General features: G+C 33.9%; 7 protein-coding genes, 1 non-coding gene and 1 pseudogene across 12 annotated transcripts in view; 6 read left to right on the forward strand and 3 right to left on the reverse strand.

Moving 5' to 3' along the window:
- Positions 1-872: 872 nt before the first annotated feature.
- LOC145627302 (pectinesterase-like) lies at positions 873-4,587 on the forward strand. Its single transcript, XM_081679694.1, has 2 exons — positions 873-1,892; positions 3,546-4,587. Exons 1-2 carry the CDS (start codon positions 908-910, stop codon positions 4,235-4,237), a joined length of 1,677 nt encoding a protein of 558 aa, XP_081535820.1. The 5' UTR covers positions 873-907; the 3' UTR covers positions 4,238-4,587.
- A 2,656-nt stretch (positions 4,588-7,243) lies between these two features.
- On the forward strand, positions 7,244-12,157 carry LOC145629358 (DDRGK domain-containing protein 1-like). 4 transcript variants are annotated; one of them, XR_014111655.1, is made up of 10 exons: positions 7,244-7,409; positions 7,652-7,787; positions 8,064-8,166; positions 8,393-8,496; positions 8,860-8,961; positions 9,043-9,201; positions 9,513-9,569; positions 10,098-10,134; positions 10,750-11,031; positions 11,843-12,157. XR_014111655.1 is itself a non-coding variant. In XM_081681935.1 (9 exons), exons 2-9 carry the CDS (start codon positions 7,668-7,670, stop codon positions 10,950-10,952), a joined length of 885 nt encoding a protein of 294 aa, XP_081538061.1. In that variant the 5' UTR covers positions 7,244-7,409; positions 7,652-7,667; the 3' UTR covers positions 10,953-11,306. The 4 variants fall into 4 exon arrangements, 2 of the variants coding, with proteins under 2 accessions (XP_081538061.1, XP_081538062.1); XR_014111654.1 differs by lacking the exon at positions 11,843-12,157 and adding an exon at positions 11,106-11,306; XM_081681935.1 differs by lacking the exon at positions 11,843-12,157 and having other exon boundaries at positions 10,750-11,306.
- Positions 12,158-12,758: 601 nt separating this feature from the next.
- On the reverse strand, positions 12,759-15,756 carry LOC145628177 (COBRA-like protein 10 pseudogene; annotated as a pseudogene). The gene is made up of 3 exons (XR_014111417.1): positions 15,085-15,756; positions 14,010-14,627; positions 12,759-13,749 (listed from the first exon to the last, which is right to left on the reverse strand). The product of XR_014111417.1 is annotated as a COBRA-like protein 10 pseudogene (transcript).
- A 2,483-nt stretch (positions 15,757-18,239) lies between these two features.
- LOC145629359 (rab GTPase-activating protein 22-like) lies at positions 18,240-29,361 on the reverse strand. The gene is made up of 11 exons (XM_081681937.1): positions 28,805-29,361; positions 28,099-28,194; positions 27,467-27,570; positions 25,913-26,166; positions 24,548-24,670; positions 23,025-23,113; positions 22,607-22,712; positions 22,159-22,256; positions 19,809-20,066; positions 19,423-19,506; positions 18,240-18,546 (listed from the first exon to the last, which is right to left on the reverse strand). Exons 1-11 carry the CDS (start codon positions 28,898-28,900, stop codon positions 18,532-18,534), a joined length of 1,323 nt encoding a protein of 440 aa, XP_081538063.1. The 5' UTR covers positions 28,901-29,361; the 3' UTR covers positions 18,240-18,531.
- A 3,694-nt stretch (positions 29,362-33,055) lies between these two features.
- LOC145628178 (uncharacterized) lies at positions 33,056-34,786 on the forward strand. The gene is made up of 2 exons (XM_081680487.1): positions 33,056-34,438; positions 34,553-34,786. Exons 1-2 carry the CDS (start codon positions 33,056-33,058, stop codon positions 34,784-34,786), a joined length of 1,617 nt encoding a protein of 538 aa, XP_081536613.1.
- A 22,801-nt stretch (positions 34,787-57,587) lies between these two features.
- LOC145627303 (uncharacterized) lies at positions 57,588-58,593 on the forward strand. Its single transcript, XM_081679695.1, has 2 exons — positions 57,588-58,096; positions 58,426-58,593. The coding sequence occupies exons 1-2, from the start codon at positions 57,703-57,705 to the stop codon at positions 58,437-58,439; spliced, it is 408 nt and encodes a 135-aa protein (XP_081535821.1). The 5' UTR covers positions 57,588-57,702; the 3' UTR covers positions 58,440-58,593.
- Positions 58,594-66,480: 7,887 nt separating this feature from the next.
- Positions 66,481-67,894, forward strand: LOC145627304 (early nodulin-like protein 9). The gene is made up of 2 exons (XM_081679696.1): positions 66,481-66,842; positions 67,219-67,894. Exons 1-2 carry the CDS (start codon positions 66,662-66,664, stop codon positions 67,692-67,694), a joined length of 657 nt encoding a protein of 218 aa, XP_081535822.1. The 5' UTR covers positions 66,481-66,661; the 3' UTR covers positions 67,695-67,894.
- A 652-nt stretch (positions 67,895-68,546) lies between these two features.
- On the forward strand, positions 68,547-68,619 carry TRNAK-CUU (transfer RNA lysine (anticodon CUU)). Its single transcript has one exon. It is a non-coding gene; the product is annotated as a tRNA-Lys (tRNA).
- Positions 68,620-69,245: 626 nt separating this feature from the next.
- LOC145627305 (protein disulfide-isomerase 5-3-like) overlaps positions 69,246-71,596 on the reverse strand; it is a 14,179-nt gene continuing 11,828 nt past the window's right edge. Inside the window, exons 12-15 of the mRNA XM_081679697.1 lie at positions 71,533-71,596; positions 70,329-70,481; positions 69,743-69,820; positions 69,246-69,662 (exon numbers count right to left, since the gene is read on the reverse strand). The exon at positions 71,533-71,596 is cut by the window's right edge and continues 161 nt beyond it. Coding sequence (XP_081535823.1) covers positions 69,585-69,662; positions 69,743-69,820; positions 70,329-70,481; positions 71,533-71,596 — 373 coding nt within the window. The 3' untranslated portion in view covers positions 69,246-69,584. The remainder of the gene's footprint in view (positions 69,663-69,742; positions 69,821-70,328; positions 70,482-71,532) is intronic.

The following is a 71,596-nucleotide window of genomic DNA, read 5'->3' on the forward strand; positions in this document are numbered from 1 at the left end:
CAAAATTATTAAATAAATAATTAAAATGCCATAAATAATTCATTTTAAATTATTTAAATACTTTACAAAATACTTAATTAAATTAAAATACATATAAAAATATGGGGTATTACACTTATCATGTTTATTCTAAAAAGGGTAGGCTAGATCCGCAGTTGTTAATGGCTGAGGTCGATCTCAGCTAGTGCTGGCTGAGGTCGCTGCCAAAATGAACATTTACTATAGTAAAAATGAACATATCTAACTGAACATATTTTACAATAATTTTGTATTCCACAATAATCACATGTTCATTTTCATGCAGTATGATGTTCATTTTTATAAAATATAATGTTCATTTTCATGTCGTATGATAATCATTCTTATAAAAGTAAATGTTCAGTCGTATAAAATGTTTGTTTTTGTAATAAAGGATAATGTTCAATTAACATAAGCATTTTGTTTATTATTAAAAAAACATACTGTTGATTTATTTAAGGAATGTGGGTCTTTTATTTTTCTCCTCCACAATAATATCAGTTCAATTAACATAAGCATTTTGTTTATTATTAAAAAACATGAATTTCAATGTATAGTTAAAAATAACCTAAACGACTACTCCGTAAAAAGACTAAAAGAACTAATAGGAGCACATAAAATATCCCATATTACTCCCATAATCATCATTAGTTATCAAGTTATCAGCTCTTAGCATTAAAATAAAAAAATGAACACAAAAAAAAAACATTAATTAATTACCACCAACCCTCCAACGCTTTAGCTTTTGAATTTTTTTTCCCCACAAATTCCAAAAGTAACGATATACGAAGTATTAAACCCACCTAGGCTAAAAAAATAATTCTATAATTTCTATTTAAACCACAACATCAACCCCAATTACAATCAAACCAAAATATTCCACCAAAGAATGGGCACTTCAAATCACTACCAATCTCTTATCAACCATCCCAAAACAACCCAAAAAACAAGCCACATAAAACTCTTCATCTTCCTCTCAATCACCTTAATCTCATTATACCTTTGTTTCCTCACAATCTCATTTACTAATAACCACTCGTCAATTTGCAATAAATCCCATGACCGCGACTATTGTCTAGAGTTAATCACTGAGGCAATCTCTAACAAATCCTTGCAATGGACGTTATCATCCACCAGCACGGATGTGTCCGTGCTGGTGGACATGTTACTAGCACATGTATCGCATATTAACAAGGCTATCGGTACTACTAGAGGTATCAATGTTGTAACGGGTGGTCAGGTTGTACAAGATTGCTTAGAGCTTATGGACTTGTCACGTGATCGGGTTACTAATTCTATCGAAGTATTGGTTAATTCTAACAAATTAAGAAAAACTAATACTAATGATGTTAATACGTGGTTAAGTGCCGTGTTAACTAATTATGTTACATGCTTGGACCAACTCCAAGATTATTCACATTTATTAGAACTAAAGTCTATAATAGAGAAATTAATCTCAAGTTCAAGGATAATATTGGCAATCCAAGCTAATGTTTTAGGAGATGCAAGTAATTTTTATGGTGGCACGGAGATTCTACTAGGAAGTGGTACTAGGAGAGTGTACCCATCCTGGGTTAGGAGGAGTGATAGTAAGCTCCTTAGTGTTTCGAGGAGCGAAATCAAGGCGAATGTGGTGGTGGCGAAAGATGGGAGTGGGAACTTTACGACGGTGGCAGAGGCGGTGGCGAGTGCTCCGGATAAGGGGAAGAAGCGGTACGTGATATATGTGAAGGAGGGGGTGTATGAAGAGATTGTTGAAGTAGGGAAGAAGAAGAAGAATGTTATGATTGTTGGGGATGGCATGAACTTGACTGTCATTAGTGGGAGTCTTAATGTTGTTGATGGCAATACTACTTTTAGATCAGCTACTTTGGGTAAGATGAATACCACTTTTACTTTATTTATATTTCAAATATTTTGGACTTTGTTTAGGCCTATTCTCTTACGTTAAAATTCAGTTCAGTTCAGTTCAGTTCAGTTCAGCTCAGCTCAGTTTATTTTAGTTCACTTCAGCTCAGCTCCTAATTTCCTTCTCTTATAAAATATTCATTTCAATTCAGTTCAGTTCCGCTGAGTTCAGTCAATGAGAACAGACCCTTAATATTATCACTTGTTCAATTCTTAAGTTGATCGTTTTATTATTAGGGTATAAGGACAAATATATCGTTATTATATATGAGTCAGGACTCTCTAATAATCAATATATAAAATCACAAACACTTACCTAAAATAGGTTTATCAAGTGTGTCAAATTTATGTTTGTGTAAATTTGTGGACTTAGGGTTTAAATAATTTTTCTCATTTGTTAAGCATTACAAGAGAAGTATTAAGGCCTGTTCTCTTACGTTGAAATTCAGTTCAGTTCAGTTTAATTAGTTCAGTTCAGCTCCTAATTTCCTTCTTTTATAAAATATTCAGTTCAGCTCAGCTTAGCTCAGTTTAGTTTAGTTCAGTTCAGTTCAATTCAATTCAGTTTGGTTGTGTTTAGTCAATGAGAACGTACCCTTAGTTTGCTCAATGCAATGTATGCTTATACAATACAAGAGATAATAGATTATCCTCGAAACATGCATATTTGATTTTTTTTTTTAAAGTGAGCTTTACACTTTTCACGAATTTCAGAGGAATAAATACTCATATTTGATACTTTTTTTTCATACTTTAATTTGATAAATTACCACTTTTTATCATGACATGGCGTCCATTGTAGTCATTTTATTATTCCAAGCACCCCATGTTTGAATTATAGGATAGGATAGAACTACTTTATTTTCTTTAATCGTAGGGTAATTATTCTCATTATCGTGAGACTTAGATGCTAATCATGCTATAGCATGCTTAATTGGGACAAGTGGGAGTGGCAGAAAGGGCATTTTATTGTAATTTAACAAAATAAAGGGGCATCCACTTTGTTTAAATAAAAGGATGCATAATACATTATTAAACTATGAATAAATACATTTTGCTCCAACAAAAAAAAAAAAAAAAAAAAAAGAAAGAAAATGTCTAAGAGAAAATAAACCGATGTTTAGGCTCTATATGATTAAATTTAGACCTTAATTAAAAAAAGAAAAAAATCTTACTTTGTTGATACATTGTACAATAATAGAATGAGTATTTCCTCACATTTCCTTAATCCTTATCCCTTATAATTATAAGCCTTTACCATATTTTCAAATGGCTGTCTCCCCATCCTATAAAGTATAAACTATTCACTAATGTCTTTATTGACATTGATTGCTTTTAGACATCTTTTAATTACGATGAAGACTTGCCAACCTTAAATAATTGTTATGATAACATATTTACATGCTTTATACTATGCATAATTAAGATATTTATAGCGTTTTAGTCCTTATATATAGGCAACATGATGATTTATGTGAACAAATTGTGGTGTACCTAATAATTTGGAGCTAACTTTCCACTTTCTCAACCTTATGTTTTTCATTGAATTATTGATGAAATGAATATGTAAATACTAACACAAGTAAATTCCAATTGATTTATATAATGGTCAATTGCAGCTGCCGTTGGTGATGGATTTATACTCCAAGACATATGCATCCGAAACACCGCAGGGCCAGAGAAGCACCAAGCAGTCGCCCTTTGCGTAGGAGCCGATCAATCGGTCATAAACCGGTGCAAAATCGAAGCCTACCAAGACACGCTCTATGCACACTCCCTTAGACAATTCTACACGTACTCTTATATTTCAGGCACGGTAGACTTCATATTTGGTAACGCGGCTGTTGTGCTCCAAAATTGTGAGTTAGTCGCACGACTACCTATGGCATCCCAAAAAAACATGGTCACTGCCCAAGGAAGGACTGATCCATTCCAAAACACGGGCACTTCGATTCAATATTGTGACATTGTAGCTAGCTCGGACCTAGCACCGGTCAAAGCCAAGTTCCCAACCTTCTTGGGTCGACCTTGGAAGAACTTTTCTAGGACTGTTGTTATGCAATCAAACATTAGTGATCATATTGATCCTAGGGGTTGGTTCGAGTGGGACGGAGATTTTGCATTGGACACATTGTATTATGCTGAGTACATGAACTATGGTTTGGGTGCTGATACAAGTAAGAGAGTTAATTGGACTGGTTATAATGTTATTACTGACCCAAAGGAGGCAAGGAATTTTACTGTTGGGGTGTTTATTCAAGGACAAGAGTGGTTGGATGAAGCTGGAGTTACCTATGTTGAGGGGTTGTGAATGGAAAAAGGCAACATATGATGTTGAACACATGCATTTCCTCATCTCGATATATAATAAATTACATTCTAGTTTTGTAGATGTACTATATTATATTGAACTAGTAATGTCACAACTAAATAAAGAATGAGATAATATTTTAATAGCATTAGTACGAAATAAGTTTTGGTTGAGATGTTATGTATGTTTGTTGTAGTGTACCGTGTGGCCACCACTCGCTAGTTGATTTACTAGGGGTGTTGCTGAATGACTAGTTCTTCATGTTATGATGTATTGTATCTCTACTTCTATCACTTATGTGAGAGCTAGCTTGTATTGTTGTGTACTAGAAGTTGTTTATTCCTTTTTCACTTTCCACTCAATTTTGTCTCCAACTTTTATTGCATCGTTGAATTGATTTGATGAAGTAACAATAAATGAAATGAAATAGAACAATTAGCTTACCGCTGAGTAAACTATTATATTGATAAAGAATAGTTCTATCAAGCCAAAATCTCGTATGATTTGACCTTAAAGTCAGTAGGCTAGGCACTCTAAAAGTCATGAGGAGAAAAGATAAGGGAACCATATTCTCAAAATGCTCCTAATAGAAATTGAACCCAATCTCATATTGAAAGTGTAGTTTTTACCAATAAATCAACCTTAGTTTGACAATGATCTAAACTTAATATGTGGTTTTTTTTTAATTAGTTAATTTATTTATTTTTAATTGACTCACAATAGAATTGAAGGTGATTAACAAATGCGTATATCAAAGAGTCCCAAAGCCTAACATCCTACTTCTTATTATAAATTTACGGAACAAAGATTAAAGAGGACTAGCTTGAGTGGTTAGCCTTTTTTTTTTTTTTTTTTTTTACAAAAGTATTTGTGTTTGAATTATTTTGATTACAAAGTACCACCAAAAATATTAACTGCTAGGTTTGAACTCTTGACCTCTTGTCCACGATCACATGGCAAAAACCAACTCATCTACATTACAACTTATAACAAGTATAAGCAAAATTTAACACATATTCTTAGGTGCACACTCATGCACCTAGAAATAGGTGTAACAACAACACAATATGAACATTAACTTTTCAGAAAGTGAACATTAGGTTTCTTCTCCTTTATTTTTCTCCTTCATTTTTTATTTTCCCTCTCCTCTGTTTTTTTTTAATTTCCCCCCTTTTTTACACTTTTTTGATTGAATTTGTTTCTTACAACATGAAAATAGTTATTAAGTATGAATTTTTGTGTGAATTTCGATTTTGTGCTTTAATTTCGATTGATTAAGGTATATACGAATCTTTGAATTCACAAATTATACTCTATATTTTCTCCTTCCTTTTTTAATTCCTTTTTCCTCTTTCTTTTTTTTTCTTTTTTTTTTTTCCTATTTTTCTCGTTTTTTCGATTTAACGATTGAATATGTTACTTGCAATATGGAATTGGTTGTTTATTTGATTTTTTGAATTCATATGAATTGATTTTTTTATTTTTTTAGCTTCGATCAATTTCATTTGTGTATGAATTTCATTTGATATTCTGCATTTTTTTTATCAATGAACATAATCATGCAAAATATGAACATATACATAGGTTCCCTTAAATGTGAACATTAGCTTTTCAGAAAGTGAACATAAGCATAAAACATATGAACATATGCATTTCAGAAAGTAAACATAACAATTCAAAATATGAACGTAAGCATTGGTTTCCTTAAAGTGAATATAACCATTTAAAAGGTGAACATATGCGTAAAAAATATGATCATATACATTTAAGAGAGAGAAGATATGCATAAACAGACTTAATGAGAACAACAAATATTTTCTATGAATATTTACATTATGAACATATAAAATATTATTATGAATATAAGGCATTTTATTATGAAAATAAAAAACTGAAGAAATAAAAATAATATGATTATGAAACATATGCATCTTAATTCATAAGTATTAAAAATATGAACATATGAATTCAAAATATGAACATATGCATTGGTTCATTTTTGAATGCGTATGAACATAATTAAGCATTTCAGAAGGTGAACATATACATAAAAAAAATATGAACATATGAATTTAGAAAGTGAATATAAGCATTTCAGAAAGTTTACAAACGGATTCAAAATATGAACATAAGAATTCAAAATATAAACATATGCATTTCGAAATGTGAACATAAAATATCCGTTTGATTTCGCTAATTTTTTTGACAATTCCAATAATAAATTTCGAACAATATTCAAACAAAATTAAGTGATAATCATATAAATTCAAACAAAATTAAGTGAAATTTACATAAAATAGCCTTTTTGGGGAGGATCCTTTTGATTTTGCATCTCTTTCCTAATGTCCATTGAAGTTTTTGCAGGGTTTTAGTGAAAGAATGAAATAGAGGAGAGAGAAAGTGAAAAAGAGGAGAGAGAAAATCATATAGAAGAAGAAGATTTTTGAGTTTTGAAATAACGTTACATTTATTGGGTGTGGGTGGGTGTATTGCAATTTCCGTGTTTTTTTTAGTTTTAGGGCTTTTTTTAATTGGGTGTGTGTAATTAGGCTTTTGGGTTACGTTGTTACACCTATTTAAGGTGCACAAGGGTGCACCTTAGACTAATTGAAAATTTAATATTTATCTTGAGCCAAGGGAAAGGCCATGGCCCACCCTAGCCCCCTTTGGCTCCGCCCCTGAATTGGTTGGTTGACTTTTATTTGTTCAAAAATATGTTTGGTAAAATTAGTTGTTGGATTTCATTATCAACTCAAGCAAGTGAAAAACAACTCTAAACATCTTATTATTTCGGCTTAAAACCCAGCTTTTAGGCTAAAGCCATAAGTCAATGAAAAACTATAATTTTATTACTCTGTATTAATCTAATAATTTGGGTTTAGTTCGGGTCATTTTGACTATCAAGTCAATATCAACGGAATTCGGATCAAGTTTTTTTTTTTTAGTCTTGGTTTGGGTAAATCAGTTCGGGTAATCGGTTTGGATCAACTTTGCCAAGCCTAGCAACCCAACAATTGCTCCCAACGTCGTTTTGCTTGATGCCTTTCACGGACCTCAACCGTCTGTAAAATACTGCTCAAGCACATAAGCTCGACACTTTGAAGAAAACGGCTTTGACTCTCAAATTGGTAATTCGATCCCTCAAATTTTCCAGTTCTCAATCCAATTCCAGGTAATTCCTATTGAATTTCCGATTATTGTCAATTTTCATCATTTTTTCAATACCTAACTTTGCCGAACGATTCAATTCCCCTAATCTATCCGAACAATTCAACAATTGATGACTTAAATCTCGAAAAAATAAGTTAAATCATAAACCCTTTTATATATTGTAATGAATTTGTGATATTTTGCATTGTTTGAGCAAAATATTGAATAATTGTTGATGGGGTGATTGTAATTTTTGTTGGGCAGTTTGTAGAATTGAAAGATGGATGATATTTTGGTAGCTGTGCTTTCGATGCTACTTATATTTGGTTTAGTTCCGTTGTTTTTATGGAAACGTCGTCAGGATTCTAAAGCTGCCGATAGGCATGAAGAAGAGCCTCAGGTAATCAGGTCATTCAATCTCTGAGCCTTTTAAAATGCAATTAGTCAGTCGTATGTACAACGGGTGTATTGTATACAACATGTTTAGTCGCCCGAAAAAACATGGAAGTTACCTCTCTGCGAGACTGCAAAGTTGATTTTGATATGATTTGGAGTGATTATGTACTATAAAAGTATTTGCCGTTCTAAAATTAGTTGAGGTCTTGCGGGTGTTGGAGAAAGGGGGGGGGGGGGGAAATGTTTGTGAAAATAAGATGGTGGTTTTCAAATGTTTCAGGTTCCTCAAAGGGAAAATGTGGTTCGCGCTACTGGGGCTCGTCGTATGCGTCGTAGGCCAGCAGCCAGGGCTAGTACATCTACAGCTGCAGCAGCTGTTGAAGGTTGGTTTTCTTCTGATCAAGGTTTATGTGATATGGTTAAACTTGTATGTTGTTAGACTTGTTACTAATGGGTTATGTGGCCGGTTTTAAGGAATTAGTCTGTTTATATTTATGTAAAGTTTCCATATTGTGCAACAAAAGTTTTTTGTGATTTGCTACTCTATAATTTGTGATTGTAAGTACTTGTGATGGCCTATGCTGTGGTTCATATATGACCTATACGCAGAATTAGGTGACGAGAGTGATGATGAAGATGCTGAGGTTGAGAATGAAGCTCGGGGAGGAAGGAAAAAAGATAAGAAACGACAAGAACGTGAAGCACAAAGACAGGTGATTTACTCCCTCATGTACTATGTATATCAGTATATTATGGTATATATGTCGTGCCTTCAGAATCATTTTCTTATTCTAACATGCTTTCTGCTGTACACATATGACCTTAGTTACCTATCAATCACATATCATTCATATGAGCTACAACCTTTGTTGTCTGTTTCTCTATATTGCTGGAATATGATGTTTTCTTACCAACTAAAAATAATGGAGGAATTTTAGGGTTGTGACAATTTTCCTTGATTGCTAGGAATTACTGTACTATCTGTTGATTATCTGGTATTGTTCAGTTATCTATCAAAATACTGATACATTCATCTCTGCTTTGTTCATTTTTTCTTACTGTGATCTTTCTTGAAGGCTGAACAAGCTTCACGTGACTCAAGGCTAGCCAAGCAAGATCGTTATGCAGAATCGCGAAGAAGAAAAGATGAGGAACGTGAAGCAGAAGAGCGACGAATGGTATGCTTTGCTTTGCTTGAACAATTTGGATTGTTTCTGAGTTGGTTACTTATTGAATAATGTGACTCCACATTTTTTTAGGAAGAGGAAGCTAAGGCTCGGCAAGCTAAGGAAGAAGCTGTCGCTGCATTAGAGTTTGAAAAGTGGAAAGGGGCATTCTCAATTGACGCTGAAGGCACCACAGAAAATGAGGCTCAAGAGAACCAGGATCTACTTTCTGACTTTGTGGAATACATTAAGGTAGGTGCTGTAGGTCTGAGTTCCTAAATAAAATTTTGACTTGTTAATTGCAGTTTGAAGATCCATCTCTCTGAAAATTATTTCTGAATTGGTGCCTTTTTAAGCGTTGTCCATGTTTCCCTTTTTCTGTTTTCTCATTTTTGCAACATTTGATGTCATGGTCTGTTTGTTGCTACACAAATGATTGTCAGTTGATTTGTTTAATTATCTTAAAACATGTGTTGTAAGAATGCAATCTATTATTAACAGCTATATGCCTGTATTTATGCTTTCATTTCATAGCATTATTAATATTATGTTCCTTTATACAGAAGCAAAAGTGTGTACCCCTGGAAGACCTGGCTGCAGAGTTTAGGTTGAGGACTCAGGTACATCAATCAACTCTCCACTTCTAGGCATATGGAAGAAGGAAAGTAGCAAAAATAGAACACAGCTACTTAACTGAAATGACAAAATTGTGAATAGTTTCTTACTCCTTCAGTTACGAGCATAGAGTTGTTAGAACAGTCAAGTATTGTTTGAACACAAGTTAAACCTTTTGTAACTATTTGATTGTCTATATCAATGTTACTTGGATTCGGGTACTTGTGTGGGACACGTGAGGTGTTCAAGTGTTAGAGTCTGCTTTTTTTTTTTTTTTAAAAAAAAAAAAAAATTCCTTCTTTCCAGTCCAAAATTAAGTATCCAGTGTCCTTATCCATGTTGGAGTTTTAAGAATTTGACACTGGTTATTGAGGTGAAATAAAGAGTCAAAGTATTACAGTTCTATATAATATCTTTCATACATGCATTCCTTGTTTTACTAGGGTATCCATCTGTTATCTAGTTTCAATTTGTTTGTATCTCTTGGTATTTAATGTTTAATTTGCTAATGTGCTCACTTGGGTTCAATACAGGAGTGTATCAATCGTATCACAGCTCTAGAAAATATGGGTACGTCTTAGAATCATTATCTTCTTTTATTTCCGCTTTATATATGGATTTTCTTTGGGATTTGATTAATAGTTTATTAGAATGGAGGCTGAATCATTTTGTATGGTCTTTGGTCCCCCTATTCCCTTCTACCCTGTAATTCATCATGTATGGTCTTTGGTCTTTTGTAGTATTTCATACGAGCCATTTTGTAGTATTTCATCATGTATGGTCTTTGGTCTTTTGTAGTATTTCATACGAGCCATTTTGTAGTATTTCATCATGTATGGTCTTTGGTCCCCCTACTCCCCTTCTACCCTGCTAGTGCTCTTCTTTAAGCTTTTTATCAGACTTTACTATAGTTTTGTTTGTCAAGATAATATTGGAGTATTGACAGCTGATACTTTTCTTGACTGAGATGATCCTGGCAGTTTCTTGGAGTACTATGCTGCATTTAGTTCAACCCTTCAGGGTAAATATATGATAATTGTGAAATTGTGAATTGTCTGGATTATAGAATTTTTATATTTTTTTATTTTTTGATAGGCTGGATTATAGGAATTTGAAATACTACTTTGTGGTGCAATTTTCTAAATGAAAAGATTGGTGCTTTGTTGTTTTGGTCTAAAATTTCAGGAAGACTTTCAGGAGTCATGGACGATAGGGGAAAGTACATATATATCTCACTTGAAGAAATGAAAGCTGTTGCTGATTATATAAAGCGTGAAGGCAGGGTTAGCATCTCACATTTGGCGAGCAAATCCAACCAGTTCATTGACTTGGAGCCCAAAGTCCAGTATGAGGAAATCACCAGTGTAGATGAGATTTTAGCTGTTTGATTATGCACTTAGTTAATGGAAAAATCATAGTGCCCTACTTACAATGATAGCAGAAGAGCAGCAGGAAATATGAAAGAAAGTACGTTACCAACTTGCTTCGTTTATGTGTTTAGTTTTGCTTGTCTGTAGTTTTATGTGATTCACATGACACAGGTATGAAACTGGGCTACATTTACACTGGGAAAAAGAAGAGGGAAGGGGAGTGATAGGTTTGAAAAGAAAAGAAAAGGGCTTTAGTTAAAAACAGCTCTACTTTACACTTGAATGTACTATAATACCCCTTGATAAACTTACTGCTTGGCTGCTTGCCCCATCTTCTTTCTTTTAAGTCTTGTTATTACTTGTAATCTCTTAGATTTTTTTTTTTTTTTTTTTTTTTTTTTTTTTTTTTTTTTTTTTTTTGCATAAAAACAAATAAATGAAAGAAGGGAAAAATAAGTGTTTACGGTGTTGATAAAGACCTGAATGAAATTTATGCTTTAGTATCTACCTTTCATTCTGTTCAGTTTGTTCATGTTTTTAGAGAGGCTAATAAGGCAGCACATGTAATGGCTCACCTTGCTCCTCTTGAGTTTTCTACTCGAGTGTGGGTTGGGGAAGGTACTGTAGCTATTTCTGATGTAGTTGCAGCAGACTATTGCTTATCCTTCAATGATAATTAATTGCCTTGTGGCTCTTATCCAAAAAAAAAAAAAAAGACCTGAATTGAATCTGGTCTAAATCATTTACACTTTGTTACTGTCTCTACCAACACACTCGCGCGCACACACACAAATCATCTTCAAGCTTCAAAACTGGTAGGAACACAAGTTTATCATTATGTTACAGATTTTCAAGGTGCTATGAGTTATCTTCTTCCTTTTTTTTTCTAAATTTTTTTTATCCTACAGATATCAAATTACTTTGATTGCCACTTCAAAGTTCTTGAACTCATCCAGCTCAAACATCAACAACTGCTCCACATGTACGACAGACTATGGTTTCAGTTAACAACAAACCTTATACTGATATGCGCTACCTTAGGAGAGTAGGAGACTAGGAGAGGGGAGAGATATAAAAGGGACCAGCGTGACGAGGAGAGAAATATTTAGAATCATTGTCCAATAAAGTAATTCTGTCGATTTTCCAGAAAATAATTCATTGCAATTAATAGAACAGATTTATAGGAAAGATTTCTAGCCAAAACCGCAATTTTGGTTTCATGGGATGAGTTAATTTTGAAACTTGTAATTTTTTCATGCGTAGAAAGAAAGAATGATAGAGGTGGGAAACTTATACCTATAGTGATCTGCATTCAAGATGAACTAGTATAAATACTACTTCCTCCGTTATTAAATAGTTGCACCATTCTTCTTTGTTTCAAAAAAAAAAAAATAGTTGCACCATTCTTCTTTTGAAGGTTAATCGATAATCAGTTTCATCTCAACAAGAAGTCATTTAGTACCGATTAAAATGTAGTACTTTGTTGGTTGAATATACTTCGTGTTTATAACTAGCAGTTAAGATAATAATTAACTACTAATTGGTACCAAAAAGGGTTACACTAGTCCATTTTAGATGCAAGCAATTACAGCTGCAGCCTGCAGGCAAAAATGTACAAAATCCATCCTGTAAGGCAACAAAAGTAACTAAGAGGGGCAAATTGTAACATAATATATCTACCCTTATTACAAAAATTTCAAGGTGCAATGTGTTTTTCCTCCATTTTTTTTTTCTGTTGCAATTTTTGTGTTACATGTAGAAATTAAATCAAATTACTTTACTTACAAACATTAAAAGAGTTATCAATCTCATTCACCTAAAACATTTACCACTCCACTTAATTACTTGTATGACTTACAGAAATCCAACTTCACAAAACATTTTCCCCTGCATATATATACATATGTATATGCTAGCTTTCTCTTGGTTGAAGTGGATAATGATATTACTCAAACATCGATCAACATACATTTTCGAGTAATTGTTCCAATCCATGAAGTAAATTGAAACCCATCTGAAGTTATCTTACCAAAAACAATGTGATGATGCAAGTGAAGATAAAAGTAATGATAGAATTCTTCGAGTTTATTCGAATGCCTCCACTCTTGGCAGGAATGAAACTAGGCAGTGCACATTCTTCCCCATTGAAGAGCAGCTTTTTGGGGAACCCGTCCCCTTCAGGGATGTTCAGATGCCAAGTTAGTCTCTTGTTGAAGGAAAGAACAGACTGCTGCTTCCCAGGCACCCTTGGGTCGCGAGGCTTAGTCCCATTTGTCTCGGCGATAAGGTAATTCAACCCCTTCAATCCTTGCACAAATATGGTGTTATTTAAGTCCTTTAACAATGTTCCGTTGAAAGAGTAGGCTTTATCGAACCCTTCTGATGCTTTCCCCATCTGAATCCCCACAAACCAATCCTCGAAGGCGTTGCTGCCCCAGTTGAAGAGGGTCATACGCGCAGTCCACCCGTTTTTGTAGTCAGCATCAACGTGCCAGTTGATGCTGACTCCACAGTTGTCGGGGCAGGGCATTGGATCATTGATATGATAGTGCTTGATCTTTGACCACGCCACCGCTTTGACACTCCGGTTTTCAAAGGGCACAAGTAGTGCCTCAGGTGGAAGGAGCATTGCAGGGGCTTTTGTGCTGCACTGGTCCTCTTCTGGAAGATTGTCACATCCACAGGCGCATGTGCTGCACGGCACTACTGAGTCATTGTAGTAAGCTGAGAATGACGCACAACATCTATTTTGCTTCGCCTTTGGACGAGTTATGTTGCATACCACTTGCCAGCTTGCTACTGCCAAAACCATCGCCTACAAAACATTAGAGTAATTAAAGATGTTATTAGAGTCAATGTCCAATAAACTTCTTAGGATGCAAATTTTAGATACAATTAAAAACATTCAGCTTGCTAAGACATTTTAATTTCTAGCTATTACTACCTCCGATTCTTTTTAGTTGCAACAGAGAGGTATTATTTGTGAGACATACAAAATTCTTTTGTTGCAACTAAAAAGAAACGGAGGTATATAACACTTCTTTGATATACAGAGTTGTATTGTAATTGAAGTACCTGTAATCCAGTAGGATCCGGAAACTCTGAAGGTTCGACGCGCATAGGAGGTCCACACTTGTAGTCAGGGTTAAGAACACCAGTGAGTTTCCAATTTTGAGGTGGATACAGAGCAGTACGGTTCATATCAGGAGGAATCTTGAACACTTGCAACTGAAAAACTGACTTCGATTCGCTCTCATTCATAGTCTTAGGCAACACAGTGCCATTCCTACAGCAAAATGGCAGTTTCCCAACCTTCTCATCATCCTTCTTTTCGGCGGGCAAGTCAGACATAATAGGCTTCCTCTCACAGTTCATGACTTGGGTGAAGTCCATGTCTTGGTAGTATTGGCCTGCAGGACCGTAGATGCACTGAGCCGGGTCCTTAAGGTGGGTGAAGGCGCCTCGCATTGTGGAGATAAACTCTCCTCTCATCCACTCCCATGTTAGATTCCAGTGGTCTAGACGACCTAGTGGGTGATCGTTCTCCATTGTTACTTGTGCCAGGTAGTTGTTACCATTGGTTTGTAAGACGTCGTACATTATGTTAAGGTCACCGGTTTTCTTTCTTGAGTACTTCAGCTTGGTGTTTACCTTGAATTTCTTGTCTTTTCGACAACACAAGTAAATGTTGCTCTCTATAGAAACACATTATAAGACATTAGTTTATATGAACAAGTAATGAAATTTTATAAAGCCTTACATTTATTTTTGAAGGAAAGTATTATCTTCCATATTGTAGACCTTATTGGTGAAATAAATCAAACTTATCATTCTATTGTTCTATGATTTTCTAGCTTATTTTATACATGTAACATTAATTCTTGAGAAAAATATAATAGCACATACTATTAATATAGAAATAAGGATAGCAATATGACTATAAAACTAAGGTAAATAGCTTTAAAATTTAAGACAATTATATTTTGATACATTGAATTATTGATATGTGGGCTAGTATGATTTCCTCTAATATATTTCCAATGTATAGTTGTGCACTTTTACATTGCAATTTTAATGTATAGTTGTACATGATTTCATAAAATGTGACATATATTGCAAAAATTGCATTCTCATTTAATAAAAATGCAACATAATGTAACTTACTTCGTTTAGAGGGAGCAGGGCACTTAAAACCATCATTTTGAAGCTTAACTGTCTTAGGCATTGGTGTTCCAGGAGGCTTAACACCAAATTGAGTACCCTTAAGGCCAACCTTAACCGCGATTTGTGTAAAATCCCCGGCTGTATCAATGGCAGTCTTGAGATCGGCTTGTGGATACCCTCCAATAGTGGTACCATTGTTACCAACTTGGGCTGGAAACTCATCCCCATCCACCAAAACAGCTCCATCAACCGAAACCAAAAGCTCCCTATGTTGAAACCCGATGAAGACCTTCCATGTCTTAAGCTCGGTATTACCCATGTTCACAAGCTGCAATTGGGACTTAAATGCCCATGATTGGGCTGTTGTGTTCTTGACATGGGGGTACTCCTTCTCGCGCCCTAAGAAGTCATAGGAGATGTAGATTCCATCACAACTTTGGACTTCTTTGGGGATCTTTGGAGGTCCGGTGGCTCCTCCTGAGCCACCGGAGTCTCCTCCAAAGGTATTGGACCCTGTTGTAGGGTCACCAAACTCATCGACGTCTTTGTCTTGGGCTCTACATACCTCAACTAATGAACATAAGACAATAATAACAATCGCCAAAAATAATGGTATCTTCCATGGTATTTTCGTGGAAGATCTAAGGCTCGTTTTCATCGCCTTATCACCTCCTATGAAGCCTCCTAGGGGGTGTATATAAGATTTTTTTTTTTTTTTTTCTCTTTTCGTTCTATTATATATTTCTTATTATTTTATTCCTTGACGTCAATGAAATGAGAGAAAAAGAAAATGTAACGTTAAAAGTAAGAGAGAATGGTGTACCGTAGGCCGGACACCTCACCGGAAGGACAAAGAGGGTTAGAAAATTAGGGGGAGGTGAAAATAGTGAAAATGGGGAGTTCAAAGGAAACCCCCCAAATGAAGGTGATGAATTGGTTTTTCTAGGAAGAAAAGGAGGGATATGACACTTGGGATTCTTGTAATGTCAAATTTTAGTTAAGCCTTTTATGTTCCTCTAGTTTTTAACTAACTTTTCGGAGGGAATTTGGTTATTATTGGTTTATAATTTTTTGGTAGAGAGAAAGAAGGGGATATGATGCTATAAAGTTGAAAATTTGTTAGTTATCATAAAGACCGTTTGATGGTCTCTAAATAGTCCAACTTGTAGTCTTTGTTGTCTTGAAAATATTCCATGCTTTTGTGCAACTTTTCTAATTTTTGAACGTACATTACTCTCCCAATTCATAGTCAAGTAATTTTTCTAAAACTACACTACAAAGAAGTGAAAAAATTTCCATATTATATGAAAACTTTATTGAAGTGTAAGTTTTTACGTTAGCGGCCTAAGATTATCAACAATATGTAATTAAAATTTCTTGAAAAAAGAAAGACAAGGTCAAATTTTGACACGTTGTGTACGAAATAATTTAATATGACGTAGTATATACAATCCTATCTATATTATAAAATTATATATTGTTACACTATTCTGTTTGGTTTCTCCACTAGGGATTGCTCCATTTCCTACTATATGAGTAATATGATCTTGTTCATGTACGAATGATACAAGGTCAATTGACCATATTGGTATATTAGTTAACACCCTTATGACATATTGGTATATAAATTATTGCCGACGACATATTGGTATAAAAATTAACATGTGGCGACATATTGGTATATAAATTAACAAATTGTGACATTTACCCCTATTTTTTCTTCGGATGAAAGAGCGTGTTGTATACTTCAAAATTTTGTTGTAATTACTTTTGCAATCTTATTTATTATCATAATATACTTATTCAGCACCAAATAATAATTTTTCCCTCTTCCCTTCCAATACAATAACTTTGATGAATCAATCAAACGATAAAACCCCAAAGAACTAATAAACAATAAACAAAATCTCAATATTAGTTATTTAATTTCAAAACCAATTACTAATAGACGCTAACTTTCATTATTACTTCATTTGTATTATACCCACAATTTTGTAAATCAACAATATAATAAGAAAAAATATATATATGAGTGTTTTTTTAAAAAAAAAGAAAAAAAAAAAAGAAGAAGAATCTACCCTTGTGATGCTTCAATGACCATCGCCCTCAATACATTCAACCTTATATCCTTTGCTCAAGCTTTCCTATTTGTTTCCCCTAGCTTCTTTCTCATCACTTTTGGGCTTTTAACTTTTGTTTTTTTTGGGATTTTTACTTCATAATTTTTTAAATTAATATAAAAAGTAGAGAAAAGTACAAAAAACAAAATGTCAAATAAAAGTTATTAGCACTAAAATTAAGCGCGTGTATCATACGCATATCCTCCGACGAGAAAATAGGGGTAAATGTCGCAATTTGTTGACTTATATACCAATATGTCGCCACATGTTAATTTTTATACCAATATGTCGCCGGCAATAACTTTTATACCAATCTGTCATAAGGGTGTTAACTTTTATACCAATATGGTCAATTGGCCAATGATACAAGGTAAATTACCTTGTAATTAATGGATTTTTTTTTTTTCCAATGGGATTAATAATTAATAAATTTGATTTATAAATCGTGTATCACTCGATCGCTATAATAGTTTGAATCTGTTTCATAATGTTATTATCATTGTGCATTATACTAGCCACACCTCATTTTCCGTCTTATCCCTTTTACCTCACAGCATTTACAACTTTGATTTACACTTTTTTTTTTTTTTAAAACTGGCCCATAAAAATAAAAGGGTAAAAACTAAAGAATAATCAATATTTTTTTTAAAAAAAGTGTAAAATTTTAATATGGATTATAAGAATTTGATCATTGTAATAGTTCACTTGGTAGTGCTGGATGTGTTAGGATTGATGGAACAAAAACAACAATAAAACAAGACATAAACATATAAGTTGAATGTGTGAAAGTAAAGAGATAATGATAAATGTGATGTTATACCTCCCAGAAACAATTTTACTTTTTTATTTTTATTTTTTATTTTTTTTTTTTTTTTTTTTTTGGAAACAAGCAACAATTTTACTTTTTGTATGCAATGTATATTTTTTCTACGATGAAATTATTGCTGAAATGTACAACAATTGCAAATTATGTAGAATATTTGTGACAGCTAGAAGTACAGTGGAAAGAAAAACAAAGAAAGGAAGAAGATAAGAACTTGAATTAAAACTCCATTGATCGATATTGAAGAACTTTTACAATCAAAGTTGCAACCCACAAGCAGTGGGTTGTATATATTCATAAATTTTGCAAAATTGGTACAAAGAATGTTTAAGATGTACAACAAGCATCAATCCTTTATAAATTACATGTGGATTAATGCTGAATTGGCCAAGAGATTTCTATGATACAATTCTTTGCCGTACACCCAAAAAGATATACACCGTATTGATTGGTTGAATCTCGACTGACAAAACTTTCTCTATTTTTCGTGCTATACCTTCTTTGCCTGAAAATGACACAGAACTATACATAAATATATTGATCAACATAAACTCATTCCAACAACAGCATACAAAGATGGAGCTCAATCTATAAAATGAATTCAACTAAATTGCTAAGCCATGGATGCATCCAAAGAGAAATTAGCAGCTCTTGGCCTAGGGCCTTTCTAAGTGTCTCTCCACGGAACGCAAACCAAAAAATACAACCAAGATCCCCATTGTTGGGTACAAATTTCTCAACAATGACATTGACATGCCCTTACAGTTACAAAGCTGTTATTCATGCAGAACTACTAGGGTAAGTGTGTATGTATGTTAGGATGTATCTTGGGCTTGAGGAGTGACTGTGAAATTGTAAAGATGACTTAACTAGCTACATGACGACTTTTAGTTGAATTGCGGTAACTTTTGAAGTAGATAGGCTGTGAGGTGACTCTTGATCCATCTTTGACTATACAACCATAATGTTTGCTTTATGTTCTCTTCATAACACTGATTCTTATCTCAACATAACACTGAGTTAACACTGTTTGCTTTACGTTCTCTTCAATCTTCATCCCATTTCAAATGTATATTACTCATTATTATTTAGAAGCAAACACAATCAAATCAAACCATAATGTTTTAGACCAAACCAAATCTTTTAATTTTGTTTCCTTATCAGTTATCACACTATATCTTTAATGTCGTATTTTGTTCTACCCAATTTTACTTTGTTCTAATTTTGGCGAACACCTTTAAGGCTTTAACCATCTTACCTGCCCATATCCCACAGTATTTACACCTTCCCATTTACTCTCATAGTTTATCCACTTTTTTCTTATACTTTTTCTTTTTTTACTCCATCCAACACCTAAGAGTTTTCAAGGAAATAAAGCTACCTGTTTTAAATACTTTTTATGTAGCTTCAATGCATTGACACAAGCTTTCTTGGCATCCAGATCTCCAGCTATGTCGTTCAAAATCTGAAAATGTAAGACGAAGAAAATAAGCAGGAAGAACGATTGAAAACACATATACTATAATGGAGTCAGCATCTTACAGCTTTTCTGTACTAACTTGCTGCATGATTTAATGTTTTCCAGTTTGAACAATTAAACAATTGCAAAGAAACTTTCTTTCCAATATCAATGACAATAATCCAATATTAAGTTATCAATGTAATTAAGAAAATATACTTTCTTTATTTTGCTGGTAAATTTACAGTGACACTTAAAGCCAACAATGGTTACCACTGCATAAAGTACTCTGAGGACTTGAGACAAACCTTTACAACATCATCCAGACCACGAGCTTCCTTAAGTAGTTTTGGGCCCTTCTCTTTCAATACACTGGCAACAAGGAAGACAGAAATGGGGAGGGGTGCGTCTTCCTTTGCTCCACTTCTCAAAATTTCTCTTTCATACTTTCCGTAATGGCGAATGGATTTCGGTTTTCCTTTAGATCCCTCAGAACTTTCAGTAGCAGAATCAGGCTCTTCATAAACTAAGAAAAGATCAGGATCGTATTCTAAAGCCCACATCATCTGTCCACCAAATTCACACAAAGTTGAATTTATCAGAGCTGTTTCAGTTACTAAGAAAATGTAAAAATATGAAATTAAAACAAATAATAAAAGGGAAAACAGCAGCATTAATCTTCAGTTGAATAATTACACTAGGAAAGTACATAACAAAGTTTTTGACTTCGAAAACATAAAGTGAGAAAGCAAGACCAAAACTGCAAGAGTATGGGGTAATAATGCTGCAGGCATGCAGTGAATAAGTGCAATAAATCTATACGATGTTTTCTACTTTATCCCACAAACGATTCGTTGATTTTTATTATTTTTGGTAAGAAAGAGAGCCAACGTGTACATGGATACATACATGTGCATATACATTAATAAAAATATAATAATTTTTTTTGAAAAATCAGAGTAAAAATTCCTAAACTAAACAAGATAATTCATGGTTAAATAACACATAAAAAGACATGAAGCTAGCCCAATGTTATTGTCACTCTCCACAAGTTTCTCTGTTCCTTCCCACTAACTTGTTAAGGAAGAGTCTGAAATGACAAAAACTACAAAGCCCTTGTACATACAAGACTGGAACATCTCTGGAAAATTAGAGAACTGCATATGATTCTCCTCCTTTCAAGCAAGAACTCATGTATTCGATAGAACTAGGTTCCTCAGTATGCAAATGAATTATGCAGGTGTATATAATAATAGTAATAAAAAAAAAATAATAAAAAAAAAAAAAAGAATTATGCAGGTTATATATTCTTAAAACAACTGTTCGTCTGTTTACTAAGTCAAATTTTGACAACAATAATCGAAGAATTCCAGTCCTCCAAGGCTCCAACATAAAGTCTAGTCTGCATTACCATGTTTTGAATCAAATATTTGTTTCTATGGTGTTGGGAGGATTCAAAGGCCTTGATCACTGTAACACTAAAATCAAACTGCAGGTGAACAATAGACATTTGGGGGTTTTGCTTGGTGAAAAGTATTGACTTTCCAGTAGTTTATTATATGTTTGTGTGTTTTGTTACTCTCTCCTTTCCTATTGACTATTAAGGGATGTGGAAAGTGTGTGTTGGATTGAGGTAGGGCTACCTACACCTCTGAACACTTGTATCTCGTTTTTTCTGGAGTCCCAGTGTTGTTGCTTGGAACATGGCACATACATACACTATCCACCTCCCCTACTCAATCAAAGAAGAATCAACTCCATTTGAAGTACATACATGGGAATCATAGACTAAATAGCTTAGCTAGTTAAGTCTTTTACGGGCAGGAGGGATGTCAGACCAAGTATTAAGATGGACAACTTCATATGCTTTTCTCATGTTCATATCCAGGAGTTACCTGATTCAATAAAGAAGTGACTCAGAATTTCTTTTTGGTTGTTATAACCTATAGCTCAAAGTTTCTTGTTCCTATGAAGAGAAGGAAAAGAAGGAGGCTCTAAATTCATACTTGATTCTAAGCATTTGGAGCTTCCAAAGAGTCAACTTATTAGATCATTGAGTAAAGGATACAAGGAAAATTTTTAGAAAGCAATGGAAAGGGGTTTTGATTTCTTGTGGAATGTACATAAGGAGCACAACCAAGAAAATCTAACAATTTCCGGAGAATAAATTCACACTCAGTATTAACATTTCAGATCACATCAACATAATGAGCATACATTTAGGTGCCACTGGTACAGCGGAATTATTATACTACGTATAAGAAAATACAAACATGCTCATACTTTATATACATTATGACCTTAAAAAAGGAAATTTCGATATCTTAAGATTTGAGGTAGAGTTTACAGTGTGGTTTGAAGAAACAAAGTACTAAATTCTTTACCACTAATGTACGCAAAATATTATGGGTAAAAGGAAATGATATCTTCTCTCTAGTATCTTTATGTGAGAAATCAAGAAAGTAAGTGCTCAATCACAAGGAAAAGTACCAATAAACCATCATATTATATTATTAACAAGTTACAACAGATTTTACTTTAGGAATCCAGTGAAGATATCATAATTCATAACATTTGAGGTATTTAGTGGGTTAGTATACTCCACTAAGTAAGCTCAGACCATGAAGAAATAAAGAGTTTAAGATGTTTCATTCATACCTCCCAAAGGTACAGAGAGTCACCAAAAGAAAATTCTCGTCGAAACAAAACCATGAGCATTCGAATGGCAAAAAGATAGTCACCTCCACCAAGTGTTTCTGTTCTCCAAAACCAAAAGGGAGTTAATGTCACGCAATCACCATTGGGAATCATTTCATCAAAGCATTTATAATGGAAAAAAAACATAATTTAAAATCTGAGAGCAAATTAAACTTTCAAACAACAAAACAACATTGAATAATTTTAATTTAGGGAGTTATTCCTCTACACATCCTTATTTTCAATAAATTGAGATTTCTCTACATGAGAAATGAAGAAGGGCTAACAATAAATATTGTCAATATAAACTTGGCAACAATTGAAACAATCCACTTTGAAAAAGAAAAAACAAATGTGTTGGTTTAATGAATGAAGATATAATATAACAAAATTTTAAAAAAATCAGTACCTAAATGCTGATGAAGTTTCGGATCAATAACTTGCGTAATTGTTGCTAGGTTACTAAGTTGTGCCTCTACCCCAACAGATCTGCCAGTGGATCTGAAATTTCCTCGCTTTAAAATTTCAAATTACAGAACATTTGTAAGCAACTGCACCAAATATATCATGACAAATGAAATGAAAAACACATAGACTCGAAAATGAAAAACAAATGTTTTCTTAATATTTTAACTTCTTTTTTTTTTTTTTTGGGCGGAGGGGGTGGGGAGTGGTGGAAGATAGGAGAAAAGAGTGATAATTCAACCAGAGATTCCAAACACTAGAGTGTCAGATTTCTGATTGGACATATTGTCAGAATAAAATAATTTTCTGCAGTTTTAGCAAGTACAAATTGATCAAACACTACACAGCAGAAGAAAAGGTACCAATCTGCGCATAAGGCGTTCAAAGCACCAAAAGGCATCAGCTTCGTTGTCAAGGAGAATTATCATTGGAGAGCAAAGATCACTCATTCCTGCACTCAGATAAACAATACTTCAGAATGAACAGCTAACAGGCACATGACTATTACTCTTTGTTTGGATAGAAAGAAATGGAAGGAAAAGAAGGGAAGAGAAAGGGAGGGGGACAAACTCTCTTGTTTGGGTAAAGGATTGGGGGAAGGAAGAGAAAGGAGAGGGAGAGATCCATTTTCCCTCTCTCTTTAATAAGCATAATCCCTCCAAATTTGGAGAGATTTGGAGGGAAAATGGAGCTCACCTCCCCCTCCCTTTCTTTTCCCTTCCCTTCCTCCTTTTTCCCTCCCCTTCCTTTCCTTCCTTCTTTGGTATCCAAACAAAGCGTTACTCTATTAGTCCTCAGATTTAAAGAATTTATGTAAGATAAGTGTTGTCTGTTGTGTACTATGTGTCGTGCTCACAGGGTATGCCCTGCTTCAGTTGTATATTACTTTGTTTCAGGACAGGGTTTTTCCCATTGATAGGTACACGGTGGTTATTAATAAAATTTTTCCACCCACCTCCACATCAAAAATAGAAAACCAAATCATATATTTCAATTACTAAACCTTTTACAAAAATACAAGATACACAAGTATTTAGCACCTCTCATCATTCTCAGCCCTCTTACTACCTGTGATGGTATCATTTAATCCTGTAAGATAAATAAAGCATACATGTGATTGGCTCTCATTCCAAACCAACCTAACACCCCAAAACCCTCAATATAGTACTCAGTCTACACACTGCCATTCTAAATAGATGCATCACTTGTATTACACATAATATTATGTGAATTTGTGGGTGGAGTATGAAAAATAGAATGTGAGGGCATTAGAGCACATGGGGGCATGAAAAGTATACGAAAATGTAAAAGTGGGCAACTGGTTATAAAAATGCTAAAGTATGGTAGGATCATACCATATGTAGAAGTGCTGCTCTTATTTAGAAAAGGCCAAATTTGAAATAAGCGATGCATAAATTTGGAAATAGTAGGAGTACGATAAGTCTCTTGGATATGAGTGTACACGAATCCATAGTGATAATTTTAAGAGGTATGGCAGATAACACAGCTTCAGGTCAAACTATGACAATTGCTCATGGATAGATCATCGACATTTATCTCAAAAACAATGGAGCAATAAGAAACAACTCATTCCAAGGTATGCAAAAAGATTTTTTAAAGGGTATGCAAAGATTTTTTATTTTTAACTTTTATTTTTTACTTTTAATTTTTATTTTTTTTTCCATCAACTTATCCAGAAGATCCTTCTCTCACTCATCCAGCTTAAGCAATTTTACCAACCAACTTTCTGATTAAAAATGGCTTTTTCAATGTAGGTCTAGCCACCACATAAAACTATTAACAAGAACCTAGTTTAACATAAAGCTATAATGCTTAATCTGAAATTAACAAGGCTCAAACAAAAGGGGGTTAAATGATAACTGACCTTGGCAGTACCCAACATCTCCATCTATCCAGGCATAAATAGCCAATATATCCCAAAGTTTAGCTAGATTTTCTTGCTTCTCATAGAAGACAAGAGCCCTGTCAGTGCGTTTCACGTCAAGACCTGCCATTAAAATATTTATCCAGTAATTACGACAATCATAGGAAAAACAAAAAAGTTTGGCATCATTTTTTGTTTTCAGTTTCCTTTTTTTTTGAAAACTAAAAACCAAAAACAGGAAACAAGAAAAAGGTGTTTCCACTTTTCTGTTGTCAGTTTTCAAAATTATCATGATTTTAATATGTCTAAATATTTTTTGATTCATTATGTGACATATATAATATACTTTTAAAAAACAAAAAACCAAAAAACAGAAAACCACAGCGATGCCAAACGAACCCTAAAATTTTATCAAGCTACAAAGAAGTTTTTCCAACGCTAGGGCAGAAAATGGAAAAAGAAAAAAAAAATCTTTTTCATTTGGAACACAACATGTCATCTGAGCTAACCCGCAGCAGGGATGAAAGCAATGCAGATAATACTGGTAACACAACTTCAGGATGACAAGGGAGAAATCTTTCAATTAGAATAAAAGTAAGCAAGGCTTTCTAATCTGAATGACTTTCAGGTACATATGACATTACCACAACCAATGCTTCTAAGAATATCAAACAGGCAGAAATTATGCTTGCATATCATTCGCAGAAGAGAATTGATGGAGTTAATAGTTGACACAACATCTGAATTCAGATTTCAGACACCCCCCCCCCCCCCCTACCCCCTCCAACAAAAAAGAGAGAGAGAGAGAGAGAGAGAGAGAGAGAGAGAGAGAGAGAGAAAAGAAAGGAAAAGAAAAAAACTTTTTCGCTCAGTATATATTCATAAGAATAGAAATTATTTGTATTAATAGACATGTAACAGAGTTCAGCGATCACTATCAAAATTGTAATTATAAGCTTTCATCAACATACTGTCAAAAAATATTTTGGAAAGGTTTGACCTCAAAAGGTATGGGTGCCTAATTACCTATTAGTATGAAACAGAAGGGGTACAAGTAATGGTGAGTGCATGGAACTATATAACCAATGCCACTAGTAAACCTGTATTTTGCAACACATAGAAAGCTCTGAATAAACTGAAATTACAAGGTAATGAGGTATGAGAAAACTTAAAGCTAAAATTCTCATCCAAATGTAATTCTAGATTTCTAGAAGCGTCAAACCCACAGCAGTTACCACAGACACCACTTAGAGGATGTTTTCTGAATAAGATTGGAATAGCAAATACCCTGCCAGTGACTATGACAGTTGACCCAACAATTTGACATATATCTCACAAATTAGTATAGTTTATCCAAACACTGACCTATTTGATGCAAAGTGAGCTTCCACTGAATTTCTTTCTTGGACATGGGACCATTATTCTTTGTTACATTGTCCGTTCCTTGACTGCTGGAAGCTCCTGCACCAGCACCATCTCCTAGACCTGCTTCTAAGAGAACCAAAGGATCCTGAATAGGCTCCCCACGATCATTAATTATGGGAGCTGTTATAAATCTACCACTGCCAATAAGGGGAAACATCAGACGGCACTCCTCTTTCCACTGAGCATATTGCACCCTGTAAATGCACATAATCGGCTGATAAGTAAACAGAAAATCCACAAAATTATATCTTGCTAATCTGACATATATATCCACAGACCACAGTGACCCTTTCCATGCAACCAATTACGTAACACAAGTATTACAGCCTGTTTGGTAGGTGGTAATTAACAGTGGTAATGGTAATGATTTTATAAGTAAGTTTGTGAAGCCAATACCCAAATGCTAGTCCCTCCTCAAATAAATCTTTTTCTTCACAAAATTTCATTATCTTTTTTACAGGTGGTATCATGTGCTAATGGAAATTTATGTAGAAAAACACACATTTGGAGGTAGAGTTCCAATGATATGGTAATGAATATTAGATTTCCTAGCAAATTTACTTTCAAATCAATTACCATTCCCGCTATTTATGACCACTAACCAAACGTGCAGTTAAAGGTATCTCTTAAAGTACCCCATTCCTCTAAAATATTGGCCAAAACTCTCTCTACCAATCAAGGGCTTAGACTATTATATAACATGTTGGAAACTGAAAAACTGAAAACCAAAACATATTACAAGTTCAGCGGCCTGCAAAAGTAGCTGCATCAGTATATTCAAAGCCACACAAGGCGGTAGTATTGTAGTAATGAAGCCATGAGCAGCAAGACACTAGAAGATACATAAAGATTTTCACATTATGATATTGAAGCACTTGTTGACATCATAGAAGCACAGACTTTAGCAAAAGTGAGTTCTAATAGGCCAACAATTTTGAAGTAGATTCCACAAGGTTTAGAAAGATCATTGCAACTAATAAATTAAAGCATTGACTGGAGTCATGGGACAGTCAGAAAAGAGCCCGAATCATAAGACTCCAAAGACAGAACCAAAAACCAAACAAACAGTGAAGCCTTGTTTCCACAAGGCCAGACAATAAGGAGGACCAATTGCAATAAATCAGGCATGTGCAATGGATTACACATTATTCATAACAATTTGTATCAATTATAATCACTATGACATAGTTTCATATCACATCTAGAGTATCAAAACCAGATTGTAATTCTTGTGCCTGAATTTGATATAGTTGATTGAGCAACATGCCGATCACATCTGATAATTTTCTGTACTTAGATAATATAGCCTGTATATTCACGGCCACTACCCACAACACTAGTAAAGTAGAATTTAATAATGTTGTATTTCCAAAACTCTTAAACCACCAATTCTTTACCCACAACAGATTTGCTAGTTCCTACTTTCTTCAAGAGACGGTGATGTAGTATTCAAATTAGAAGAAGTGAATTTAAAAACATAGTTCAAATGACTACCTTCTCCGTTGCCGTTTTTGTGATCGATCATCGAATGTGCTCTTTGGGTCAAAACATCCAAGCAAGAACTCCCAAACCTCTCCCCTAATTGATGGATGTACCCCCTGATAAGAAGATATTCAAACATAAGACTCCCTAATCTACATTAATGTTTCTAAAAACCAAAAATCTTCAAAAATGAAGACCAAAGAGCTAAACATAGGATGACCTAGGTCTCATTATCATAATCGGCTCCTCAATTCCTGTTAAATAAATTATTGCCAACAAGTTAAAGAGACATTTTAAACCCATGGGAACTTGTGATATGTATGGATCCATGTGACTAGACTGAAACTAACAGTTTGCAAGTTTTAAATTCTTCATATTGAAATGGGAATGTTTGATTACAAGTTATGACTTATTAATTTAGATATAAACATAATACTAGCTTTCAGAAGAAACATAATTTGTAAAGATATGCAATAATGACAGACAGCAGGCCTCAAAGATACTTACAGATGACCTTGTCATTTATTAGAATGAGATCAATCTTTGAAAGCAATTCAAGTCTTAGGGCTAAAAATGCAACTAAGAGTAGAACAGTAGAATAGCAGAGTACATAAAGTTGATGAAAGCTTTTCAGCCAAACTTACCCCGCGATGTATCCTACCAAGTGTTTTGCTTATATCAAGTTCGCCATCTGCAGTAAAAGCTGATTGCCATTTCCTTACACTCAGTGTTTTACCAGCCTGAAAAAGAAAATTGACATTTAACACAGACCATATTTATCAATTATCAAAAACAAGTCCACCTGATACATAACTTCTTTCTAAACCAAACAGCCTTGTAGCCCATAAAGACAGCAGTCCACAAGCACAAATCATGTTCAAAGCAGAAAATCAACAATGCCTATTGCATTTAACTGAAATGCATCTGTTGCCTACCAAAGTTCCATTCACAAACCTTGTTCGGACTTCGAGTACTATTCACAAACCTCATTCGAGTACTATCAAAGTTCAGGAGGATACGAACAGCATGTTAGCTGACCGATTCAATAGTCAGTACATATAAGATCCTACCAATTCAATCATCATATCTCCAGCAAAACAGATTTTAAAGCCGAAAACCGGCTCAATGACCAAGCACATCAACCAAGCAAACCAACGAGAAGCATTCTACATTTTCCCCAAACACCCACAATTCTATCATTCTATGCAACCATTGCAATTGATAAAATCACATATTTTCAGCACAAAGCAATGTCCATGTGAAAAAAATCAGCATTAAATCAGCAATTTCAATAAATAATTAACTGAAAATAAATGCCAATAAATAAGAAATAAAAAAAACCCAACAAACCTTGATCCTAAACTTGGTTTTTGGAGCATCTGTAATTTCAGGTCTGACTTCATAGTAAGAATCTGCAGGTTGCCCGGGATCCCTCCACATCATCATGAATCAAATCAAGATTTAATATTAAAAAAATTTTGATCTTCAACACCCCCAAATCCAGAAAATTATAATCTGTTACACCCAAAATCAGAAAATTCTGCTGAAACAAAATTTGATTGAACCCAACAACACCCTGAGCTTGGAATCCCCAACAATCAGAAGCAAAAAAAACTTCAAATCCCACAAAATGGTTCACAAAATTAGGGGAACCCAGATCAGGAGTTGGGTAATATCACAAAATTCAAGGCAATAAATCAAGGAAAATCAATTTTGTTATATATTTTGGGAAAAAAATTGATTTTTATAAATGGGAAAAATGATTCTTTAAAATTGGGTATAATTTCTGGGATGTTTCTTGTTAAGGGGTTGATATGGTGGGCTGTACTTCGTCAAACAAAAATGGGAGGATGTCCTCAACCAACTTCTCTCTTTCTCTGTGACTTTCTCCTCAGAATCTCTGTATTACTAATTAATTAATTAATTGATTGATAGATAGATATTATTATTATTATTACATTTTTTTATTTATGTATTGGATTTTCGAGTTAGTCAAATTTATGGTAATTTTTTTGGGTTATAACTAATTTTGCTTTTAATTTTTATAGAAGATGACAAGGAAGGATAATTACATTGGGCGTCAGAATATTAAGACCCCTCATTGACTCGCCATTTTCGCGGAGATTTGCTTGTGTTTTTTTTAGTTTTTTTTTTTTTTTTTTTTTTTTTTTTTTTTTTTTTGTGTGCATTAGCAATATAATTAGCATTACATCACTAGCTAAATTCTAAATTACTCTAACTCGTAAGGTTATGTTTGGTTTATTAGCTCTGATTTTCATATTTAATTAAGTTGTAACCGTAATTGTACGCTATATAAAATATTACTCGTATCAACTGAGTTATCATTATTTCGCACTATTGGGTATAACAAAAAATTGAAAATTTCATAATTTATCAAATACGAAGTATGAACTTAAACAAAAATAAATTGATTAAAATAAGTTGATAATTAATAATATGATAAGCAAATGATTGCTTAAATAAGTTGAATTGACCATTGGTAAAGAGTAAATTGTATGTTCATAAGTAGGTTGAGTCACTCATGCGTCAATAAAGGTATGTTGTATGTAGCATGTTTTAGCTTGATTCAACTATTTAAAATTACGTTGTCTATTAGAGTCGGTTTGGTTTGTTTATGTTAATATTATTGTATTTATGTCAAGTTTTTCTTATTAGGAGTTTTAGGCTTACTAGGTTTCCTAATGTATTGTGTATATATATGTGTTTAATATCAATACAAAGCTTAAGCCATTTTCTCCATATTTCCTTGAGTTTAACATGGTATCAGACCTTTCTAATTATTAGATATTTTTTTTCCGATCTTGGTTAGTTCTTGATTTAATTCCGCATTTTATTGTTTGTTTGAGAATTTTTCGGCTTCAATTTCTTTTTCAATCAATTAATTTTCTTGCAAATTGCATTAAATTTGTTCGAAATTAGGGCTCACAAACCCTAATTGTTTTTTGTTTGGTTCGATTGTCCAAACTAGCCCAATAAAGGGGTGATGGGACAAGAAAAGTTTAAAATAAATCCAAATATTGCATTTAGCTTAGGTCAAACCATAAACATGTCCCGCACTCAATTCACATAGATTGATCACTTAGCATATCAAGTCGAGCTAGTTTAGTTTGGAAATTGATTGCTCAAACTCTACCTAAGCAAGCCGAGTTAGCCAAGATTAATTAGCTCTTAGAAAGACTGTGATTTGACTTAAATTGCATGACCTTTGTTATACAATCAACATTGAATTGCAATAAATAGTCAAAATCACACCATAAGCCAATTTTAACATCTATCAAACAAACAACTAACCTAACCCATTTTTCAATAAGTTTAACTTTGATTAATACATTTGCACCAAAAAAACTTTAATTAATACACAATAAATTGGAATTATAAGGCTAATTTGACAATTTTTGTTAAGGAGGGTTATTGTTACTTTTGTTATGACAAACAGATATTAGAATGTATAAATGTATGATACTAAATCCAATAGTAATTTATTTATTAATACGAATGAATGAAATACTACAACGAACGAACAAATTTATGAGACCACCATACCCGAATGAGCATATTACATAGAAGAATCTCTAATCTTATTATTTGCGAAAAAACTAAACTTACTAAAGAAGATTAAAACGGTAGACATAAAGTGTGTAAACTAGCTTAGTGCTTTCTTAGGGTGCTCAAGTATGTGTTGAGATGCTCCATCATTCCCTGAAAATAAGCTTCAGCAGTACTCCTTCTTGCCTCGCCATATCCAATCCCATACCCAAAACGTTCAATCGATGATGACACAATATTTTCAAAGGACGATGACCCAAGATTCTCGTACATTCCCGACCCAAGATGTCTAGCATTAGCCGACGACGACGACGAAACAACATTTTCAAAGCTCGATGACCCAAGATTTTCGTACATCCCCGACCCAAGATGATGCCCATTCGATTCCGTGGCAATTAGCTGTCTAAATGACGATGCCGACCCAAGATGATGTCCATGTGTGTCCGAGGCAACTTCATTAAGATCAATCGATGACCCAAGATCTCCATGTGTGTCAAGCTGTCCATATGACGATGCCGAGGCGTAACGTTCAACGGGTGGCGACGAATCAAGATTATTTCCTAGCACCACGGGGTCAAGTTGTCGTCCAACATTAGACAAGTCATAATTCCCAAACACCGCGGCATTAACATCAATCGGTTCATTAAGATCAATCGAAGGCAAGCCTCTTGAGCCATTATTACTTCCTGATGTTGCGGACCCATCATTATTACCAAATGTTATTGGTGAGCCACTTCCAAATAACGGTAGTGTTACCGAGGCCGAGCCATCGTGTTCGAATGGTGCTGTATGATGTTCTCGACGACGTATTACCTTCGACGGCCTTTCGTGTGTAATCATCGGATTATCCTCCGGAGTATCTCTCTTACGGCCCGTTTGGTCATTCGACATTGGCGGTTTTTTGGGATCGTTTGCGTTGTACATTTTTATGATGTTCAAGGGTTCTTTCTTGGAAAAAATAATCAACAAAGATTGAGAATTAAAGCTTGAGTTTTAACTTGTAAGAATGCACAAAATTTTGGGGCTTTAATTTGGTTTAGTTAGTTGTGTTTAACTAAAGAGGAGTGGAGTATATATATAGTAGTAGTGGTCAGTAGAATAATGGATTCTTGGTTTGTTAGAATTTGGGAGTTTAATCCTAGTATTGACCGTTGACTATTGTTGGCTTGTAGATATTTTATTTGAAAGCGTTATCCGTTGGTAGTTACTACTTCGTAGGCAGTTAGTTAGGTTGTGAGGATGGATATGTGTTAAGATATATTTAGGAAATATTATTCAGTTTATTTGGTAAATATTTAGTCTAGATATTATTTCCATATTTATAGGATATTATTGCCATATCTTTTATCTTGGTTTCCTTGGCTGTCATACACGTTGTGTAGGCTTAGGAAACTAATTGGGTTTTGTATTATTACAAATACTAGATGAAGCTTTTGTTTGAATTTTTTAAAATAATATTTTTACATATATATTTATGTGCTAAAAATTGTTAAATGTTTAGATAAAATTCCTGATATTAAAAGATAATATTTTATATTTAATTAATTTAAACTGGATTATCTGATTCACCTATTTTGCTTACGTGTCAGTTAAATTATTTAATTCTAAAAGAAATTAATAATCTCACATTTAATTGGCTACCACTAAAATTTATTATCCTACGTGGCGCGCTGAAAAAATTAAATCCTACGTGGCTCTCTAAAAACTCGGGAAAAAACTCATATTTTATATTTAATTAATTTAAACTGGATTATCTGATTCACCAATTTTTCTTACGTGTCAGTTAAATTATTTAATTCTAAAAGAAATTAATAATCTCATACGAAGTATTTAATTGGCTACCACTAAAATTTATTATCCTACGTGGCGCGCTGAAAAAATTAAATTTTACGTGGCTCTCTAAAAACTCGGGAAAAAACTCCCCTTTATATATATATATATATTAGATTGTGCTCATGAAGCTAATGAGATCAAGCTAAAGTTATTACTTTACATGGTATCAGGCCAAAAGTTTTTTTTCTTCTCTAAATTACAATGGCTGGCGGTGACGATTCCCCACCACCACCTCCTGCCAAAATTGAGCCTAATTCTCTATACTACCTCGGATCGCAAGATCGACCGGAGGACTATATTACACCTACACGCCTCACAACAAATAATTATGACTCTTGGGCTGCCGACATTCAAACGGCGCTAGAAGCTCGGAGGAAATTTGAGTTCTTGGATGGCACGATCACTACACCATCTGCTCCTTACACGCAATCCGATTGGACGGCGATAAATGCAATGCTTGTTTCTTGGATTTCTAATACAATTGACCCTGATTTAAGAACAACCCTGACAAAATTTAGAGAAGAAAAATCCTTTTGGGATCATCTTAAACAACGTTTTTCTCAGACAAACGGACCTTGCATTCAACAATTGTGTTCCTCGATTGCAAAGTGTGAACAAACTAAGTTAATGCCGGTCTCTGTGTATTATGGAAAATTACATACTTTGTGGCAGGAATTAGATAGACACGAGCCTTTGATTTCCTGTTCCTGTTGTGCTTCGTGTACAGCCGAAAAATTGCATGAAGAGCGACGAGCACAAGCTCGGTTACACAATTGTTTAATGGGTTTATTCCCAGATTATTACTCTGCCTTGCGTACACAAATTTTATCTCAGGATCCGCTTCCGAGTCTTGATAGAGCTTACCAATTGGTGACTCAAGAGGAGCGTGTTCGATCATCAAAGCAAACAGTAGAGTCCACACCAACCGAGCCCATTGAGTTTGTTGTGCGCGCAGGAACAGATGCGGCAGGTGTGTTGCGTGGTCGGGGTCGAGGTAATGATAAACCTATATGCACTAGGTGCCGCAAGACAGGTCACGAAGCATCCAGTTGTTGGGGAGATACTATTTGCGGCTACTGTAAAAAGAAAGGCCACCCCGAGAGCCACTGTTTTGACCTTGTGGGAAGGCCGGGAAGTAGGCGCCAGGAGCAAGGTCGTGGCCAACCACGTGCCAATGCAGCAACCACTGGTAGTACATCTTCACCTAATTCTTCTACTGTTTCAGCTTTGGGGCAATTATTTACCCCGGAACAGTGGAAGGCTATTGCGGGGGTCGTTGGTAATGCTCAAATTCCTGAAAATAGATTGACCGGTAAGTTTGATGTCTCATCTTGGATCATTGATACCGGTGCAACCCATCATGTCACGGGAGAAAGTTCTTGGCTTTTCGATACTCAAAAAATTGAATTGCCTGTTGGTTTGCCGAATGGTGCAAAAGTAATTGCTACTTTGATGGGATCTGTTTTATTGTCGGATAAAATTACTCTCACCGGAGTTCTTTATGTACCGAATTTGAATTGCAATTTGCTCTCTGTCTCTCAACTTAATGATGATTCTAACTCTATTGTCCAATTTGATTCACATGTTTGTGCTATACAGGACCAAGCGAATGAGCTGATTGGAACGGGAATTAGGAGGGACGGACTATATTATTTTAGCAAATCGGAATTTGTGTCTACTGTGGAAGCTACATCAAAGTTAGAGTTGTGGCATCGTCGGCTCGGACATCCTTCTGAAAAAGTAGTTAAGTTAATTCCTCATGTTAGTAGTAGTAAAGATCATTTAAATATAGGGTGTGAAGTGTGTATGCATGCTAAACATCCGAGAGATAAATTTCCTTTAAGTGATAATAAAGCTTCTCGCATATTTGAGAAAGTTCATTGTGATTTGTGGGGTCCATATCGACATTTTTCGTCATGTGGAGCTCGTTAATTTTTAACAATTGTTGATGATTATTCAAGAGCTGTTTGGCTTTATTTGTTGGTTGATAAATTAGAAGTTTTTCAAATGTTTATGGCGTTTGTTGCAATGGTTGAACGACAATTTTCTCAAACAATTAAAGTGATCCAAAGTGATAATGGGACTGAGTTTAATTGTTTACTTGAGTATTTTAGAGCCACTGGAATTTTATTTCAAACATCTTGTGTCGGTACCCCGCAACAAAATGGTCGTGTTGAGAGGAAACACAAACATATTTTGAATGTTAGTCGAGCTTTAAGGTTTCAAGAAAAATTTCCCATTTATTTTTGGGGTGAATGTGTTCTCACTGCCGCTCATTTGATAAACCGTACTCCAACTCCTCTCTTACACAGTAAAACACCCTTTGAAATTCTCTTTGATAAATCGCCCTCTTTTGATGCTATTCGTACCTTTGGGTGTCTATGCTTTGCTCATAATCAGAAAACTAAGGGAGACAAGTTTTCCAGTCGTAGTAGAAAGTGTGTGTTCATGGGATATCCGTTTGGAAAAAAGGGGTGGAGGTTGTTTGTTTTGACTACAAAAGAATTTTTTGTTTCAAGGGATGTGAAATTTATTGAAGAGGTCTTTCCGTTTGAGAGTCCCGAAGCTGTGAACATTTCACATCATGAGTTTGACGCTCAAAATATTCATGAGGATTTTTCTGCTATTATTTATGAAGAGGAATTAGATGTTGGAGATGGTTTTGATGAACAATGCAGCCCAACACACGAGCCCATCTTCCTCCTTGAGCCCAATTCGGCTTCTGATGAGGTTATTGGAAACCCAACGCCTGCTGGGCATTCACCCCACGAGCCCACCGCTGCTACTGGTGAGGGCGATGGTAATCCATCGTTCGCTGGGCCATCTCTTGTTGGGCAGCCCACTTCCCCAATTATTGAAGATGTGCAGGTGAATTTGGACGGCTCTAATACTCCACAAATGGGTAGTGGATTTCGAAAAAAGTTTCCAAATGTTAAGCATCGTGATTTTGTGACACATACGGTTTTTGCTAATAGTCCGCTCTCCCCCTCTTTCGATCGCTCCTCAGGTACTCCTTATCCTTTAGCACATTACATAAATTGTGACAATTTTTCTAGCAATTATCAAAAATTTCTTGAAGCTATTATCAAGGGTAACGATCCAAAATCCTTCAAGGAAGCAATGAAACACGATGGGTGGCGACAATCTATGAAGGAAGAAATTCGTGCTCTAGAAGATAATGGTACATGGACTTTAGAACGTCTTCCTCCCGGGAAGCGTGCACTCGGCAGTCAGTGGGTCTATAAGACCAAATATTTGTCCAATGGTGATATTGAGAGACTCAAATCAAGATTAGTGGTGTTTGGTAATCATCAACAAGTCGGTATTGACTATGAAGAAACTTTTGCTCTGGTTGCCAAAATGACTACTGTTCGTGCCTTTCTCGCAACAGCGGCTTGCAAAAATTGGGAACTACATCAAATGGATGTTCAGAACGCCTTTCTACATGGTGACCTAAAAGAAGAAGTTTACATGAAGCTTCCCCCCGGGTTTGAAAGCCCGGATCCTTCATTGGTGTGTAGGTTGCGCAAGTTTTTATATGGCTTGAAACAAGCTCCTAGGTGTTGGTATGCAAAATTAGCGTCAGCTTTGAAACGGTATGGTTTTCTCCAAGCCTACTCTGATTACTCTTTATTCACATATACTAATGGCAAAACTCAAATAAATGTCTTAGTTTATGTGGATGATATTATTATTTCTAGGAACGATTCCGCTGCACTAAAGGTTTTCAAGGCATATCTTAGTGATTGTTTTAAAATGAAAGATCTTGGTTCTCTTAAATAATTTTTGGGCATTAAGGTGGCTCGTAGCACATCCGGGTTATTTTTGTGCTAACGAAAGTATGCTTTGGATATTATTTCTGAAACAGGTCTATTAGGAGCAAAGCCAAGTGGGTTTCCCATGGAACAAAATCATAGACTTGCTCATGCTAGTGGCGAATTGTTGCATAATCCCGAAGCATATCGCCGTCTTATGGGACGGCTCATATACCTTGCGGTTACTCGACCCGACCTTGCTTACTCTGTTCACATTTTATCACAGTTCATGCAAGCACCTTGCATAGAACATTGGGAAGCTGCTTTGAGGGTCGTTCGTTATCTAAAAGGAACTCCCGGTCAAGGAATCTTGTTGCGTTTAGATAGTGAGCTCACTTTAGAGGGATGGTGTGATTCAGATTGGGCGGCGTGTCCCCTCACACGACGTTCATTGACCGGATGGCTAGTGTTTCTAGGAAAATCTCCGATTTCTTGGAAAACTAAAAAGCAACCCACAGTTTCTTTTTCTTCTGCAAAGGCGGAATACAGGTCCATGTCTGGAGCTACTTGTGAATTAAAGTGGCTCAAAGGTTTATTGTTGAGTATGGGCATTCAACACCCAAAAGCAATCAAGTTGTTTTGTGATAGTCAGTCTGCGTTGCATATAGCGAAGAACCCGGTCTTTCATGAGCGTACGAAACACATAGAGGTCGATTGTCATTTTGTTCGTGATGCGATCAATGAAGGTTTAATTTCACCGTCACATGTGTCTACTAAGGAACAATTGGCGGATATATTCACAAAAACACTCGGGAAGGCTCAATTTGACTATCTTCTTTCCAAGTTGGGCATTTTCGAATCTCATGCTCCAACTTGAGTGGGGGTGTTAAGATATATTTAGGAAATATTATTTAGTTTATTTGGTAAATATTTAGTCTAGATATTATTTCCATATTTACAGGATATTATTGCCATATCTTTTATCTAGGTTTCCTTGGCTGTCAGCCTGTCATACACGTTGTGTAGGCTTAGGAAACTAATTGGGTTTTGTATTATTATAAATATTGTGCTCATGAAGCCAATGAGATCAAGCTAAAGTTAGTACTTTACAATATGTTTGAGTTAGGGCCTGTTCATATTTACTTAGGGCCTGTTCACATTTACTTAATTTCAGTTCAGTTCAGTTCAGTTCAGCTCTAATCAGTTCAGTTCAGTTCAGTTCAGCTCCAATCAGTTCAGTTCAGTTCAGCTCTTAATTTTCCTCTCTCATAAAATATTCATTTCAGCTCAATTCAGTTCAGCTCTTAATTTTCCTCTCTCATAAAATATTCATTTCAGCTCAATTCAGTTCAGTTCAGTTCAGTTCAGTTCAGCTCCAATCAGTTCAGTTCAGTTCAGTTCAGCTCCAATCAGTTCAGTTCAGTTCAGTTCATCTCAGTTCAGTAAATGTGAACAAGCCCTTATTTTTAGTTTAGTTCAGTTCAGTTCAGCTCCAATCAGTTCAGTTCAGTTCAGTTCAGCTCCAATCAGTCCAGTTCAGTTCAGTTCAGTTCAGCTCTTAATTTCCCTCTCTCATAAAATATTCATTTCAGCTTAGTTCAGTTCAGTTCAGCTCCAATCAGTTCAGTTCAGTTCAGTTCAGCTCCAATCAGTTCAGTTCAATTCAGTTCAGCTCAGTTCAGTAAATATGAACATGCCCTTAATCTAAATTACGGAGAAACTTTTTTTTTTTCAATATCACATACACGATTAATTAGTCTTTCAGATTTAATAATGAAGGTAAAATAATTTAATAGTCAAAATTTGAAAATGCGAAGTATTGAGTATATAAAGATTATAAGGTAATTACTTTTCAATTATACATTATTTTATAAATTAAAAGTTGGTATGTGTATAGTACTCCGATCGGATATTTGAGATAATGAGTAAATTGAACTAAATAAGTACTGCACTATAGCAATATAAACAAAATAATGTCAAGGAAGTAGTAGCCATGGTCCTTAAACAATTTGGTAGAAATGATCGAATAGATGTTGTCCAGTAGACTTTGGAGTTAAAAGGTAAAGCTCTGAAAGTTTTTTGATTTAATTTGATCAATAATTGAAAGTTTATTTCCTTCTTATTAAAATCAAATAGAAATTGTATATCACCAAAAATTAACATATTGGATATTAAAATATACAACACAATTCCACACATATTTATTATACACTACGTTACGAATTCTCGATCCAAAATCGAAAAATACAAGCTCGTGTTATTGGTTCATGTTGCACGAATCCATGCCTTCTTGATTTCCTTATTTTTGTCGTCTTTTTTTTTTTTCCTTGCTATTGTGTGGTGTAACTCACTATATCCACAATTCTTTGTTGACAAAAACAAATGAATTTTTAGTTAGATTTGAGCAAGAATAAGTGTTGAAATTATTAAATGGATCAATTTTCATATGAATATGAATAGTATAACAATTGAAATGATCAATACGGAAATGAACATATATTAATATATAAATGAACATATATTAGTGCGTGTATAAATGATTATTCATTAATACGCAAATGAACAACTACTAATAAATAATGAACATTTTTACATAATTCAATATGAAAATGAACATATATTAATATATAAATGAACATGTATTGGTTTAAAAATGCTAATAAAAGATATCGATAAATGAACATGAAATATATACGTGAATAACTCTTGAAGCTATCAAAATGTGATTTACCATACATCCATATGAAAAAGACATATATTGAAACTCAAAATTGAACCGAGCATGAAATATTTGAAGATCGAGGATGACCAAAATATAAATAATTATCAAAATTCTAATAATCGTATATTAATATATGTGAAAATCATATATTTTTATGTGACTGAACATACATTTGCCAAAATACAAATGAACACTCATCAAAATAATTTCCGACTCCAAACTATGAAAAAGAATCATCTATTAACATGTGAATGGTTGTATACTAATACATAAATGAACATTCATTAAAAAAAAAAAAAAAAAAACTACGAATTAATTAAATTAGTTCTTACTTTTTTCCAGATTATTTGATGTTCTTCTCTGAAACGGTTTCCTTCGTATAATCCAAAAAAAAAAAAAACTTCATACCCAAAAATCAAAATGTATTTGTCCAGCTTACTAATATTTAACGAAAAATAGTAAAAAATTATTAAAATGCAATAGTTAATACTCTTTTTCCATGTTTTATACCTCGATGTTGTGCATGTAACACAATTGCAACAAAAATTTATTAAAACTACGGTTTATACTCTTTTTTGAACTAAATATGAACAAAATCACTTACTCCTTTGAATTTCAACCTTGATTTGTTGAATTCTATAGTAATTGAAATATTTTTTTTTGATAATTCGTCACAAATTCGTAGAAATATTTGGATTTGAAAATACAAAAAATGGGTGTATAGAGAGAAAATGCAGAAAATGGGTGAGGAGAGAGAAAGTGAAATGAGAATGATTTTTTTTTTGGGGGGTGGGGGGACTGTACATTTATGTAGTGAAAATGAGTATTTGGGGAAAGGGGGTGTAGGATAAGATGCCTAGACTAGAGTCTAGCCATAAATAATTAATTAGTCAAATCATCAATCAATAAGTACTCATATATTATATATACTAAAAGACACACCATCAATAACACATCCTTAGTATTTTGTTTTTAAAAATTATTTAATAGAAAGTTTATTTAAGGAAATTATTTGTAAAATTTAATTACTGTATAAATAGAAATTACTTGGTTTCAAAAAAAAAAAAAATGATATTTACTTTTTTTTTTTTAGTATTGACATTCAATTAGCTAATATGAAAAATATAATCACAAAATATTTTTGTAAAATATTTTTAAAAAGTACAATCTTCTACTCTATAAGTTTTTGTGTGGCAAACATATTATCTGCTTCAAGGATACAATTGAGATAGACAAAAGTTAATGACTAAAAACAAGACATTACATTATGTGATCATTGATAAGTGTATAGGTATATAATAATTTTTTTCAAAACTTATCACATTGTCTCCTTTTTGTTAATTCTTCTTTCTATGGTGTTTGAGGATTTTTTTTAAAAATATTTTTATTCCTATAATAAATTTTATCTTTATCTTTCTATATTCCGCTAATATAGATTTTCTTATATGGTTGAAACATAAGAATGCCAATTAAGCATGATATTCCATGCTTTATTATGTCAAATACTTTATTTTTATCCGTGACAAATTTAGATAGTTTATATTTAATATTAATTATTGTAACATTAAATCGATAATAATAATGACAATAACCGTGCATGGCACGGGACCTAACCTAGTTAAGCTTCTACAATCTACAAATAAGAATTTAATCACGGTAAATGGAACGAGTACTCCGTAAAATTCAAGTCAGTTGTGGAAAATTTTAGTGCAATTTTAACCGATTGTTTTTAACAGGCTAGCTAGTCTATACCAAATGAAATACTTCCTCCGTTTTTTAATTATTGCACCATAAGAGTTTGGTGCAAATATTTTGGTTGTGATTTTTTAAATTTACTTATGCATAGTAAAGAGAAAACTTGTCACCAGTGGAAAAAAGGTCATCCGTAACGGGTAAAAAGGGTCCATCCGTAACGGGCAGCGTTCGTTACGTATGTGGCCGTTACGTACGGATGGCCACATATTTTTAACGGGAACCTGAAACGTCCGTTACGAATAAGTACTTAAACCCATTATTTATTTACGATTTTTCCATTTGATAAACAAATTTTGTTTATCATATTGATAAACTTGTATTTTCTCGTATTTATAGTATGCCCATTAAAAAAACAAAGTATTATAGCCTTCCATATTGAAATGACAATCGTAACTTGTACTTAATAAGTTACATACAACTAATTATACCACATAGTTGTACTTACAAGTTTGAACTATGGATAAGGCATTCACATGTTTGTTAAGGGTAGTTACTTGGGATTGTTATGATCGAGACTTATGACAATAGTTATTAGAATGTATAAATGTATTAATATTGTACTAAATCCAAAACAATACTGTATTATATTTAACACGAATGAAATACTACAACTATATTTTATTAGATGACCCGCATGAGAAAATTACACAGAAGAATCTCTAGTCTTATTATTTGTGAAAAAACTTGGTGAGTATTAATTAGTCACTAAAGAAGATAAAAGGGTAGACATAAAGTATGTAAAACTAATGAAGCAAGAAAGTCGTTGATGAAGCAGTAGTGATGCACGTAAACTAGCGCTTCTTTGAGGCTTTCCAGTATTTTGATGAGAAAAAATGATCCGTCATTGACTCAAAATAAGCATCAGGAGTACTCCTCCATGCCTCGCCAGATCCAATCCCATACCCAAAATGTTCAACCGATGATGACACAACATTTTCAAAGGACGACGACCCAAGATTTTCGTACATTGCCGACCCAAGATGTCTAGCATTAGCCGACGACGACGAAACAACATTTTTAAAGCTCGATGACCCAAGATTTTTGTACATCCCCGACCCAAGATGATGCCCATTCGATTCCGTGGAAATAAGCTGTCTTATTGACGCTGATCTTTGATTTCCATTAGACCCCGAACCAAGATGTCCATGTGTGTCCGAGGCAACTTGTCCATTAGTTGAAGAGCCAATAAGATTTTCCTGCGACACCGAGCCAAGATCTCCATACGTGGCAAGCTGTCCATGTGACGACGCCGAGCCAAGCTGTCCATATGACGACGCCGAGGCATAATTTTCAACGGGTGGCAGCGGAGCAAGATTATCGTAAAAAGGCTCGCCATGATATTCAACGGGTGGCAGCGGAGGAAGATCATTATTTTGATACAACGGATAAGGCACGCCAAAATGTTCAACGGATGCGGAAGCAAGTTGTTGAAATGAATCTGAGCCAAGATTTTGAGAGAATGCTGAGCTAGGATATCCAAATAATTCCGGGGCAAAGGAAGCCAAGAAGCTAAATGTAACCCTAAAAAATCTTGGCTGTGATACCATGTTAGATTTCAGGAAAACTCCTTGGGTTGGAGTGTGTACCATTGAATAATATATATAGAGTTACAATACAAGTCCTAATCTTGTTAGGAAACCTAGTACGATAAAAATACAAACTATGTCACAAATATATACAAATATATCCCAGGAAAACTCCTTGGGTTGGAGTGTGTACCATTGAATAATATATATAGAGTTACAATACTAGTCCTAATCTTGTTAGGAAACCTAGTACGATAAAAATACAAACTATGTCACAAATATATACAAATATATCCCAGGAAAACTCCTTGGGTTGGAGTGTGTACCATTGAATAATATATATAGAGTTACAATACTAGTCCTAATCTTGTTAGGAAACCTAGTACGATAAAAATACAAACTATGTCACAAATATATACAAATATATCCCACTCTGCGACAAATCATATAACTAATATATAAAGCTAAACTTTTAGTCAGGTCACGACGTTGCGACACTTGACGTTCTAACTTTTTGCCAAGTGTCGCAACACGCTGGATAGATTTAAATAAACTTCATAAGATAAAAAAAAAAGTTAATTTAGAATTCTATTTGGATAAAATTTTAAGTTTAGAATTTTATTTTCGATAAAATACCAATATTTCAGAGATACAAATTGAATTATAATTTTATTCAAAAAAAAAAAATTAGTTTAAAGAGTAAAACATCTATTTATAATATATAATAATAGGTTAAAATAATATACTTCACAACCAATAGGATTTTATTATAACATAAACCTGTCAATTAGGATCGGGTCATGAATCATCTCGGATTGAGTTCACTTTAGATTACGAGTCAAGAAATGTTCAACCCTTGCCCAAAGATTTTGGTTCTGGTCAACCCAACGAGCTTTGAACATTTATCTGATTTAATTTATTTTTTGTTTTTTTTAATGTATTAAATCGAACATTTCCTCCAACATTATTATTAGTCATTACATGCCTACTAGTTAGTAAATCGTCACAAAAGCACATTAATAAACTTATTTTGTATCAATGGTATATTTTAAAATTTGACATATAGATTAAAAAAATTATCTTCAAATTCAATAAACAATCCGGGCATCGCACGGGCACAAAACTAGTATTATAATAATCCTATAATATCTATCACTATCATCTCCAAGAGCTGCCAAGAAGCTATCATTTTCAAAATTATTTCCTAACACCACGGGGTCAAGTTGTCGTCCAACATTTGACAAGTCATAATTCCCAAACACCGCCGCATTAACATCAATCCAAGACGAGCTTGAGCCATCGATCTCATTATTACTATTAGTATTACTTCCAAATGTATCAATTCCAAACGAAGGCGACCCATGATTTCCAAATGTCAAAGCATCATGTTCAAGAGTAGAGGTATCACTACTGTTGGTGTTACTTTGTACAACTTCTTGGTTAGAATTTGGCTCACTAATACTAGGCTGCATTCCCATAACATTTTGAAATAAATCATAGAAATGGTCTGGACGCATTACCTTTGGTGGTCTTTCGTGTGTAATCATCGGATTATCTCTCTTACGGCCCGTTTGCTCATTCGTCATCGCTGGTTTTCCGGGATTGTTCGCGTTATACGACATTGTTTTGATGTTCAAGGATTCGTTCTTGGAAAAAATAATCTTGATCGAGTAGAGAAAGATTGAAAATTAAAGCTTCAGTTTTAACTTGTAACAAAATGCACAAATGTAAGCTAAGGGATTTTAATTTGGTTTAGTTAGTTGTGTAATGTGTTTAACTAAGGGTAGAATAGTATGTATAGTAGTGGCCAGTAGAACAATGGGTTCTTGGTTTGTTAGAATTTTGGGAGTTTAATCCAACAATTGACCGTTGACTATAGTTATTGGCATACTTGTAGATATTTTGAGAGCGTTATCCGTTAGTAATTAGTAGTTAGTTAGGCCGTTTGTTAGGTTGTTAGGATAAATAAGTTTAAGTTGTCCAAATTAACTTTTTTTTCAAGATTACATACATGATTAGTTAGTTTTTATGATTTAAATATTAAGGTAAAATAATTAATTACTCAAAATCCATCATCAGAATTAAATAAAAAATGTATTTAATCTTTAAGCTAATCATATTATGAGCTCTACCTCAACATCCATGCGAGGTATTGAGTATATAAGATTATAAGGTTAAAAAAAAAAAAGTAATTATTTTTCAAATACACATCATTTTATAAAATAAAAGTTGGTATGTATAATTGTATATAGTACTCCAAATATTTGAGAAAATGAGTCAATTGATGAACCAAATAACTACTACACTATAGCAATACCGAGTATATATTCAAGAAAATAGTAGCCAGTTTGTCAAAAGATTTTTAATTGCCGATTTATTATTTTTTTTTTTTCTTTTAGTTTATTGAAACTATTATTTTTATACTTTAAAATGGAAAAAATGTATTTAAATTTTAGGGCAATATTTGCCCATTTTAGCCATATAGGCAATAATTTAAATTCTAGGGAGTATTGTTTTCAAAATATTGAATCAAAGATTGGGTGTTGTTTATTAAAACTAAATCTTGAATATTTACCAATCAACCATTATTGCACCCTAGCTTAGAGCATACATGAACTTAATTAAGAATATTGAATCAATCAAATAACAACCCATATAATTTAGGCAAATTTGTTAAAAAAAACTTTTTAAAAGCCTTATTTTGCAAGAAAATACCTTTTAAACGATTCTTTGTTAAAAAAAAACCACCACGATCAATTTTTTTTGTCTAAAGAAACATCACCCCTCTTTTCCGACGATGATTACAACTTTAAATCGTTGACCTACTCTTTTCACTACTTGCAACCTAATGTTGAGTAATTTTCCCTCCTTATTCTTGGGCACCCTAAAAATTTAGGTCAAGCTTCCCCAATTCATTTCATAGAAAATGTAGGGAAATTACCCAAATTAAAGCAATTGAAAGGTAATTTAGGGTTCTTCAATTAATTCTTACACAATTAGAGTGCTGATTGAAACAATCTAGGGTTCAATCCATCGTTCTTCTTTCTTCTATAATTTGCTCTCTTATTGTGAGTTCTTCTCTGTTCAGTGATTGTTGTGTTCTTGATGGTTATTTTGCAGGTACAATGGTATATTAGGGAAACCTTGTTTTGCGTCCAAACGACCCCTTTCTTCCTCCTTTAGCTATTGAAAAGAAGAAGTACGTGAGTTCAGAAGTTGAGTAAAAAAAAGCCCTAATTTTAGAAATCATCAAACAAAATTCCAGAAATTCAACAAACTAGGGCAACAAATGAACAATTCAATTCAAAAATTTCAACAATCCAATCAAGTTTGCATGTATTATCTAAGCATAACAGTGCAAAATCATCAAACAACCATGGAGGAAAGAAGATAGAATATTGAAGAAATTATTCTTCATTCGGAGGGAAAAATAAAAGAGGGAATGCAATTATCAAAAGAAGTGACAGCAAGTAGGAAAAGTAATTGGTCAACGTCTGAAAGTGGGACGGAGTCAATGCTAGAAAAGAGGGTCCAAGTTTCATTTAACAAAAAAAGTGATCATGGTGGGTTTTGTAACAAAGAATGCTTTAAAAAGTTTTTCTCACAAAATGAGGCATTTAGAAGGTTTTTTTCTGACAAATTTTCCTATAATTTAATACAAAGCTCACCCCCAACATATTGTCAATGCCATAATTAACAAACTAATTAACTAACTTTCACGATTGATTTTCGAATAATACAGAGTAACATATATAATACAAAGCTTATTTCCATTGTATTATCAAATCCTTAATGGAATTTAATGTCATTTATCAGTTTTTCATATTTAGTTTTTCTATTTTTATTTCAATAGTAAGAACTAAGAAGTATAACAGTTGATATTGAATATAATAGTAATGTATTATGTCTTTATACATACATACAAATGGACGAAATACACCACATAACGAAAACTAAGATGCCCACATACATGCATGTACAAATTGTTACATAAAAGAATGTCTAATCTTATTATTGAATTGGTTGAAAAACTTGAAGAATATGTATTATCAACAATTCTGACTAAACAAAAGTAATTATCTTTGCTAAACACAATATTATGTAAATGATATTGTCCAAAATTAGCATTTATAACCAACTATACAGAAACTAATTAACACTTTAAAGGTTTGTCTACAAAAATGATGATGAATTAAGAAAATTAATGAAGCACTCATGATGCACGTAAACTAGGGGCGTTCGGCCAACCATTCCTCTATCATCTTATCAAACTCGTCACTATCACCATTATTATTGGTTGCCAAGCGTTGTCCAACCGGCGGTGGGACTACTTGATGTCCAACCGGCGGCGGGACTACTTGGTGTTCAATTGGAGGCGAGACTTGTTCAACCGATGTCAAGTCAAATGGGTCAATCCAGGTTGACCCTTGACTTGCAATTGGCGTCGCTAAGTCTTGTCCAACCAATGCCGAGCCATATTGTCCAGGCGAACCTTGATTTCCGAACGTTGCAGTAGAGCTTTGAAGTCCAACCGAAATGGATCCTTGTTGAACCGGCTGCGATTGGCGATGTCCAACCGATGCATTCGGGTCATGTCCACACTCCTCCAAGATTTTATCAATTTTGATTTCTTGGTAGTTAATATATCGTCGTGGTGGCGGCGGAGGCGGAGGTGGCTGTGGTTTTGGTGGCGGCGGCGGAGGTGGCGGTGGTTGTGGTTGCGATGGCGGCATCCCTGTATACTGTTGAACCTTGGTCATAAACTCTTCTGGAGTAACTTGGACAAAAGTATCCCTAATTATCGTTATCTTTGGCGGCCTTTCTTCACCATCATCATCATCTACATTGATTGGATCATTACTTTTTCTCTTACGCCCCGTTTGCTCAATCGTCGGCGGCCTCGGCGGTTTTCGATCGTTATACATTATTATGATGTTCTTAAGAATGGTGGGTGTAATTAAGTTCCTTGAAATCTTGAATGTAGATTTTTTTTTTTTTTTAGGAATATTATGTAGAAATTAAAGAAATGAAATAAGGGTTTTAGTTAGTTGTGTGTAAGTGGAGTGATTAGTAAAATGATTCTTGGTTTGTTATAATTTGTCAGTTTTAATCCTTTCGTTGACATTTGAGTGACGGTTATCAGTTAGGTAGTTAGGCGGTTTGGGTGTTCTATGTCCATTGCAAATTACAAGTTGGGTTATGTACTTATGCTTGATCGAGTCTATTTTCATTTCCCACAGTCGAAATTTTTATACATTTAACCCAAAATTGAATATTCTAATACGGAGTGTGTATATTGCTTTTCATTTACCTACCGATATTATTTTATACATTTAACCCTGTAAATACAAATTTTAAATCTGCAAAATATAGATTCAAAACAAATGCAACAAAGTGTGAATTTTATTAATTTGATAATTTTGGGTACAATCTCTAATTTGATCCTCTGATTCGATCTCCACTTTGACTTTGACGTAATTCAAAGATTGACTTGATTCTCGAACGAGGGCCGTCGAGGCTTGATCTCGACCGAAGATTTGATGTAGACCTTTGACTTGTTGTTGACATAGACCTTTGACTTAAATTCTTGATTGAGGGCCGATGAGGCTTGATCTCGATCAATGACTATTTGATGTAGAGATTTTGATGATTTGAAGTCCTTCTTTCCTTCGTGTTGAGGGCCGTCGAGGCTTGATCTCTTCCACGAGTGATCTTCTAGAGTAGAACGGCACGTCGAATGCTTGTTGTTCTTCTTCTAGGCTTTGAGATGTTTTCTCTAAAATGGTTTAGAGTATTTGATGAGGGGTTTTCTCTAGAGAGATTTAGAGTATTTATGAGAGGTTTTATTTGAAGAGGTTTTGAATATATGAGAGGCTTTCTCTGTATTTTGATTCTCCTTGTTTCCTCTAGGTTTTTCTCTCTGAATTTTCCCTCTTTTTTTTTTCTCTCTGAATTTTCCCTCCTCCCTCAAATGATGTGAAGAGTGCTCTATTTATAGAGTGAGTAACTCTTAGGGTTAGGGTTTGTTGTACAATGAAGTTGGGCTTTTGACTTGGTAATCTTGACTCATTTTTAATAGGTTTTAACTATTAAATAAACAATTTAATTAAAAATAACTAAAATGGGCCAATTTAATTTATTCACCCAATTTAATTAATTTTAATTAATAGTCAAATTAGCATCAAGTCAATAAATTGACTTTTGACCCATATATTATCCAATGTGGCACTTATATAAATTTTTCGTGCCTACAAATTGCCCCCTTCGAGATCGGTCACGGACACGACTTTGGAGTGTTTGATCGTGACCGGGCTCGAAATGCTCTTCTTCTTTTTTTTTTTTTTTTTTTTTTGGGTTGTTGTTGTTGTGAGTACACTCGCTAGCTAGTAATGTTGTCAACAAGCTAAAGCCTATCAACACTAACAAAGTCAAGAAGTGCTTATCTTAGCTTTTGATAATGTAACCAACTTAAGTCTCTAATTCTCACGAGAATGATAGGTATTTGGCTTCATCTTTAATTTATTTTATTTTATTTATTTATTTATTTTTAAATGTGAGATATTCTTGACTTTGCTGAAGATAGACTTTGAAGTCCTTCCTTTACCCACAAAATGCGCAACTTCTTGATTATGAATTGTCCTTGCTCTTTGGCAGTAGAGTAAAGCTCAACCCATAAAATGCTCAACAATCTTAGAAGATAAACTTGACCACAACCTTAACGTAATCTTGTTAAGAGTTATCATTATCATTAGACTTTTGGCTATAAATACATCCAAAGGTGAATGGATTCTCAACACCAAATTAAAAACAAGTCACCATAGTGTACTAGTGTATGCTTCTAGTTGTGGTTGACTACGAGCAATTAGCAACATACTTTGAAGAGTCCAAAGCAATGAAGAAGCAGCCACTTTACATTCAATGCGGGGAGTCTTGATGCCTACACGAGAAGGAGCCACCAAGCCATCTACTTTGATGCCATGGAGAAAATTTGCCATTCGACACCACTGCACCGAAGCGAACCACAATTTGAACGTCATTGTAGGGACATCTTGGTGCCACGAAGGGAGCTAAATGCTACTCGAACACCCTGACGCCATAGAGCCACGGAGGAGCACCATTAACTTGACATCAATAGCATGGAGGATTGAAGGGGCCGTACGTCACGCCATGAAAAGGAGCTACTACATCTCAACTATGTAGGAAGAAGAGGCCACTCACTGTCTCACTCAGAACCTCGAAGCCATAAGGAGCGATAAATCCACCTCAAGAATTATTCGCCATTGCCTTGCGCCCTTGCCAATACTTTAGAGGCACAATCAATCAATTGTGACGAAATAGTTTGCTTGTTCGTTTGTATTTTTTTTTTTATCTTTGCAGGTGTGCGATCTTCCTTCGTTTCAGGGAGAGGCGTCATCAATCTCGAAAATCTCGTGTCTCGACCAGAAGTACACCTTATACGGACAACACTGCTAGAGCATCGACCACTCATCAGACTCCAAAACTGGTGAGACACTACGGAAGAGGTACAACACTGCCGGAACTACTCTTTCTCGCCTCAGCACATCAAGCCGCACTACGGAGTCTCGACCCCCAATTCTTTTACGCACCACATTGGAGTTCACCACCCGAGTCTTGATCGCCACGCTCGCTACGGAGCCTCGACGCCTGAGTCTTTGACACACCATGCCGGAGTTCGTCACCCAAGTCTTGATCGCCTCACATTGGAGCTACGTTCGAGCCTCTCGTACATCTCGGACGGACAGAGAACTAGACGAAGTATTTCTCATAGTGGGTATCTACGCTTGCTTTAATGGCTGAGGTAGAAACTCAATGAACTGCTCCCTGTTTATTAATATGACACTTTTTCTTCCTTTTTTTTTGTTTTTTTTTTTGGATAATGATGAATTTTTGTTCATGATATCATAAGATCACGTGAACACTTTGTTCATTTTGCCAACCATATCACGTGAGGGCAAATCCTCTTCTTTTTTCTTTTTTTCTTTTTTTTTTTTTTTTTTTTTTTTTTTTGCAGATCTTTGGTGTTTTGGCAGCCTTCTCCTGATCTTCAAAATTTATGAGTGAAACATTGGTGCTTGACTGCTTTCTCCAATCTTCGTGTTTAATGTTTTGAGTTGATCTCCAGTGCTTGTAAGCTTTCTCCGGATCTATCTCGAGAACTTTGGTGGACCGGTGCTTAATAGCACTAATGATCTTTTGGTGCTTAGAAGCTTTCTCCAACTCTCAAGAATTTCAGTGGATCGGTGCTTGTAGCTTTCTCCGATCTTCATGTTCAACAATTTGAACTGATGATCTCTGGTGCTTAGAAGCTTTCTCCAGATCACAAAAATTTTGGTGGACCATTGGTGCTTGGAAGCTTTCTCTAAACGTCCATGTTTGACAATTTATGAATCTCCGGTGCTTATAGCTTCATCCGGATCTTCCAGTAAATTTGGTGAAGTATTGGTGCGTGAAAGCTTTCTCCAAACTTCAAATGGATGACATTATTCAACTTGACGGGAAACTTAAAACTTGCCCCCCAATCTTGCTTTTTTTTTTTTTTTTCATGACTGCCCTTGAATAAATTTTTTATATATCCAAGATGCCTACGTACCAAAAAGTAATTGAAATTTACTTTTTGGATCAAGCCAAACGTAGTTCAATTTGTGTGATTTTTTTTGTTTGTTTGTTTGTTTGTTTGTTTGTTTTGCAGTTTAGGCTCTTGCTTAGGAGCTTTGAGGACCACTTTTTCATCTTTGCCCCCTTTGGATGTTGATGACCATTTAATTGGATCTGTCTTCACGATTGGCTATCGTAAACTCCATCTCATGAGCTCGAGTCGCCAAGTCTTGGAATGTTTTGGGCTTGATGCTTTGCAAAATGTAAGCAAGATCCCAATTCATGCCTTGGATGCACATCTCGACTGTCGAAGTTTCGGACAAATGATCTTTGCATTGAAGGCTTAATTCTCGCCATCGATTAATGTAGTCCACGACTGGTTCATCTTCCAACTGGTTGGTTTGTGTCAACTCAGTCATGCTCACAACGCGCCGAGTGCTGAAGAAGCGATCGAGGAACATTTCTTCCATTTGCTCCCAACTGTCGATGGATTTTCGAGGTAGATCTGTGTACCAATCGAAAGCAACAGTCTTAAGAGAGCGAACAAACTGCTTGACCAGCAAATCTCCCGAGGTCCCAGCATTATTGCAGGTCTCTATGAAGTGTGCAATATGTTGCTTGGGGTTGCCTGTCCCATCGAATTGCTGAAATTTCGGAGGTTGATAGCCGCTTGGCATTCTCATCTTATCAATCCTCTTGGTGTAAGGTTTGCTGTAGCGACCATCTTCGTTGACGTCTCTGCCGAGTTGTTGTTTAATAGCATTTCCTATCATCTCTTGGATTGCTTGGAAGCTGAATGAATCAACATTGGGCTTTTCACCTTTTGAACTGAGCTTTGTCTTAGTGCTAAGTTCTGACTCTCTTCTATCATCTTCACTTTCTTCAATTGGGCGCTTCTCGAGTCTTCTTTCGAGTGCAGCAATTTGTTCACTTTGGAGCTTAATTTGTGCCCCCTTTTCTTCATTGTCCTTGATGAGCTTCTCAAGAAGTAGCTTCATATTTGCCAAATCCTCCTTGATGGTGTTTGCTTCAATTGCCATGATATTGACGACGTCGTCTTGTGCACCATCTTTTGTCATCATTCCTTCTACGTGCTTCATCATTTCGATTCGTGGAGAAAGAGATGAGAGGTAGAAATGGTCCCACCGAGCGTGCCAAATTTGTAAATACAAATTTTAAATCTGCAAAATATAGATTCAAAACAAATGCAACAAAGTGTGAATTTTATTAATTTGATAATTTTGGGTACAATCTCTAATTTGATCCTCTGATTCGATCTCCACTTTGACTTTGACGTAATTCAAAGATTGACTTGATTCTCGAACGAGGGCCGTCGAGGCTTGATCTCGACTGAAGATTTGATGTAGACCTTTGACTTGTTGTTGACGTAGACCTTTGACTTAAATTCTTGATTGAGGGCCGACGAGGCTTGATCTCGATCAATGACTATTTGATGTAGAGATTTTGATGATTTGAAGTCCTTCTTTCCTTCGTGTTGAGGGCCGTCGAGGCTTGATCTCTTCCACGAGTGATCTTCTAGAGTAGAACGGCACGTCGAATGCTTGTTGTTCTTCTTCTAGGCTTTGAGATGTTTTCTCTAAAATGGTTTAGAGTATTTGATGAGGGGTTTTCTCTAGAGAGATTTAGAGTATTTATGAGAGGTTTTATTTGAAGAGGTTTTGAGTATATGAGAGGCTTTCTCTGTATTTTGATTCTCCTTGTTTCCTTTAGGTTTTTCTCTCTGTTTTTCTCTCTTTTTTTTCTCTCTGAATTTTCCCTCCTCCCTCAAATGATGTGAAGAGTGCTCTATTTATAGAGTGAGTAACTCATAGGGTTAGGGTTTGTTGTACAATGAAGTTGGGCTTTTGACTTGGTAATCTTGACTCATTTTTAATAGGTTTTAACTATTAAATAAACAATTTAATTAAAAATAACTAAAATGGGCCAATTTAATTTATTCACCCAATTTAATTAATTTTAATTAATAGTCAAATTAGCATCAAGTCAATAAATTGACTTTTGACCCATATATTATCCAATGTGGCACTTATATAAATTTTTCGTGCCTACAAACCCAAACTTAGATAATTCTAATTCATAAATACAAAGTGTGTTTTTAAAGACAAAAAAATGACTTATATGCTATTCTAGAGAAGATTGAATTAGTCCCGCTTGATTTTAGTGTTTTGGAAGAATATTGTGTGATATTTGTATTGTATTTAAATTGTTAAATCGGGCTTAGTTGAACAACTTATATGACTCAACATGGGGCACTGCACATTTTTGGATTAAAGATCGAGTGTGTGACCTTTGATTACATCTAGTTTAAATTTATTCCAAATCGTAATATTAATAAAGTTACAATAAAATATGAAATCAAAATGGTTTAATAGTCAAATACAAGTAATAATACCACCAAATTAATTTTACTTTAATAATATCGGCTATTTTTTATCTCGAAAAAAAAAATTAATGGAGTGAGTATTGTATAAAAACTCTACAAGTGTACATTTTACAAAACAAGCCGTTCTTGAGCAAGGGTTCGTTCTTGGAAAAATAATCGTTCGCGTTTTACATTGTTATGATGTTCAAGGGTTCGTTCTTGGAAAAATAATCTTGATTTAGTAGGAGAAAGATTGAAAATTAAAGCTTGAGTTTTAAGTTGTAAGAAAAGAATGCACAAAATTAAGGGCTTTAATTTGGTTTGGTTAGTTGTTGTATAACTGAAGAATAGAGTAGTATATATAGTAGTGGTCAGTAGAATGATGGATTCTTGGTCAGTAGAATTTGGATCATATTTAATACAAAACTCAACTCCACCATATTGTTAATACCATAATTAACGAACTCATTCAACACTGATTTTCATAGTTACAGTTTTATATTGATCAGTATAATAAAATATAGAGAGCATACAAGAATGCAAAATATTGAATCAAATGATTTAATAGCATATATATTTGATACAAAGCTCATTTCCACCGTACTATCAATGCCTTAATAAACTGAAATTTAGTGATTGATTTTGCATAGTTAGTCTATTTTACAGTATTTCGATAGTAACAACTAACAAGTAAAATATATAGACAACAAACAAGTATATAACATTGTATCCAATACTCCAATAGTAAAAACGTCTTTACTACATATAAAAGGAATACTACATAAGAAAAATTAAGATGCCCAAATGAGCAAATTATAATTCTGACGATGAATTGATTATTAGTGCTAGACATGCACAATATTATGTGTATGTAATGAGTCTAACACAAACCAACAACATTTATACAACTAATTAACACACTAAGAAAAAAACTAACACATTAAGAAAGCCTTGGATAAACGGATACCAGTGAGAATCGCATGCACGTAAATTATCACTATGAGTCCTTCAAACCCAAGAAATCAAATAACGGTTTCCCAAACAAATCATCTTGATTAGTCTGATTATTAATCGCCGGGACCGGGACTTGATCTCCAATCGCGGCCGGGGCTTGATCTCCAATCGTGGCCGGGACTTGATCTCCAATTACAGCAGGCGGGACTTGATCTCCAATCGCGGCCGGGACTTGTTCTCTAGGTAACGTTGAGTGTTGATTGCCAAGTAACGGCACTACGCCTTGATCAACCGAAGGTGAGTCATTATATCCAGTCAAGTTTTGTCCAAGCGAAGGCGGGTTATTATGTCCAGTAAACGCGGATGAGTCTTGATTTCCAAGCAAGCCTTGTTCAACTGAAGGCGGGGCATTATATCCAATGTCTTGATTTCCAGGCAACGGCGGAAGGGATTCAAACAACTCTGAGCCTTTGGCCAACCAGTCATCTAACCATTCATATAATGACACATCATTAGTCTCATTATTGCTTGCCAAGCCTTGACTAACAGACACCGAGCCATGTTGTCGAACCGAGGTGGAGTCTTGTGGTCGCCTAAACAACGGGTAGCCAAGTTCTCCATGATCAAGTCCATGTTCCTTCAACATTTGTTCAACTTCTTCTATTCGGTTGCGTAGAGGTATTGATGGTAGTGGCGGCATCGGCGGGGGCCGTGGTTGTGGTAGCGGCTGTGGCTGTGGCTGTGATTGCCATTGCCATTGCGGCGGCTGCACTGTACGTATACTATTGAACCCTGCCCATAAACTCTTGTTGAGTATGTGGTCGGAAAATAATACCCCTTTGCTTTGGCGGCCTTTCTTCACCACCATCATCATCTTTCCGAGTATTACTTTTTCTCTTACGCCCTTTTGGATCAATCGTCGGCGTCCTCGGCGGTTTTCCAGGATCATTAGACATTATGATATTCAACGGAGAATGGAGGGTGTACTTTTCTTGGAAATCTTGAATGTTATTATGTTGGAATTAAAGAAATGAAAACAAGTTATAAGCAACAGAAAATTATAGGTTTTATTAGTTAGTTGTGTGAAATTGGAGTGATTAGTAAAATGGATTCTTGGTTTGTTATAATTTGTCAGTTTTAATCCTATCGTTAACAGTTGACTATTCTTAATTTATACTCACAAAATAGATATTTTGAGTGACGGTTATCAGTTAGTTTGTTAGTTAGTTAGTTAGGGTGTTATACCTCCCCTGCAAATTACAATTTGGGCTATGTACTTATGCTCGACTCTGCTTTCATTTTCCAAAATCGAAATTTTTTTATGTAAATACGTATATTTAACCCAAAATTGGATAATTTTAAGTGATAAATACAGAGTGTGTACGTTGCTTTTCATTTACCAATATTATTTTATACATTTAACGCAGAGTTGGATAATTCTAAGCGATAAATATAAAGTGTGTTGTTTTAGACATTTTTTTTAAAAAGACAAAAAATTGACTTATAAGCTTATCCTAAAAAAGATTGAATTAGTCCCGCTTAATTTTGGTGTTTGAGAAGAACAATATGTGATTTTAGTATTGTATTTAAGTTTTAAGCCTGGCTTAGTTGATCAATACAACAGTCAACACGGGCCACATTTTTTATTTAAAGAGTACGTGACCTTTAATTTGATTGTATCTAGTTTAAATTTACTCTGACTCGTAATATATATTCAAAAAAGTTATAGTAAAATAAGAAATCAAATTGGTTTAATAGTCAAATACAAGTAAAAATACCGACAAAGTAATTATGCTTTAATAATATCGGCTACTCTTTGTCTTCAAAAAATAGAATATAAAAAAATGGAGAGAGTATTGCCAATTTATTCCTTTTCTTTTAATTGCCAATTCATTCCTTTTCTTTTAAGCCCATTGAAACTATTTTTTCAAACTAATTAAAAAAAAAATGAAAATAACCTATTTTGGCCTAACTACATTGAAATTAAATGATGATGATTATTAACAAAGTATTACACTATTTGTTGAGGTCATGCATAATGTATGACCTCTGTTAGTTAGGACACGTCAGCTTGGTTGTTACAAGTGGGTTGTTCATTTATTCTCCTGTATTAATAGCTTCTTCTCTGTAATTTTATTCCTTGAGTTTCATTTTTCAATAAAATCTGATTTCTATTTACTCTTCTTCTCTGAAAATTCTCTCTGTTCTTGAGATTCTTCTCATGGTATCAGAGCTAATTCTCTGGAATTTGGCTTGATTTGTTGCGATTTGTTGCAATTCTTCTTCTGATCTTCTTCTTCTTTCTGATTCCGATTTCTTCAATCAAATTTTGATCGTAATTCTTCTTGATTTTACCCTAATTTCTTCGTATTTTGATTTTTCGCTTGATTTTCTTCAAAATGGCTGGAATTGAGAATCAATCGAATACGTCTAATTCTGCGATCAATTTCAACGATCCTTACTTCTTGAGTAATGGTGATCATCCTGGCATGCCATTAGGAACTCATATTCTTACTGGTGCTAATTTTCTAAATTGGAGTAGAGCTGTGAAAATGGCGTTGATAGCTCGGAATAAGCTTCAATTTGTTGATGGATCCTTACCTATGCCTGCGACTGATTCAGCGGATTATCAGAAATGGCTTCGCAATGATTATATGGTGATGTCATGGATACTTAATTCCATGGATAAGGTACTTGCTGAATCTTTCATGTTTGTCAATTCTTCGAATCAATTGTGGATTGAATTGACTGAGCGATTTGGTCGTACTTCTGCACCTAGAATTTTTGAGTTACATAAGAATTTAACTAGTATTCAGCAGAATGATATGTCTATTGCTGAATATTTTGGTCAATTGAAGAGTGTTTTGGATCAATTGCAAATTCTTGAAGGTTTTCCTGATTGCACTTGTGGTGCTATGTCGAAATGTTCTTGTGGAATTTTCAAGAAAATTCTGGAAAATGATCAACGTAATAAGTTGATGCAGTTATTGTCTGGTGTGAATCAAACTATGATCAGGTTAAAACGAATTTGCTTGGATCTGATCCTCTGCCTCATGTGCATAAGGCTTATTATACTTTACAGCAAGTAGAGCAGCAGCATAAGCTGAATTCTGTGGTTACTAGCTTTCCTGAGGTGAATGCATTACAAGCTCAAGCGCTTAAGGTTTTTCCTAGCTAAGCCGTTGTATTCCGGTCGTAAGGATTTCAAGAAACAGAAGAGTGATGTGGTTTGTCATCATTGCAAGAAGAAAGGGCATCCAATCAGTCAATGTTTTAAACTCAATGGCTATCCAGGTTGGTGGAACAAAGATAAAGGAGAGGCAAAATCTGCTAATAATGTGTTTCATGATAATCAGTCAGGCATACTTGGGAAAGCACCTGGTTCTACTGAAATGCTTGATTCTTCTGGAGTGGATCCTGTTATGGCATCAGTTGTTTACAATCACGTGATCCGAATGATGAATACTGGTGCTGCAACAACAAATGGATGTGTTGCTGATGATCCTTTGAGTGCTGCAGTGAACTTTGCTGGTATAACTTCTGCCTCTCATGTTGTTAGTTTATCTCAGTTCTTTGATCATGATAGTTGGATTGTTGATTCAGGTGCTACAGATCATATGGCTTCCAATTTGGCCTTATTTTCTGATATTCATAAACTTCCTAATCCTGTTAAAGTGTCTTTGCCTGATGGTTCAGTGAAACTTGTTCTCCATAGTGGAATTGTTAATCTCAATTCTCAAGTTAAACTTGATAATGTTCTCTATATTCCTGAGTTTAGGCATAATCTGTTGTCTGTTGGTAAATTACTTGATCAAAATGATCTAGTAGTTGTCTTTGAACAAGATTCTTGTTCTTTTCAGGACTCAATCACTAAAAGTGTCAAAGCTGCTGGTATAAGGGTATCAGGTTTATATAAATTCTCTTCTCTTTCTATTCCTAGTACTGTCAACAGTAATCTTGTTTCTGCTGTTGATGTTGCAAATAATACTTCTGCTCATAATTCTATAACTAGTAGTTCTGTACCTAGTATTGACTTACTACATGCTAGGTTAGGACACTTGTCTATAGGAAAATTGAAGCATGTTTCACTTCCTATTTTTGGAAAAATTAATAAAACTGTTGATTTCAGTTGTGAGGCTTGTGTTTTTGGTAAACACCACAAATTTCCTTTTAGTCTTTCTGAATCTCATGCTCCTCATCCTTTTGATCTTGTTCATATTGATCTTTGGGGTAAATATAAGCGACCTAGTTTGACTGGAGCCACTTATTTTCTTACTATTTTGGATGATAACAATAGAGTAACTTGGACATACTTGTTGCATAATAAGACACAAGTATTTTCTGTTATTTCTGGTTTCTTTGAGTATGTTTCAACTCAGTTTAATGGAAAAATTAAGGTGATAAGGAGTGACAATGGGACTGAGATTATTCAGGAAGCTTATGCTGTTTTGTTTGCTTCTAAGGGTGTGATTCATCAGAAAAGTATCCCTGGTACACCAGAGCAAAATGGTAGAGTAGAGAGAAAGCATAGGCATCTCCTTGAGACTGCTAGGACTTTGAGATTGTGTGCTGATTTGCCTTACAAATTTTGGGGTGATTGTTTGATTACAACAACTTATTTGATCAATATAATGCCAAGTTCAGTGCTAAATTGGAAAACACCATATGAGATGTTGATGGGAGTTTCTCCAAAGTATGATCATTTGAGAGTGTTAGGTTGTTTAGCTTATCCTAATCTCAAAACCTCTGATAAGTTTGCTTCCAGATCATGTAGATGTGTTTTTATTGGATATCCTTTTGGGCAAAAAGGATATAAGTTCTATAACTTGGATTCTCACAAGGTTTTGCTAAGTAGGGATGCTTATTTTGTTGAGGATTCTTTCCCTTTTAAAGATCAGAAACTTCAGTCTCCTTCTGATTCTATTTCTGTTCCTGATCTTGTTAATCCTGTTTTTGATTCTCATTCTTCTGTTCTTCCTCTTTCTCATCAATCATCATCCTCAAATTCACCAGATAATTCTGATTCTATTCCTATACATATTCCAAATCTTGATTCACAAAATTCTTCTCCTGAGTCTGCAAACAATTCTTCTCCTGAGTCTCCAAACATTTCTTCTTCTGCTGGGTCTATTTCTTATCCCGAGTCTGTAAATATTTCTTCTGTTCCTGTTAGGGTTTCATCTAGGCCTTGTAAAATTCCTTCTAAATACAAGGATTTTGTGTTGGCTCCTTCTGTTCACAGGAATATTCAGGAACTGGACACAGATCAGTCTAGTTCTTTCAATGTTTTAATCCTATCGTTAACAGTTGACTATTCTTAATTTATACTCACAAAGTAGATATTTTGAGTGACGGTTATCAGTTAGTTTGTTAGTTAGTTAGTTAGGGTGTTGTACCTCCCCTCCAAATTACAATTTGGGCTATGTACTTATGGTCGACTCTGTTTTCATTTTCCAAAATCGAATTTTTTTTATGTAAATACGTATATTTAACCCAAAATTGGATAATTTTAAGTGATAAATACAGAGTGTGTACGTTGCTTTTCATTTACCAATATTATTTTATACATTTAACGCAGAGTTGGATAATTCTAAGCGATAAATATAAAGTGTGTTGTTTTAGACATTTTTTTTAAAAGACAAAAAATTGACTTATAAGCTTATCCTAAAAAAGATTGAATTAGTCCCGCTTAATTTTGGTGTTTGAGAAGAACAATATGTGATTTTAGTATTGTATTTAAGTTTTAAGCCTGGCTCAGTTGATCAATACAACAGTCAACACGGGCCACATTTTTTATTTAAAGAGTACGTGACCTTTAATTTGATTATATCTAGTTTAAATTTACTCTGACCCGTAATATATATTCAAAAAAGTTATAGTAAAATAAGAAATCAAATTGGTTTAATAGTCAAATACAAGTAAAAATCAAATTGGTTTAATAGTCAAATACAAGTAAAAATACCGACAAAGTAATTATGCTTTAATAATATCGGCTACTCTTTGTCTTCAAAAAAAAAAAAAAAAAAAAAAAAAAAAAAAAAAAAAAAAAGAATATGGAGTATTGCCAATTTATTCCTTTTCGTTTAATTTCCAATTCATTCCTTTTCTTTTAAGCCTATTGAAAATATTTTTTCAAACTAATAAAAAAAAATGAAAATAACTTATTTTGGCCTAACTACATTGAAATTAAATGATGATGATTATTAACAAAGTATTATACTATTTTCATATTGGCTTTATAGGCAATAAAATAAATCCAATGTCTAAAGTTTTTTTTTTCTTTTTCTTTTATCTTAGAGAATACAAGAACGTAAAACATTGAATCGTATAGTCGAGTTATTCGTTGAATACAAAACTCATCCCCATCATTTATTAATGCCATAATTAACTAACTACTCACTTTTGTGACTGATTTTCACAGTAAATTTTTGTATTGATTAGCAATATAAATTATAGAGAGCATATATACAATAACATAGAATATTGAATCAAAATGATTTAGTAACATATTTAATAAAAATATTGAATCAAAATGATTTAATAACATATAATTAATAAAAAGCTCATTTCCCCGTACTATCAATACCTTAACAAATTGAATTTCCATAGTAACGAGTAAAATAGAGAGCAAACAAACTACATAGTGTGTAAAATTGAATCCAATTATTGTATGTCTTTAATACGTACAAATAGAATATACTACGAATTAAAATGAGAAAATTACATAAAAGAATCCTAACTAAACTGATTATTGCTAGACCCTAGAGTCCTAGACACAGTATTATGTAAATAATATTTTTTCCATAATTAGCATTGTCTATATCCTAAGTAAGGACAATACAATACGGTTATACGGAGTATTATTTACATAATATGTGTCTAACACAAACCAACTACGTTTAAACAACGAACATTAAGAAAGTCTTGGATACCATTGAGCATCTATCGCATGCACGTAAATTATGACTTAGAGTCGTCATTCAAACCCAAAAAATCAAATAATGGTTTATCATCAAACACATCATCTTGAATATTAATTGCCGGGACTTGATCTCCGATCACAGCAGGCGGGACTTGATCTCCAATCGCGGCCGGGATTTGTTCTCTAGTCAACGCGGAGGCATCATGTCCAGCAGCAGAGCCTTGATATCCGACAAGCGAAGAGGCCAGGTCTTGTTCTAACGGCGGTTGTCCAACCAACGTTGAGTCTTGATTCCCAAGTAACGGCACTACGCCTTGATTTCCAAACAAAGACAAGTCTTGTCCAAGTGATGTCGATGCATACTGTCCACTAACCGCTGAATCTTGGTTTCCAAGCAAGCCTTGTTATGATATTCGATCATGGAAGATTTCAATAGTAATTTCTTGTTAGAGTAGTAGAAAGATTGAAATGTTATTTTGTAGGAATGAATGAAATGACACCAAGTTTATTTAGTTTTGTGTAAGTGGAGTGGAGACTGGAGAGTAGAATTCTAAGCTATATTATTGATATATATAGAGAGTGTATACTGTATGTATGGGTCAGTTAGAATAGATCGATTCTTGATTTGTTAGATTTTTGGACTTTATAATCTTATCGTTGACCGTTGACTATTATTGTTGCCCTAATAAAGATATTTTCACAACGGCTTATCCGTTAGTTAGTTACTTATTAGTTAGTTAGGCGGTTAGGTTGTTAGAGAGTTGTATCTTGTATTCTTGTATATATACTCCTTCAACTAATGGCTGAGTACTGTATGTACATTGTCTTAACCAATCTAAGTTATATATAATTATATATACGTTGCTTTAGACATGTTTTTGAAGGCAAAACTGTGGCTTATTTGGCATTATAGGCTTTTATTATCCCAAAAAAAAATTTGACCGTCCCATCTATACTTAGTCTATACTTAGTATTTAAAAAAGCAAACCAAAAAAGACATATGTCATCATTCTATTACACTTCCCTAACTTCTTCTTCAACCCAACGTGCCACAGGTCATTTTACCTTTTTTTAATTATAATTATACAATTTTTTTTAAACTCTTTCATTAAACACTTCATCTTCATCTCCCCCTTTTTAATTCAACCTTTTTATTTTTTCTCTTTGATTTTAGTCCCTCCATCTTCTATCTATTCTCATTTCAATTTAAAGTCCCAAAATTTTTATTTCTTTAATAATGTTTTCAGTTACATATTACACTCATAATTATTTATTGGTATTTCCTCACTCATCTCTCAATGTAATTTTCTATGAACAAGCCGTGCATCGCACGGGACAGAAAACTAGTTCAATATAATTAGTGAGTTTGGAAAGAACATTATGCAATAAATGCCTTTAAATTATTGTTAAGCCATTAATTAATCAACTGTATAGCTCAAAACGGGTCACATTTTTTGATGGGATCAAGAGCTAACGTGTGACCTTTGATTACATGATTACATCGAGTTTAAATATATGCGTACTTTAATCCGTATTATTTAAGAAAGTTATACAAGTAGTAAAATAAGAAAATAAACAAAATAATTTAATAGTCTAATACAAGTAAACATAAATGAAGGGAGCTTTGTATTACAAGTGTACATTTTTAACAACATTGACTTTGGCTGACTCGTGCCCAAAGTTTGAAATGCTAGAGTGTAGTTGATGTATTCTTAGGTTTTGGTGTCCTAAATCCAATTTTAGCTATGAAGTAGTACATTACTTCTAATCACAAATATTTAAAACCTTATTCTAATTCTAAATTATTTATTTTTTATTTAAAAAAAAAAACAATTTCTAAATCGATACTAACTACTACGATGTATGAATTTTCTTTTCACGATTGAAGAATCTATCTCGTACATTTTCATGGTAACACTTCAAGTTCAACACTCTAAACTGAGAAAGAAGAAAAAAAAAATCATAGTTTTTGGGCCAAGTTGAAAACAGAAAAGAAAGTCTTAAATTTGGGCCATTTGACCCAAATGGCTTGGTAATCCACTAATCCATAACATGTATTTAACTCACAGTTGCAATTTCTTGGCTACATTCTAGTGCAGCCAAGCTAGCTGCAACACTATTAAATATGAACATATAGTACGTTAAAATGAACATACGTTTTTTTTCTTCCTTATATCTTAATTCTCTTTCTTCTTCTTCCTTAGCTCTATTATTTTTCTCTCTCTTCAGTTTTCTTCTCAATTTAACATTTTCTCTCTCCTCTTTACCTCATTTCCCTTCAATCTTTAAAGTTTTCTTCTTCTTTATATAAATTTTTGAGTTACTAATTCGTGTTTTGATGGGTATACTTCTTTCTTTCTAAATCTATGAGTTTCATATTCAATCATTTGGCTTTATCAAAGAGGAAAGAAAAAAAATGGAGGAGAGAGAAAATTGAAGGTCAAAGAAAACAATGGAGGTTAGATTTTATCAATTTGTAATTATATTTTGTATGATTTCGTTGATCATGCATGATGATTTATTGTTTGATTGTTTGAAATTATTATGAGTTTGTGATGACTATCAATTAAATTGCTTAATTGTTAATGAATATCAATTGTATTGCTTAATTTGTAGTTATTTTCTCCCCCCCCCCCTCTCTCTCTCTCTCTCTCTCTTTCTCTCTCTCTCTTTTTCTTTTGATCTTTTTTTTCTTTTGATTTCTAATCATGTTACAAATCAATAATTAATTTCTCTATGATGAATCGAGATTAGATTTAAGGTGTATAATCAATTTTTTAGAGTTTCAATGATTACAATCGATCTTGAATATAATTTCTGTAAAAAAAAAATGAACACGTAGGAATTTAAAAATGAACATCTTTTACAAAATGAGCATTTAGTACACCGAAAATGAATATTAAATATATAAAAAATGAACATATTTCAACAATTTATTTTATCTTTATTTTTCATTAATAATTATATACAACGAATTTGAACCTTTATGAAAATCATGTTCATTTTAATATCCTAAATGTTCATAACTTTTTGTTACATGTTCATTTTATAAGTGTTTATTTTTTAATACTAAATGTTCATTTTTATTAGGTTGAAAGTAAAATATACTACGTTGAAAGTTAAATTATCTGAACATTTAGTGTTGAAAATCAGAACAATTTATTATGAATATATATGTTTCGTATTCATTACGAACATATCTGTTATTGATTATGAACACATATGACATATAGAGTGATAATTATTTATATTTTTAACTATTGTAGTGATGATTATATATTATGAACATTCTAAATAATTATTATGATCATATGTTGTGATGATTATGAATTTTGATTATTTGTTATATTTTAGTGAGTACAGATTAATTGTATTTGTAGAAGACAAAGACTCTGAATTAGTGAAGAAACAAGTAAAAGTGATGAAGAAGTATATGATATTACAACGAATTTGCCTTTAAGTTGGAGAATTTTCGATGTATATGATCCCAATTTTATGGTTGTATGATAAAGGTTCATTTCTAATATACTAAATGTTCATTTTTTTTACATGTTCACTTTTTATTAATGAATGTTCATTTTTTACGTGTTCATTTTTATTACTGAATATTTTTTTTTATGTGTTCATTTTTCTAACTAAATGTTCATTTTTAAGGACGTGGTCTAGAAAATTTATGATTATATGATAATCAGATTCATTTTTAATAAATGATCATTTTCTTATAACATGTAAACTTTTTAGTATTAAATGTTCATTTTTTACGTGTTCATTTTTTGTTATTAAATGTTCATTTCTTTTTTCATGTTCATATTTTTTAACTAAATGTTCATTTTTTTATTTGGGCTGTGCGTTTTGGACCTCACTACCAATTGACTCACAGTCATACGTTAGGCCTACATTGTTGGGCTTTCGGTAAAATATTTTGGCTTCCGGGGCTTAGATATCGAGTCTCATTTGGCTTGAAATTTAGTAACTTTAAACTTATAATAAAGCTACATTTTAATTTTGAGGTGTTTTTATGAACCATTGTCAAAATAAACCTTTTCAACATGACACTATATGAAAATTAAAATTAGAAATGTAACTTATTATTTATGTATGGAGGTCGTAATTAATTTTACTAGAATTTATTTAATTTTAAATATGACTTATTATTTGAATATGGAGGTCATAATTGATCTTACTAGGATTTGTATGTATAATGTATAAAGTTCTCTTCGTCATGTATTAGATGGCTAGGACTTAGGTGTTAGATGAATTTATAACAAAGTCTAATTTCCATTTGTCTCAATTTGTACTCCGTAATTTTATTTTTTTTAATTTTTTTTTTTCCTGTTATGTTAATTCAACACCTTATTGTACGTCAGGTGTTGTTCATCACACCCTCTAATACTTTGACACAACACATGCAAAACCCAATCATATTGTGACCTTATATGAAGTGAAAAAAAAAAATTAAAACTTAGAATATCGATTAACACCGTGTCACGATACCCAATCCGAGTCCGATCAACATATCTTTTCTCACATCACAAAATAATACTATTTTCATTTTAAATTATTTGCAACGAGTAGACAATATTTACTCATACATTATGTCATATCGTTACAAATAATTCAAAACAGAGTTAGTATAATTTCTCGACTGAGGAACCAAGTAATATACAATTAATTTGCTAATAAGAGTGTGACACCCAGCTGACCTAAATAACAAGATATGAATATTCTGGATGGCAGTCAAAGCAAAGTATTAACCTCCATCCAAAGTCATCACCAAAAAAAAAAGGCAAGAAAAAAGAATAGAAACAGCTCAGGCAAAAACTGCAAGATAACATAGCATAATAAAGTACATTACAAAAATATGCTCTTATACTTTGCTCAAAATGCTAAGAAACCCAAAACAAGAATCAGAATAACATTAAGTAAAAGAAAGAAAAGCTTCCTTACCACAGCTTGTAAAGTACACCCTTCTCAATTCTCATTTCCATCCTCTACATAAACCCATCTACCACTCCAACTCTTTTCATCTCACCAAAGAGTCTTACACTTCATTTTAACTAAACCTCTCTATTTTCGTCGCGCTTTCGGCCACTCTGCCTGTTGCTTAACTCAAGAGCCATATATATAGAGTATAATTTTATTTTATTTTTCTTTCTTTCATTCAATTTAACACCATGGGTAAGAGTTTATTTGTCAATGCGCTCGGGCTTGTTAGTCTTGTACTTCTTATGCAAAGAGGTGATGCAACTACATTTACAGTAGGTGGTTCTAAGGGTTGGTCTGTTCCTTCTGATAATGGTAATGTTTATAATCAATGGGCTGAAAGAATGCGTTTCCAAGTTGGTGATTCTATATGTAAGTCTTCTTTTTTTTAATTACCCTCTATTTCTGTTTTTCTTATGATATACTCTGTTCATCAAATCATATAGTGTACATAATTTATGTGTTTGGAATACAAGTTTAACTATACATGAACTAGTACACTTGTTCACTTACGAAACAATTCTGATTATGTACACTATCAATATATAATAAACTACGATTACAGTAACATCACCTGATAATGTTATCCTATAACTTTCTGCGGCATTATTAGGCCATGTTTTCATACAAACATTATACTATACACCTAAATAATGTATCAATTCAGTCACATAATCATGAATTACATGTTCGAGTTACAAGTTTTGATTAACTAAGAATTGAATGCATGATTTTTTCGATTTCCTAGTGTTTAAGTACCCATCATCAAGCGATTCAGTGCTTGAAGTATCCAAAGAGGACTACAGCAGCTGCACAACAACCTCACCAATAGCCAAGTACACTGATGGCAACACAGAGTTCAAGTTCAGCAAATCAGGCCCTTACTACTTCATCAGTGGTAACAAAGACAACTGTAACAAAAATGAGAAGCTTGCAGTAGTAGTTATGGCAGACAGAAGTGGCAAAAGCTCACCACCTTCGCCTTCGGCCTCTGCACCTTCCCCTGCCCCTACCACCAGCCATGATCAGCAGCCACCTATCGCCTCCCCGCCTATGGATAACGGCACCACCTTAGCTCCTGCAGGTGGTTTAGGTCCATCAGCTGACTTGGCTCCTTCAGCTGAGTCTAACCCACCTAAGAAAAATGGTGCAGCCTCAACTGTCATGAGTTTTGTGGGTGCTTTTGGTGCTTTTGTTGGTTCTTCTGTTATCCTAGCTTTCTGATTGTTCCTCCATGGTTGAAGATATGTATGTATGGTGGAGGATTTTCTTCATTTTTAAATTTATTTTATTTTATTTTATTTTAATTTGTGATAATGAATGTATTTTCTTGTGATTTTGATTCTCAAGAAAGTTGGTATTTTGTGATTATTTGTTGTGTCTGATGAATAAAAGAGGTCATATTGGTCTTGTGATTCTCTCAAGTTGAGGGTTATATACTTAAATGTATAGGCAAAAATAAATGTATTCCATTATATCGTGTGAAATGTACATTTATATTCAATTTTTCTGTCCCCCACTCCCCTCTTTAAACTTTAATAAATTTCATTTATATTATCTTTCTAAAAAAAAGATGATTTAATTTTTAAAACATCAAAATATATAAATAATTGTGTTTACATTTCACAATGCTAAGTTATAATGTACTCATACATATCTAATTTGATACATATGATTTAGACTTCAAACCCTAAGATTTAAGGTAAGAAGCTTACCAAGTGAATGCGTCATCTTATTTATATTAATACATTTATACACCAAACTTGTGTGTATATTATTTTTGTACATGTATATATACACAATTATTTCCTCAATACATGTACAAAAATAATATTACTTCGTATTTGAAAAGGAAGGAATATACGATATTACCCAACTGTATATCGGCATATGATGTATGTTACATGGGTAATTTGTTGCAGAATTACAGTATTGTTACAATGTTACCTGAGGAATATATGCCTTGTGCCCTGAAGTCCTCAACCCAACCGAATTAACAGCAGCAATAGAAACAGGGTAATAAATTGTGCCTTACGTTAGTAAAAATATTTTACAATTTGTAATTTAATCAACAAAGCCCGTCTAGCTCAGTTGGTAGAGCGCAAGGCTCTTAACCTTGTGGTCGTGGGTTCGAGCCCCACGGTGGGCGTTTATTTTTCTTTTCCTTTTCATTCCCATTTTTTTTTTTACACACATGAGACTTTTAGCATCTGCTAATACTACGTCTAATTAAAAACCAGATCATGTTTTTGAAAAGATTGTCTTTTTGAAGCATAACTATATTATGAAAGTTCAACCTTTATCGGAAAGTAGACAAATCGGTTGATTTTTTGTTATAAAACCCCCAAGATCTACAAAGAATAAAAGTTTTGGCAGAGAACAAGTGCTCAGGTAATGTCCACAATGAGGCTAAAGATGACGATCTTGGTGTAGCATGATTAATATAGTCAGCTGTAAACAAACATTGCGACTAGTACGACAGCATTTTCAAGCGGACTAAAAAAAAATAGTTTTGAGAGAAGAATATCCCTGTTAACCTACCTATTCGAAAAGAAAATTAGAAGAAATTGGACTCACAGGGTAGCCTTGGCAGTCCTCTAGATAGAATAATGGCGGACCTGCTCTAGAAAATGAAGCTTCGGCAAAACTAAAATAAAGCTTAGGAGAGGGGTTTTTTTTTTTTTTATAATATAGATAATGTATCTGTTTGTAATCTATGATAAGTCTGTTTTAAGGACATGGAAAGAAATCTCCGAAAGGTTTCAGATCTCCCTGTGCAAGCCAAAAGATGTGGAGCTCCAATTCCACTAGATTCAGCGTACATTATTTTTCATTACCAATAAGGTAAAATTTGAATAATTCACAAATTCTAGAGCAATCAAAGCGACTGTGTCTCAGGGAATTCATGAAATTTCTCAAAAGAAAAAGAGATAGAGAAGTCCAGAACTCCAGATGTTTGTCGATCATTCCTATACACACTGTTTGCAGCCTGCTGCACAGTCAATATTTCTACACCTGAATTCCAAATGTTCGAGCAATGAGGAAGACTGCATCTGCAACACTAGAGCCTATTCCGCCACAGGGGGGAAAAAGAGAGATAAACTCACTTTCCTATCAAAAATTTTTGCCTAACTCAACTTTTTTTATCAGCCGCAATGTGTTGTGCAGAATTGAATCTAAGATCCCAGCTACCTGAAACAGAACAAATAACTTCATGAAGAAGTGAAACAAGAGTTTCATTAACGAGGAAGGAAATGAACAAGAACACTAACCGTGAAAACACCCCCAATAATAGCACAAATGTTGGTAAGGAAGTGTGAAAAAGATCGGGGATTTTCTGTTATCAACACCTGTTTGAAAAGAAAAGGGTTAAAGGTGCCAAGTTCAACATATAGAAGCACAACTAGATTAGGCTCGTGCGATGCACGATTTTAACAATTATTTTAGTTTTTTGTGTGTAATATATATGTACGTAGTATAAATAATTTAAGCAAATCTAATAAATAGATAAATTAACAAAGAGTGGAAACCCCAATTCATATAATCTGTATAAAATATACGGAATAGGAGAAAAGATATGTGTATAAAAAAAAATGAATTAGTATGACCTTCTTTTGATTTCTCCAATGGAAATTGTGTAATTAGTCAATTAAAATATAAAAAAAATGTTAGGAAAATGTATAATTAATTTACCATTTTCAAACTTTGATTTATGTTGAAAAAAAAAATAGTGATGTCATTATTAGTTTTGGCGGGAAAATTTTTAAGGTTGACATGTGGATAATAATGATATCAGCGGTAATTCTTTAGTTATATTTATAGATTTGCACTCCTATTTCCATAGTAAGGAGGACGGACCTGCATGGGAGAGAGCTCAAAGTGAAATTTGGCGACAGGGATGTCATGACTCTGAATCAAACTACTGTGCGCAGTATATTCATACTCCTCTAATAATGTATGTTCGTTAGGCGATCGCACTTCTGTTTTTACCACTTGAAGATAATGCTCAATCTGCAGTTATCAAAAAATTAGTTGTTGCCAAGAAGAGAAATACAAAGAAAAGTATGAAAGAAAGAGCCATTATAAATTTATAAGAACTATAGCGCCAAACAATATCACAGCACTATTCCACATTAAATATATATATATAAAAAAAAAATTAAAAAAAACAGGTCCCATTCATTGACTTTCTATATATGGAGCACATTATAAATTTATAATCGAGTAGTCCAGCCCAAAAATTATTGATTTGGGCTTAGCAAATACTAACCTACCAGAATAATTTAAATTTGAGTATTAATTACATTAAAGCCTGGGATAAAAGATTAAGGCTTGAGCTTCAAGCCCCAAAACACTGATCCACTTCAGTGTCAGTAGCTCTCATTTGGCCTTACTATACAACTAGTTATTGGCCCGGGCGATGCCCTGGGTCATTATAAATTTATTACTTTAATCGAACTATATATTTTTTGGCTTGTTTGTCATTGAGAGCTTAAGTGGTGTTTTTTTTTTTTAATTAATTTATTTATTTAATATGATAGCTTAAGTAGTTTGTTTCTTGTATGAGTTGGTTTGATTATAAGAATAATTTTTTTACATTAAAATCATAAAAATATGATAAATCAAATCTTTATAAATTTGATGTCAAAATATATACTACTCCATAATGCACAAAAATCTTTTACTCTATGATTACAATTTGATTAGTTAATGCTCAAAGGGAAATTGTTATGCATATGAAGAGTTTATCAATTAAACTTAATATAAATACATGAAAGTTAATGCATAGAGTTTTTCAATAATTAATGCATGGTATGATTTGGCGACGACACATCATATGCCAAATGGCAAAATTGTTGACACATGGCAAAACATCATGTCTTGCCATGAGTTTTAATATATATAACAATGAATGCCCCATTAATAATTCATGTTGCCATGAACAGCGATTAAGTTGCCCATATCACCTAAAATTTTCTAAATTGCCTACACAATTGCCAGTAGCTGCAAGGAAATCGGAGTTATAGACAGATAAGACAAACAGAGATAGCTAGAAACTCACCGTAACCATTGAATTTGAGGCCTCGTCTTGGTTGATATATGATTTACCACTCAATCGATCATGG

The sequence above is a fragment of the Chenopodium album genome, chromosome 4 (assembly GCF_948465745.1).
Source record: "Chenopodium album chromosome 4, dcCheAlbu1.1, whole genome shotgun sequence".
Lineage (NCBI taxonomy): Eukaryota > Viridiplantae > Streptophyta > Magnoliopsida > Caryophyllales > Amaranthaceae > Chenopodium > Chenopodium album.

Bases quoted from the DNA above. Each gene is read 5' to 3' on its own strand.
- LOC145627302 (XM_081679694.1), top strand. From the start codon at position 908: ATGGGCACTTCAAATCACTACCAATCTCTTATCAACCATCCCAAAACA. The intron at 1,893-3,545 runs GTAAGATGAATA...GGTCAATTGCAG, and splicing joins TTTTAGATCAGCTACTTTGG to CTGCCGTTGGTGATGGATTT.
- LOC145629358 (XM_081681935.1), top strand. From the start codon at position 7,668: ATGGATGATATTTTGGTAGCTGTGCTTTCGATGCTACTTATATTTGGT. The intron at 8,962-9,042 runs GTATGCTTTGCT...ACATTTTTTTAG, and splicing joins AAGCAGAAGAGCGACGAATG to GAAGAGGAAGCTAAGGCTCG. The intron at 9,202-9,512 runs GTAGGTGCTGTA...TCCTTTATACAG, and splicing joins ACTTTGTGGAATACATTAAG to AAGCAAAAGTGTGTACCCCT.
- LOC145629359 (XM_081681937.1), bottom strand. From the start codon at position 28,900: ATGATGATGTGGAGGGATCCCGGGCAACCTGCAGATTCTTACTATGAA. The intron at 28,195-28,804 runs GTTTGTTGGGTT...TTTCTTTTTCAG, and splicing joins AAACCAAGTTTAGGATCAAG to GCTGGTAAAACACTGAGTGT. The intron at 19,507-19,808 runs GTTTGTCTCAAG...TTACATTTTCAG, and splicing joins GTCTGGATGATGTTGTAAAG to ATTTTGAACGACATAGCTGG.
- LOC145628178 (XM_081680487.1), top strand. From the start codon at position 33,056: ATGGCTGGCGGTGACGATTCCCCACCACCACCTCCTGCCAAAATTGAG. The intron at 34,439-34,552 runs GTTTGTGCTATA...GCTACATCAAAG, and splicing joins TTGTCCAATTTGATTCACAT to TTAGAGTTGTGGCATCGTCG.
- LOC145627303 (XM_081679695.1), top strand. From the start codon at position 57,703: ATGCATTACAAGCTCAAGCGCTTAAGGTTTTTCCTAGCTAAGCCGTTG.
- LOC145627304 (XM_081679696.1), top strand. From the start codon at position 66,662: ATGGGTAAGAGTTTATTTGTCAATGCGCTCGGGCTTGTTAGTCTTGTA. The intron at 66,843-67,218 runs GTAAGTCTTCTT...TCGATTTCCTAG, and splicing joins CCAAGTTGGTGATTCTATAT to TGTTTAAGTACCCATCATCA.